Raw genomic sequence first — 51,110 nt, 5'->3', positions numbered from 1 at the left:
ACACCGGACCCTCAGGGGACCCCACCCACGGACCCTCAGGGCAACCGACCCTCGGCGGTCCCATTCCCCCACCGACCCTTGTCGGTCCTCTCCCCCGGACCCTCGGCAGCCCCTGCAGTACCGAGTGCCCCCCCCCCCCATGACTGAGCCCACGCACCGAAATTTGGGGCTGGGTGTTTGCAGCTCGATCTGCTGTTTTTATTAAAATGGCTGCTGAATGGGTGGTGGTGTCATAGATGTATTTAAATTATGGTTTCATGGTAAGATTGATATTCTGTGAAGCTGTTTCACACATTTATCCTTTCCATAGTTATTCACACAATGCTTGTGTGGAAAGTGGTGCAATCTGCACAATGCTGGATTGCTACTTTTAAAAACTCAGACAAGTTTTATATTGAATCTTGGGAGAATGTGAAATCAAACTTTCATCTGCACCTGTCTAGACTCGAGGTGTACAATTGAGCTGTTTGATAACAAGGTTGTTTTTTGTTTTGATTTTGTTTTTTCTCCTGAAAGCCCAGTTTCTGTGTAATGGCTTTAATTGCATCAAATATGCATGCATGAAATAGAAATTCTAACCGTCCCTGAAGGACAGCTGTACGTCTTTTCACAATGTGTTTTCTGTCCTGATTCAGTTCAAGTCATGGTTATGTATGTTTATATTGTCGACTGTTATCATTATATAACTTGTGTTTATGTAGGTTTATTGGAGTGGCACCTCGTGGAGACACTGTCCAGACATCTCTGGGTGGGGGGGGGGGTAAATCTTGGCCCCAAGTTTTGCTGCCTGTTTGAAATTGATTTTACTGCCTGTGTGAGCTTATTGGTAGACCTGGGTAGTTTCATTGCATGACTGGTGTCCATGCAGTACACAGCTTGTTTATCATTCCAAGTGTGGGAAGAATTCGGAAGGCTTGTTCTCTGATCCTGTATTCTTGACACATCATATGGCTCACTGGGACTGTGTCCTTGTCTGTTATTGACTGCAAAGCTGAAGATTTCTGATACCTGTGCCAGCATAATGTCTCTTAACTAGTGCAGTGATTAGCTGTCTTAGGCATATCTTTGGAATTGCTTTAAATTGTCAACCAGCACCATCAGAAATGGAAAGCTTTGCTGTTTTCATGCTATTGAAACAGATTAATACTGGTTTCAGCTTTACTGGCGAACATACAAAGGTACATGTGTATTTGCATTCTGTTGAGTTTTTATAGTGTCTCTACAATAGAATGTTACGTTTCTCTCATTGCTTTTATTGAGCTGTTTGTTTATTGGCTGCTGGGAAGGATTGAGTTGTAGCTTGATAGTGTCAGCCATGCCTCAGTGGACAATGTTTTCACCTCCTGAGTCAGGTTGTGGGTTCAAATTTCAGTCCAGGCTAACACTTCAGTGCAGGAGAGTGCTGTGTGCTGAGGTGTCGTGTTTTGGAAGAGATGTTAAACTGGTTCTGTCTGCCCTTTCATGTGGACCTAGGAGATCCAATGAGACCATTTTGAAGAATAGGGAAGTTATACCCAGTGCCCTGGCCAATAAGTAGGTCTCCATCAACATCTCAAAAATCAGGTGATTAAGTTATTATTGCATTGTTATAATGTGCTGTCTGCACATTGGCTGTGAAGCACTTTGGTTGTCCTGAGATTGCTAAAGGTGATAGAAAAATGTAAGTCTGTCTTTTGGTGACTGGTAACTTAGATTTGGGGTAAAACCAATAGAGAACAGTCACTAGGAAGGTGATTTTGTTTTTGAAAAGGACGTTTTCCACGTCAGAAGGTAGAGTTGATTGGTATGTACTGTTCAGCATGTATGGAAACAAAATGAGATGACTGTGTACCATATAACTTCCAATTCTGTTGGAAATAGTTCTGGGTTGGAATGGGAATTTGTGTAGTGTCCTTTATCTGCAGCAATGTGCTAGCAAATGCAGTAAGAATGCCCTGGCAGATATATTTAAAATGTTGGTATCCATGGGTGAGGTGCCGGATGATTGGAGGATAGCTCATGTTGTTCCGTTGTTTAAAAAAGACTCAAAAAGTAATACGGGAAATTATAGGCTGGTAAATTTGACGTCAGTAGTAGGTAAGTTATTGGAAGGAGTATTAAGAGATAGGATCTACAAATATTGGGAGTCAACATGGCTTTGTGTGTGGTAGGTCATGTTTAACCAATCTATTAGAGTTTTTCGAGGTTACCAGGAAAGTGGATGCAGGGAAGGCAGTGGATGTTGTCTACATGGACTTCAGTACGGCCTTTGACAAGGTCCCGCAAGGTTAGTCAGGAAGGTTCAGTCGCTAGGTATACATGGAGAGGTAGTAAATTGGATTAGACACTGGCTCAATGGAAGAACACGGTAAGAAGTCTCACAACACCAGGTTAAAGTCCAACAGGTTGGACAACCTGTTGGACTTTAACCTGGTGTTGTGAGACTTCTTACCGTGGTCACCCCAGTCCAACGCCGGCATCTCCACATCATGACTATCAGTGGAAGAAGCCAGAGAGTGGTAGTGGAGGATTGCTTCTGAGTGGAGGCCTGTGACTAGTGGTGTGCCGCAGGGATCGGTGTTGGGTCCATTGTTGTTTGTCATCTATATCAATGATCTGGATGACAATGTGGTAAATTGGATCAGCAAGTTTGCTGATACAAAGATTGGAGGTGTAGTGGACAGTGAGGAAGGTTTTGAAAGCTTGCAGAGGGATTTGGACCAGCTAGAAAAATGGGCTGAAAGATGGCAGATGGAATTTAATGCAGACAAGTGTGAGGTATTGCACTTTGGAAGGACAAACCAAGGTAGAACATACAAGGTAAATGGTAGGACACTGAAGAGTGCAGTAGAACAGAGGGATCTGGGAATACAGATACATAGTTCCCTAAAAGTGGCGTCACGGGTAGATAGGGTCATAAAGAGTGCTTTTGGTACATTGGCCTTTATAAATCAAAGTATTGAGTATAGGAGTTGGAATGTTATGGTGAGGTTGTATAAGACATTGAGGCCGAATTTAGAGCATTGTGCGCAGTTTTGGTCACCTAATTATAGGAAGGATATTAAGGTTGAAAGAGTGCAGAGAAGGTTCACAAGGATGTTGTCAGGACTTGAGAAACTGAGTTACAGAGAAAGGTTGAATAGGTTGGGACTTTATTCCCTGGAGTGTAGAAGAATGAGGGGAGATTTGATAGAGGTGTATAAAATTATGATGGATATAGATAGAGTGAATGCAAGCAGGCTTTTTCCACTGAGGTTAGGGGAGAAAATAACTAGAGGACATGGGTTAAGGGTGAGGGGGGGAAAAGTTTAAAGGGAATATTAGGGGGGGGGCTTCTTCACCAGAGAGTGGTGGGAGTTTGGAATGAGGTGGTGAATGCGGGCTCACTTTTAACATTTAAGAAAAACTTGGACAGGTACATGGATGAGAGGTGTGTGGAGGGATATGGTCCAGGTGCAGGTCAGTGGGACGAGGCAAAAAATGGTTTGGCACAGGCAAGAAGGGCCAAAAGGCCTGTTTCTGTGCTGTAATGTTCTATGGTTCTAATGAATAATATACAATCATAGCAAGAATAAACACTTGCAGCTTTTAAAATGTTCAGTGGGTGCTGATCTTGATCCAAGTTTTAGTGAGTTTGTCCCTTCAATGTTTGAAACCAATAACTGATCAGAGCTATAGCATAGATGTGAAAATAGATCACTGAACGAAATACATTTTTTACAGAATGGTAAGGTAGAGATTAGTGCAAGATAAAATGCACTACGCTGTCTGCTGTTTCAGGGCCTGTGGGAGTGTCATTAATTTTTAATATCACACAACCTTGTTGATGCAATGAGTTCATGCTATTCATTGCAGACCTTTTGTAAGAGGAATTCACTCCATCTGAAAGCCTAGTTGTAAGCACCCAGCTGACACTATAATCATAAACCCACTTTAATGCTGATCTTTGATCGATCTTATGGATGTTCCAGTAATCATATCTGGGCAGGAAGTATACTGGTTCACACACACGAGTTGACCCAAATCTATGTATGAGTGGAGAGTGTGATTACAGCTCCTGATACATCATGTGACTGGCAAGAGCAGGATTTTACTGTAACTGAATCGGACACAGGTTATAGAAAAATATCTTAAAAGTGGGGCAACCTTTCTGTGGTGTGCTCTGCTGAGTCATGTGGTTTGTTTTTGCTGTTCCCAAGGACGTGGGTACACTTGGTGTTGCTGAAGAACAGGTCAGTCACTAGTAGTTTATTTAATATTTAGTTTTATATTTAAATGTTCTGCCTGTCTCCTCCATCTAAAGTAGCTTAATGAGTACTGTGTTGCAAATCAACATATTAGAAGTGCCTTTTGGTAGGAGTAATGTGGTAAGGCGTTAGAAGATAAAAGTTACCGTTCTGAATAGTATGTTGGAGCGGTGGGGGGAGGGCTGGGTGGGAGGGTTCATGGTTAAGAATGAAGCATGCATGATCCTGAACTTTATAAACATCACAAAAACAAAGAAATTATGCTGGACTTTTTAGAACAGTGGTTCAACAGGTGTGTTATGTCCAATTGTGGGCACCGAACTTTAGGAAGGATGCAAAGGCATTGCAGAATATGCAGAAAAGATGCACGTGAATTGGTCAAGCGGTGAGAGCTTTGGTTATGTGAATATCTTTAGAGAAGGTTAGAGTTAGAGCAAGTAGTTAGGATCTGGAATGCACTGTCTAAGCCAAGGGCCTGATTGAGGCCGATTCAATTGTGTCTTTGGAAAGGGAATTGAATAATTATAAGAGAGGACATTAGAGGAGAAAGATGGGGGAGTAGCTCCTAGTGTTGGTGCTGATGCAATGGGCTGAATGCCTGCCTCTTGGTCTGTAACTATTTTATGAATTGGTGTGAAGCCTTGTAAATATTTCATGATGCACTCGCCCAGGCAAGTGGAGATTATTCCATCACTGTCTTGATCGTACCCTGTGGATGATGGCAGGCTTTGAGATGTCAGGTTACTCTGCAGATTTCCAGGTCTCTGACCTACTCTTGTGGACACAGTAAGAGTTTTAACAACACCGGGTTACAGTCCAACAGGTTTATTTGGTAGCAAATTAGCTTTCGGAGCGCTGCTCCTTTGTCAGATGGAATGGAAATCTGCTCTCAAACAGTGCATTCAGAGACACAAAATCAAGTTACAGAACACTGATTAGAATGCGAATCTCTACAGCCAACCAGGTCTTAAAGATACAGACAATGTGAGTGGAGGGAGCATTAAGCACAGGTTAAAGAGATGTGTATTGTCTCCAGACAGGACAGCCAGTGAGATTCTGCAAGTCCAGGAGGCAAACTGTGGGGGTTACTGATAGTGTGACATAAATCCAACATCCCAGTTTAGGCCGTCCTCATGTGTGTGGAACTTGGCTATCAGTTTCTGCTCAGCGACTCTGCGCTGTCGTGTGTTGTGAAGGCCGCCTTGGAGAACGCTTAGCCGAAGATCAGAGGCTGAATGCCTGTGACCGCTGAAGTGCTTGTGTTTACCCCAGTCCAACGCCGGCATCTCCACATCATGACTACTCTTGTAGACACAGTATTTATATGGCTAGTCCAGTTCAGTTTCTGGTCAGTGGTAACCCAGGATGTTAATAGAGGAAGATTCAACAATGGTAATGCCATTGAATGTCAAAGAGAGATTGTTAAATTCTGTTTTTGGAAATGGTCATTGCCTGGCACTTGAGTGATGTGACTGTTACTTGCTATTTCACAACCCAGGCCTGCATTTGTCCAGCTCTTGCTGCATATGGACACAAACTACTTCAGTATCTGAGCAGTTGTGAATGGTGCTGAACAACCTCTCTTCTAAAATTGTGATGGAAGGGAGATCATCGATAAGGCAGCTGAAGATGGTTGAGCCTAGGATACTACCCTGAGGAATTCTGGTAGTGATGTCCTGGGTGTGAGGATTGGCCTTCAGCAACCACAACCATCTTTCTGCTGGGAATGACTCCAACCAGTGGAGAATTTTAGCCATGATTCCATGGTTAATCTTGCTTTCCCTGCCTTTTAAACATGAGTTCCAAAGCCTCACAACCCTTGAGAAGAAATTTCTTAATTTTTATCTAAATGCGTGACCTCTTATTTTTAAACAGTGATCCCTCGTTTGAGATTCTCTGACAAGAGTATCCTCTCCATATCCACCCTGTCAAGACCCTTCAGAATATGTTTCAATCAAGTTGCCTCTTACTCTTTAAAACTCAAGTGAATACAAGCCTAACCTGTCCAGCGTTTCCTCGTAAGACATGACGTGTTCAAAAAGAAGTACCAGTCGTCAGCAACACAAGTGGCTGTGGGATCTTTCAGTGTATAAGGCTATCTTAACCCACTTTTGAGGCAATTGGGATTTTTTAAACAAGCAATTTCATTGTTCCGCCTTGGAATTAGTATTTTTAAAATCAAATTTATTGGATACATGATTAAACATTAAGTTAGAAAGTTCATTGGTACTGCACTGCAGGTTCCACTTTCCACATCTGCACTTGAAGGTTGCCTACAAGTCTGTTCCCAGGAGATTGCACAGCCTTGGCACGTGATATTCTGGGACAAGATTGAACTATGACACTTTGATTCCATTCTCCTTGGTACTCTTGTTCCTCTCTGATTCCATTGGCCCACGTAACTGTCAGACTCTGGTTCCTCGGTACTACTAAATACTTTTCTCCAACCTGCACACACCCAATCCCAGACGCTTAGACTCCTCCTCACTGTTTGCAAATTTGTAGAGTGCAGCTGAGTCCGAGGTTTGGTTAAACATAATAAAATGTGCATAAAGGTGAAGTTAGTTACAAATTGGAATTTCAGTAGCAGCTCCCATGATCATCCATATTCACTTTTCTGTGAAGAACTTTGTCATCAGGTAAGAATGTTTCTTCCAACACGGTCTGTATCATGGCAGCAATGCCATATACTCTGTAGAGGATTTTGAATTATTTTGCCTTTCTCGTTCCCAGAAATGGAAAAGGTTCAGAAGGGAGAGAAGAAAGAGGAGGAAAAGAGATTCCTTGATGTCCTGACACAGAAGAACATCAAGCTTTCTGAGCGATGTCTGATACCAATTGCGCAGTTCCCCAAGGTAAGGGTCTCTGATGCTCTGTATGGGGCTTAGTTTAGAGTTTAAACTGTGCAATTCTGATGCTTTGGTGACAGAGATTTAGATTTGGCAGTGGGAGTGAGATTTATACTTGTCAATGTGACTTGCCATTCATTTTAAGGCAAGGATGGATAAATTTTTGAACAGTAAAGGAATTAAGGCTTATGGTGAGCGGGCGGGTGAGTGGAGCTGAGTCCACGAAAAAATCAGCCATGATCTTATTGAATGGCGGGGCAGGCTCGAGGGGCCAGATGGCCTACTCCTGCTCCTAGTTCTTATGTTCTTATTTACATTGCTGCAGAGGAAAGCAGTGTGCACTCTGCCTCCAATGTTGTGCAGTATAATTGTGCTCGGTTTTGGTTGCACTGGTAGTGCTACTAAACAGCGTTCTCGTATTGTGGCTTTTGGGGTGGGGGGGCATTGTGCTTCAGGTACTCTATCAGAATATGTGGAGCACAAGAGGGTGAGAGCATTGTGCCATTGGTTTGAAAGGGTGTGACATTTCCAAAACCCCTGCTTAAATTTAACTTGTGAGCTTCCAGTAAAGGCTACAGTACCAATTCTTTTTAGACTGGTGACAGACATTAAGACCCTGGGGATTCAGGGAGCACTGACTGAATCCTGACTCCCAGTAAAATGCTGCATCGGTGGTAGTATACTATCTCATGTTGTGGCATTAGTCCAAAATTGTGTAACACTTACCCTGTATCCACTCGTGCCATGGTGCACATGCATAGAACATGTGCTTGATCTTTGACCGTGCTTCAGAGGGGGAAATAAGTATAAATTAATCCCAAACTTGGCTTTAAAGTTAAGCTGTTACAATTGTGAAGTTGCTGCACAATATACCTGTGGCCATGTCTCAAAACAGGCTGAATTTTGGGAGCTTGCTGCATCTGGAATAAAACTTGGTAAATCTTTTCCTCTTTCCCCACTCAATGCCCAAATGTTTCAAGATGAGGGTGGGGGAAAGCAATGATGTAGACAACATTTTTCAGTTGGTCTGTCACGTAAGCTTCATGTGGATAGTTGTTTGTTATATTCTAAGTGGCACAGTGTTAGCTCTGCTGCATCACAGCGCCAGGGACCTGGGTTCGATCCCTGGCTTGGGTCACAAGGTTTGCATGTTCTTCCCGTGTTTGCGTGGGTTTCCTCCGGGTGCCCCGGTTTCCTCCCACAGCCTGAAAGAAGTGCTGGTTGGGTGCATTGACCCAAACAGGCGCTGGAATGTGGTGACTAGGGGAATTTCACTAACTTAATTGCAGTGTTAATGTAAGCCTTACTTGTGACTAATAAATAAACTTTAAACTTTAAGTTGGGTGGTTTAAAGAAAAGAGAGTTTCATGAATTTAGCATCTTTCTCACAAATACTTTTTGAAATGCAATCTTTGGTTGTAATGCAGTACTGTATTAATTTGCAATGCTTTTACAGTTCAACTTTGTAGGGAAACTGCTTGGACCTAGAGGAAATTCATTAAAGAGGCTACAGGAAGAAACTGGCACAAAAATGTCAATCCTTGGAAAAGGTTCGATGAGAGATAAGTCTAAGGTATGCAAACTGTGTTGAAACGGTATGACTTAGTCAATGTATAATCTGAGTGGAATTGCGGTGGGTTAGAAAGGTTGTGCGCCAGTTGAATCCTATAGAATCTGGTCAGTGAGAGCATTTTATCCAAGCTGCTGAAGTTCATCTCCATGTGGTTGGATACAACTGTTCCTGTCGAATGGTTAGCACATTTTTACATAAACTTGTCAAATCTTTAGTTCAGATGGTGTGAACAGTGAGTTGGTGTTACAATATTGCAGGCATGAGAATGAATGTATTTCATGTCTCTGCATATGATTCGGGGCTATTTGCAGAGAGAATAGATGGTGTCACGGTTGATCTCCATTTGACGATGAGTTCCGATCTCAGTGAGAACATATGAACAAGGAGCAGAAGTGGGCCATCTGGCCCCTCGAGCCTGCCCCGCCATTCAATAAGATCATGTCTGATCTTTTTGTGGACTAGTTCACTTATCTGCCCACTCACCATAACATTGGACCGGATGGGATGTACCCCAGGTTACTGTGGGAGGCGAGGGAGGAGATTGCGGAGCCTTTGGCGATGATCTTTGCATCGTCGATGGAGACGGGAGAGGTTCCGGAGGATTGGAGGATTGCGGATGTGGTCCCTATATTCAAGAAAGGGAACAGGGACAGCCCGGGAAATTACCGACCGGTGAGTCTAACCTCAGTGGTTGGTAAGTTGATGGAGAGGATCCTGAGAGACAGGATTTATGATCATCTAGAGAAGTTTAGTATGATCAAAAGTAGTCAGCACGGCTTTGTCAGGGGCAGGTCGTGCCTTACGAGCCTGGTTGAGTTCTTTGAAAATGTGACCAAGCACATTGACGAAGGAAGAGCGGTGGATGTGGTCTATATGGACTTCAGCAAAGCGTTCGATAAGGTCCCCCATGCAAGACTTCTTGAGAAAGTGAGAGGGCATGGGATCCAAGGGGCTGTTGCCTTGTGGATCCAGAACTGGCTTGCCTGCAGAAGGCAGAGAGTGGCTGTGGAGGGGTCTTTCTCTGCATGGAGGTCAGTGACCAGTGGAGTGCCCCAGGGATCTGTTCTGGGACCCTTGCTGTTTGTCATTTTCATAAATGACCTGGATGAGGAAGTGGAGGGATGGGTTGGTAAGTTTGCTGACGACACCAAGGTAGGTGGTGTTGTGGATAGTTTGGAGGGATGTCAGAAGTTGCAGCGAGACATAGATAGAATGCAGGACTGGGCGGAGAAGTGGCAGATGGACTTCAACCCGGATAAGTGTGTGGTGATCCATTTTGGCAGATCCAATGGGATGGAGCAGCAGTATAAAATGAAGGGTACCATTCTTAGCAGTGTAGAGGATCAGAGGGACCTTGGGGTCCGGGTCCATAGGACTCTTAAATCGGCCTCGCAGGTGGAGGATGCGGTCAAGAAGGCGTATGGCGTACTAGCCTTCATTAATCGAGGGATTGAGTTTAGGAGTCGGGAGATAATGCTGCAGCTTTATAGGACCCTGGTTAGACCCCACTTGGAGTACTGCGCGCAGTTCTGGTCACCTCATTACAGGAAAGATGTTGAAGCCATTGAAAGGGTGCAGAGGAGATTTACAAGGATGTTGCCTGGATTGGGGGGCATGCCTTATGAGGATAGGTTGAGGGAGCTTGGTCTCTTCTCCCTGGAGAGACGAAGGATGAGAGGTGACCTGATAGAGGTTTACAAGATGTTGAGGGGTCTGGATAGGGTGGACTCTCAGAGGCTATTTCCAAGGGCTGAAATGGTTGCTACGAGAGGACACAGGTTTAAGGTGCTGGGGGGTAGGTACAGGGGGGATGTCAGGGGTAAGTTTTTCACTCAGAGGGTGGTGGGTGAGTGGAATCGGCTGACGTCGGTGGTGGTGGAGGCAAACTCGTTGGGGTCTTTTAAGAGACTTCTGGATGAGTACATGGGATTTAATGGGATTGAGGGCTATAGATAGGCCTAGAGGTGGGGATGTGATCGGCGCAACTTGTGGGCCGAAGGGCCTGTTTGTGCTGTGGCTTTCTATGTTCTATGTTCTAACTCTTAATTCCTTTACTGTTCAAAAATCTATCCATCTTTGCCCTAAAAACATTCAACGAGGTAGCCTCAACTGTTTCACTGGGCAGGGAATTCCACAGATTCACAACCCCTTGAGTGAAGAAGTTCTTCAAACCAACTTTTTGCGATTCAGGCACAAGGACACCCAGGTCCCTCTGCACAACAGCATGCTGCAAATTTTTACCATTTAAATAATAGTCCATTTTGCTTGTACTCCTACCAAAATGGATTACCTCATTACCAATGTTGTACTCCACCTGCCAGACCCTTGCCCACTCACTTAGACTATCTATATTCCTTTTCAGACGTTCAGTGTCCTCTACACTTTGCTTTACCACTCATCTTAGTGTCATCTGCGAACTTTGACACTCTACACTTGGTCCCCAACTCCAAATCACCTATGTAAATTGTAAACAATTGCGGTCCCAACACTGATCCCTGAGGCACACCACTGGTCACTGATCGTCAACCAGAAAAACACCCATTTATCCCCATTCTTTGCTTTCTGTTAGTTAACCAATCCTCCATTCATGCTAATACATTACCTGTAACACCGTGCACCTTTATTGTACGCAGCAGCCTTTCATGAGACACCTTGTCAAATGCTTTCTGGAAATCCAGATACACCACACCCACCATTTCCCCGTTGTCCACTACGCTCGTAATGTCTTCAAAGAATTCCAGTAAATTAGTTAAACATGACCTGCCTTTCATGAACCCATGTTGCATCTGCCCAATGGGACAATTTCTATCCAGATGTCTCGCTATTTCTTCCTTGAGAGATTCAAGCATTTTCCCCCGCCACAGAAGTTAAGGTGACCCGCCTTTTGTCTACGTCCTTTTTTAAACAGTGGCATCACATTTGCTGTTTTTCAATCTGGAACCACCCCAGTGTCCAGCGAATTTTGGAAAATTACCACTAGTGCATTTGCTATTTCTCCCACCATCTCTTTTAGTACCTGGGATGCATTCCATCAGGGCCTGGAGACCTGTCTAACTTTAGCCCCATTAGCTTGTCCAACACTACCTCTTTAGTGACAATGATCGTTTCTAAGTCCTCACCTGCCATAGCCTCCTTGTCATCAATTTTTGGTATGTTATTTGTGTCTTCCACTGTGAAGATCGGCACAAAATCCCTGTTCATAATATAGTTTGTTTAATAATAGTTTGTCTTGTAAATGTGAAAAGAGAGGGGCAAATCAGTCTAGGTTCTGATCACTGATTTATTGCGCACACCCCCAGTTCAGATCAGGACTTAATTTGATCGTGTTTTCTTCTAAGAGTGAATTGCATATTGAAGAACAGTAATCATTTGTATGTGATACCAAAGTTGGCTGTTGTTCGTGGGCCTGTAGTCTGGCAGAAGAACCTATTTTACAGTAACAGATTCCTTAGATCCGTGAAATGGTTTATCGTATCATTGTCAAGATTGTCAACAAATCATAGCAACTTGACATCTGATCAGTGCTAGTACTTGTCGTGTTAAATAAAATGTTTTTTCCTTTCCGTCTAATCAGGAAGATGAGCTTCGTAAAGGAGGGGAAGCTAAATACGCACACCTGAACAATGACCTGCATGTTCTTGTTGAAGTTTTTGCACCCCCAACTGAGGCCTATTCACGAATGTACCATGCCATGGAGGAGCTTAAAAAATTCCTTATTCCTGTGAGTGCCTTTTTTTAAATCTTGGTAGTCAGATTCAGTTTCCAAATGTCAACTTCACTCCCTTTCCCCAGTGCACTGATCCCAAGATGGAGTGAATCAGTGAAAGGAAGTGGTTGTGCCTTTAGCTGATTGTAGTCCTGAGCTGTAATGGTCAATGATTGAAATGTGATGCGAGTACAGTGCACTTCTCAATTGCATCCATTTGAGTTTGATTTCCACGTGTAAAATGCCTTGGGTAACCTGAAAATCAGATGTAGATTTATACAAGTAGGATAAATGCAGAAAAGCTCTTGACTTGAACATTGTGCAGATATATCACACTCAAGGAACCAGTAGGACAGTTATTTCCTTACCCAATTACAGAGTCTGTTAAATATGCAATTAATAACTTTTCACTTCATTACAAAGGGGTGCAGAAAGAGGACATTCGGCCCATCAAGTCTGCACCGACCACAATCCCAACCAGGCCCTACCCCCACATCCCTACATATTTACCCACTAATCTCTCTAACCTACGCATCTCAGGACACTAAGGGGCAATTTTTAGCATGGCCAATCAACCTAACCCGCACATCTTTGGACTGTGGGAGGAAACCGGAGCACCCGGAGGAAACCCACGCAGACATGAGGAGAATGTGCAAACTCCACACAGACAGTGACCCAAGCCGGGAATCGAACCCAGGTCCCTGGAGCTGTGAAGCAGCAGTGCTAACCACTGAGCTGCCGTGCCGCCCATTTGTGTTTCACTGCCTGTAGTCTCCTAGCTGTAGGACTGCAGGCCTATGACCAAAGCAAAGTTCTGTCTTTACTGTACATTTCAACCTGAGAATAAGGACATTGCAACATCAACTTTGCTAGTTTGTACACAGTTGTGGACAGTACTGGGTATGAGCCATATCCCCATGTGGCGGGGACCCAGTCAAGTCGTATTGCAGCAGGGATGAGGATTTCATCCCATCTGTTGGACTGGAGCAAAATATTTAGATCAAGTTTGTGTTAATGGGAATTGGAAGTTTAATTAAAAGTCTTCAAGATTGTCTGTTTCTTGCAATTCCATTGCTTGAATAACAGATAAGTGTTTTATAAACAAGGAGGCTGCTGTTATGCGTGTTTTCTCTTCTTTGTCTGTTTTCTCCACTACGGTCTGAAATGTGAGAGAGTTGGAACTTGCTTTCCGGGAGTCGGACAGATTGATGTCTGCGGGTATCGAGACTGTGCAAGGATTATGTCAATTCCCTGTCCATCCACCATTTCATGCCCCCATGCCAAAACCCCAAACACTCGAGGAGGAAAAAGTGAGGAGTTACTGTCATTGGACTGAGCTGGTCTCATCAGTGGAATATATACATGTTTCAGTTTGTTGAGTTAATTTTATTCAGAAACAGAGCAGTCCTCTCTATTCTAAAGTGGCTGCTGTAATGAACATTCATGAAATTCCTAAACATCGGAAGAACAAGGGTGGAGTTCAGTTTTCTGCTGTTTCTCAAAAAGTCTATTGTCTGACAGCCCATCAGATTCGAGAGAGAGATTTCAAAAAATGCATTGGATGTCTAATGGAGTGGCTGTGTAACACATTGAGAAAGCAATGGGGCACACTCTACACCGTGAGTTTTAAGACTCAGCATGTCATCTCCTGCTCTAACCTTCAAAGCAATGTAAACCTTGGTTCCTTTAAACTTGCGTTTAGAAGCTTTTAGAAATTTATCTTGATATTGCTTTAATCACTGGAGAGAAACTTTAAGAATGCTTCAGTGCCAAGGGATCTGGCTGTCCTTGTGTGTGAAACTAATATGCAGGTACAGCAGCTAATAAGGAAGGCAAATGAAATTTTGGCATTTAGAGTCTAGAGGTAAGGAAGCTGCACGAGGCATTAGTGAGACTACACTTGGAGAATACTCCAGGTATAATACAGAATTACTTGAGGATGGATGTAGTTGCTATGGAGACACTTCAGAGGAGCTTTATTCGATTGATTCCAGGGATGAGTGATTTGTCTTAAGAAAAGTTGAGCAGTTTAGGCCTATACCCTGTAGAGTTTAGAAGAATGGGGGAGATCTGATTGAGGTATATAAGCTGCTGAACAGATAGGGTAGACGTAGAGTGTTTCCTCTTGTTGGACAATCTAGAACCAGAGGTCATATTTTTAGGATAAGGGGTAGCAGATTTAAAACAGAAATGAGAGGAAACAACTTCTCTCAAGAGGTTGATAGTCTGGAATTCACTAGACCAGACTGCAGTGGATGCTGGGACATTGAGTAAGTTTAAGGAGATAGAGATTTTAAATTAGTAATGGGTCAAAGGGTTATGGTGAAAAGGCAGGAAAGTGGAGTTGAGGCTGAGACACAGTCAGCCATGATTGTATAGAATGGCAGAGCAGGCTGGAGGAGCTGAATTGCTGATTCCAGCTCTTGGTTCTTGTGTCCGAGAATGAAATGTTGGTTGACTAGGATTATAATCCTGGAGGGGACTTGCATGCGCAATTATAGTTGTCATGGTTTACGGGCTAATCGGTGAATGCTGAAATTGAAGATAAAGCAGCTGTTGATTTTTAGAATTCAGCATAATGTATTCTGTTCAGAGTTTCTGCAATGATTATTCAAACCAATCCCCTGGTGTGCATGACCTGTTTGGCCTGAGGCTCCCAGCATTTGTAAAGTGTTTTTTATAGGGTGCGAGCTTTAAAATGGAAGCATATGTTCACAAAGTTGTTGACAGTTTTGAATGTTCTGATTTATAAGGATATAAAAATAGGAGGGATAGCCTCTTCAAGCCTGCTCCACTATTCAATCAAATGGATGATCACCTACCCCAGAATTCCTTAATTTCTAAATTTCAATAATCTCTAGTTTAAAATAATCAGTGACCACAGCTCTCTGGTGCATAGAATTCCAAAAATTAAGAACCCTCTCATGAAGAACTTTCTCTCCTTCAGTCCCAAATGGCTAACCCCCAGCTAGGGGAAACACTCTCCCAACACCTCCTCTATCAGGTCCCTTAAGGATTTTATCTTTCAATTAGCTAACCCTCATTTTTCTACATACAGGCGGAATATAGGCCTAGTCTACTCGATCTCTCCTTGTGTCATCCTCAGAATTAATCTAGTAAGCCTTCGTTATACTTGCTCTAAGACAATTATATCCTTCCTTAAGTGGGGTGACCAACATTGCACACCGTGCTCCAGCAATGGTGTTTTCATTTTTGTGCTCCAGTCTCTTTTTTTAATAAAGGTTAATCTGCCTTTTGATTTCCTAATTGCTTGCTGTACCTGCATATTAACTTTCTGACACAAGAGAAGACAAATATGAGCAAGAGACGTTAAAATTATTAACTATAAACCTGTAGGCTCGCCTGTGGGAGAGGTTAAAGTGGCCAATAGATCCAGCCGCAGGAATGTAGGCAGGAGAGAAAAGAACATACAGCCTGAGAAAATACTGAGCGCTCTGATAGAACAGGCACGGGATTAAAAAATGAATCATGCAAGTTGTGGTGTTGAAAGGCTGCTGGAACATGGATAATTATAAATACAGAAAAATAATTATGTAATCACTTTAACAGGACTACAATGATGAAATAAGACAGGAGCAGTTAACTGAGCTGGCATATTTGAATGGTGGACAAGAAACATCTCGTGGGAGAGGTGTACGTGGCCGTGGAGCTCCACCTGTACCACTTGCAAGGTAAAGCTTCCAGAATGGTTGGGTTGAAAAAAGAGCATCTGAAATATAGATCCACCTCCCTGCAGAGCTCACTGATCAGGTGTACGAGTCAAAGCTTGTTTTCCCCACCCCTCAAATCCGCCACTGATTCCTTAGTGTAGGCATACTGAACTGTACCATTTCAGAAGCTGGCTCACTTTAAATCAGCTAACCTTACACAAAGGGGATCAAACTTGGGGTCATCGTGGTTTGTTTTGCTTTGTGACACCCTAAACACTTTAGTCACTTCATTCTCAAATTCTGAAAAATGTTTCACTTTGCACCCTCAGAAGCCTCCTGAAAGGCTCTTCAACGTACACTTTTATTCTCCCTTCCTGCTTATCAACACGAGATTTAACAGAAAATAAACTTACATAGAATGTCCCTCCCTGCAGCACATTGGATTGTATTGTCTGTGGAGATGTTTGCTGATGACAAATGGAAGTATCGTCCCAGAGTTAGGTCTGTGTGGATCAAATCCCCATCTTTTCAACTACAATTTAAGGATATTGAATTGCATATCGGTGCATTCAGTCTTGCCAAGAGTCATTCATCAATGTGTTTTAAGTGGAATCTCAGCTTTTAACGGTGCAATGTTCTATTGCATCACTGAATCTTATTTTGCATCAAGACACTTAAAGATCTCCAGGAATATTTCCCACTGTTACGGTGATATAAATTTCTTGAATGCTTCCAGGCTTTGTATTTTGTCTGTCACTCCTTGTCCTCATGCGTATGAGCCAGTTTACTTGTCTAGCCTTCCATCTAGGTCTGCATTTTACCCCACACTAGAGATTTCACTTTCTCACATAAGAGTGAACAAAGAGAACAAAGAACAATACAGCACAGGAACAGGCCCTTTGGCCCTCCAAGCCCGCGCCGCTCCCTGGTCCAAACTAGACCATTCTTTTGTATCCCTCCATTCCCACTCCGTTCATATGGCTGTCTAGATAAGTCTTAAACGTTCCCAGTGTGTCCGCCTCCACCACCTTGCCTGGCAGCGCATTCCAGGCCCCCACCACCCTCTGTGTAAAATATGTCCGTCTGATATCCGTGTTAAACCTCCCCCCCTTCACCTTGAACCTATGACCCCTCGTGCTTCTGAGCAGTTAGAATCCTGACTTGACTCTGTATATAAGCCTAATATAAACGCCATTAATTCAGTGTCACTAATTGTACCACAATATTAAGTGTGCAGGAAGATGAATTGAGCAGATAGCACTCACTTTAGAGAGGTTGCATTGACAGCACCGCATATTAACCCCTGCCTGATAAAGAGGATGTCAGTCACTTGCAAACAATAGCATTCTCATGAATTTTTTTCTAAGTCCTGAACTGCTGGATTTTGCTGATGAAAGCTTTGAAGCATCATCTATGTTTATTTGGACTTGTAATAAAATAAGATTTACTTTGCACATTGAGAAACCGACTGGCAAGTCATTGTCAGTGTCATGTCTTCCTTTCTAGGGGCCGTGGTGCAGCGCCACCACCACCTTCCCCTCAGTATGGACCACGAGGTGCAATGACACGTGGAGCAGCTGTCAGAGGAGCACCTGGAGGACGCAGGGAAGTGGCAAGTGGGCGTGGTGCCACACCAGCGCAAAGGGGTGCCCCAGCACCTCGTGCTCGGGGTGCACCTGCAGCATACAGACAGGCGCTGCACCCTCCACCTGCTCAAGAGAGCTATGATGACTATGTAAGTGCATTTGAACTGTATTGTGTGTGGCGAGGATGCATCTCTTGTATAGTGTGGGGGCATTTGGGGTCTATGTGTAGTCCATCAGATATTCCAATGGGTAAATTTGAGATAAAAACCAAAAGTATTGCGAAAAACCTGCTGGGTCTGGCAGCTTCTGAGGAGAGAAACAGAGTTAATATTTTGGGTTCAATATGACTCCTCTTCGGAACCCAATAAATTGGAGATCGGGCCTGTGATCTTGACTTGCTATTGAAGTATCATGTATTACCATGCCGGCATGGGATGAATTGCCATTCTGTATTGCATTGGATTGAGAGTTTAAATAATGCTTAAAATGGAAGCTGTAATTCTTTTGAGAAGATACTGAACACTCATGTTTTTGGGCAAGTCTGCAATGCTACATTTGAAGTAAAACCAGCAGTCTAGTTCGTTTGGTGTTGCTCATCTGACACAACTGATCTGGCAAACAATATTTAAAAGTATACAGGTGGAAAATCTAGTTTGTTTTTAAAATAATATTTGGTGTGCGAAAGCAATGCCATGGCCTGTGCAGAATTTCTTGGTTTGCATACAAGCAGTTGCTTTGGTTGTTGCTGGTCCTGAGTAAGACCATAAGACCATAAGACATAGGAGCGGAAGTAAGGCCATTCGGCCCATCGAGTCCACTCCACCATTCAATCATGGTTGATTTCAACTCCATTTACCCGCTCTCTCCCCATAGCCCTTAATTCCTCGAGAAATCACGAATTTATCAATTTCTGTCTTGAAGACGCTCAACGTCTCGGCCTCCACAGCCCTCTGTGGCAATGAATTCCACAGACCCACCACTCTCTGGCTGAAGAAATTTCTCCTCATCTCTGTTCTAAAGTGACTCCCTTTTATTCTAAGGCTGTGCCCCCGCGTCCTAGTCTCCCCTGTTAATGGAAACAACTTCCCTACGTCCATCCTATCTAAGCCGTTCATTATCTTGTAAGTTTCTATCAGATCTCCCCTCAACCTCCTAAACTCCAATGAATATAATCCCACGATCCTCAGACGTTCATCGTATGTCAGGCCTACCATTCCTGGGATCATCCGTGTGAATCTCCGCTGGACCCGCTCCAGTGCCAGTATGTCCTTCCTGAATATATTTGAGATTAATCTTTGTAGTAAATTCGTCTTTGGGTGCTCTGTAGTTTTAAATAGTTATGCTGGAGCCTAAACCCCCTTGTGTAATATTGAATAGCTCTACACAGTAGCATTGCAGATATTTAATTATGAAAGAACTCGCTCTGACTTGGAGTTTCTGACGCAAACTGTTTTTCATTCTGTAAGGGGAGTGAAGACTGCTCATGAAAATAAATTACTCTTGTTAAATCAGTAATGATGAATGTTGTGAATATGTTGGTAGAAGTAACTGAGAATTTCTATTAAAATATTACAGGGCTATGATGATGGATACGCAGAGCAAAATTATGATGGTTATGAAAACTATTATGATCAGTCCCAGGGGTAAGTAGAGTTTGCAGAGGTAATGAATGATCTTCAGTAGAAGTTTTTTAATAAATTCATGATTCATCCCATTTAATAGGAATTACTCATTTAATAGGAATTACAATTGTTGGTATTTCAGTTTTGTAGGTTGCAAATTGTAGAGTTTGGGTCTTCTTTCATTGTAATTGATAACTTGCCAACAGGGACATGTTAATCTAATGTAAACTAATTACCGGCACACAAGTGTGGATTCGTATGATTTCATAAAACAATGTTTGTGTTGCAGTGATGCAGGCTATCTAAGACTGACTGCAGTAGGCAAACAGCTCATCAATGAAATTCCTACCCCAAGCCTGTCTATTCAAATATTTGATAGGGCGGCACGGTAGCACAGTGGTTAGCACTGCTGCTTCACAGCTCCAGGGTCCCGGGTTCGATTCCCGGCTCGGGTCACTGTCTGTGTGGAGTTTGCACATTCTCCTCGTGTCTGCGTGGGTTTCCTCCGGGTGCTCCGGTTTCCTCCCACAGTCCAAAGATGTGCGGGTTAGGTTGATTGGCCAGGTTAAAAATTGCCCCTTAGAGTCCTGGGATGTGTAGGTTAGAGGGATTAGCGGGTAAATATGTGGGGGTAGGGCCTGGGTGGGATTGTGGTCGGTGCAGACTCGATGGGCCGAATGGCCTCCTTCTGCACTGTAGGGTTTCTATGATTTGCATATAGTTCTCCAGAAAGCTATTGCAATCTGTTGCTACATGGTTCTGAGTCAGGACCATGGTTCTGGGTTGAAGGTGTTGTCTCTTGTCTGACTGCAATACAAATCGCCGTGGAAGCACAGCGCAGCTGGTTGAAAATTGTAGACATGGGTACTCCCCCCTCGTTGTCTTAGACATGGGTACTCCCCCTTGTCTTAGACATGGGTACTCCCCCCTCATTGCCTTAGTAGAACAGAGGTGAAAAATGCATAAGTGGGATTTTGATTATGGTTGGGATTGGTTCTGCATTTTTGTGGTCTGCACTATATCCTCCAGCCTTTGAAGGGGGAAAAGCTGTTTAAACATAACCATGGATTTTGTCATGGCATATTATCCATTTAATGCGGAACCAAGAAACTAAATGAGTTGCTTAAAAATATGTGCACTCAGCAAAGATTTAAACACCACGCCTTGTGACAGTTTTAAAAATATTTTTTTTCTGCAGTGACGCTGAATATTTTGACTATGGACATGGAGAAGTGCAGGAAACTTATGAAGATTATGGTGAGTGAATGGGAGTTATCCCATTGGAACTGGTCCAATGCTGCATTGATTGTATGCATTTAAAAGTGAGAGTCATAATTGATTTTTCTACCACATTGTTGTAAACCAGTTATATGATTGCTAGGCAACTGAAGTGAATTACTACTTTGTTGAAAAAGTTTGCATGTGATCTACTGAGGTTTTTATTACAAGTTGTATCAAGAGTAGCTCCTGTCTGATCAGCGGTGGCTGACCCGCGATTTGAGGGTTGCATCTGCTCAGCATTGTCTGTTGCTGCCATGGGTCTTCATGTGACTGAACAGGCCAATTCTCAATCCACAGGTCTTTGGACACGGGACAGGATTTCCCACGGGAGATTGGGATCCGGAGTGCAGGATTTGCTTCCTTATCTTTCCTGCTCTGCCTCCATTCTGCCTCTTTGTTAAGACATTGTGATTCAAAGCATAATGCTTCAGAATGGACATATTGTCGTCACTTTGAACGATTGCTAGCAAGCTCCTCCCAATCATTAATACCAATGCTACTGTGCTTCAAGGGGAGTTTCAGAGAATCTTTGAAATGTTTTCTTTGTCCTCCCCAGAAAGATGGCCTTCTGGGAGTTGAGAATGGGACCTAATGGAGAGGAAGTTTTTAGAAACATAGAAAAACTACAGCACAATACAGGCCCTTCAGCCCACAAAGTTGTGCCGAACATGTCCCTACCTTAGCGATTACTAGGCTTACCTATAACCCTCTATCTTACTAAGTTCCATGTACTTATCTAAAAGTCTCTTAAAAGACCCTATCGAATCCGCCTCCACCACCGTTGCTGGCAGCCCATTCCACGCACCCACCACCCTCTGAGTGAAAAACTTACCCCTGACATCTCCTCTGTACCTACTCCCCAGCACCTTAAACCTGTGTCCTCTTGTGGCAGCCATTTCAGCCCTAGGAAAAAGCCTCTGACTGTCCACTCGATCAATACCTCTCAACATCTTATACACCTCTTATCAGGTCACCCCTCATCCTTCGTCCCTCCAAGGAGAAAAGGCCGAGCTCACTCAACCTATCCTCATAAGGCATGCTCCCCAACCCAGGCAACCTCCTTGTAAATCTCCTCTGCACCCTTTCTATGGCTTCCACATCCTTCCTGTAATGAGGTGACTAGAACTGAGCACAGTACTCCCAAGTGGGGTCTGACCAGGGTCCTATATAGCTGCAACATTATCTCACGACTCCTAAACTCAATTCCTCTACTGATGAAGGCCAGTACACCATACGCCTTCTTAACCACAGCCTCAACCTGCACAGCTGCTTTGAGCGTCCTATGAACTCGGACCCCAAGATCCTTCTGATCTTCCACACTGCCAAGAGTCCTACCATTAATATATTCCGCCATCCTATTTGACCTGCCAAAATGAACCACCTCACACTTATCTGGGTTGAACTCCATCTGCCACTTCTCCACCCAGTCTTGCATCCTATCAATGTCTCACTGCAACTTCTGACATCCCTCCACACTATCCACAACACCTCCAACCTTTGTGTCATCAGCAAACTTACCAACCCATCCCTCCACTTCCTCATCCAGGTCATTTATAAAAATCACAAAGAGTAAGGGTCCCAGAACAGATCCCTGGGGCACTCCACTGGTGACCGACCTCCATCCAGAATATGACCCATCTATAACCACTCTGCCTTCTGTGGGCAAGCCAGTTCTGGATCCACAAAGCAATGTCCCCTTGGATCCCATGCCCCCTCAATTTCTCAATAAGCCTTGCATGGGGCACTTTATGGGCACTTGCATGGGAGTCTTTTAAGGAGCAGTTGATAGGACTGGAGGACAGTCATGTGCCTGTAAAGAGGAAGGATAGGAAAGGTAGGATTCGGGAGCCGTGGATAGAAGACAGAAGGTAACAGTGGAGGGGTCTTTTTCCGGTTGGAGGTCTGTGACTGGTGGTGTTCCGCAGGGCTCTGTACTGGGACGTCTGCTGTTTATGATGTATATAAATGATTTGGAGGAAGATGTAGCTGGTGTGATCAGTAAGTTTGCGGACGACACGAAGATTGCTGGAGTTGCTGATAGTGATGAACATTGTCAGAGAATACAGCAGGATATCGATAGGCTGGAACATTGGGCGGAGAAATGGCAGATGGAATTTAATCCAGATAAATGTGAAGTGATGCATTTCGGTAGATCTAATGTAAGGGGGAGCTATACAATAAATGGCAGAACCATCAGGAGTATAGACACACAGAGGGACCTGGGTGTACAAGTCCACATATCCTTAAAGGTGGCAGCACAGGTGGAGAGGGTGGTGAAGAAGATATATGGCATGCTTGCCTTTATTGGACGGGGCATAGAATATAAAAGTTGGCATATGATGTTGCAGCTGTATAGAAGGTTGGTTAGGCCACATTTGGAATACTGCGTCCCGTTCTGGTCGCCACACTACCAGAAGGATGTGGAGGCTTTGGAGAGAGTACAGAAAAGGTTTACCAGGATGTTGCCTGGTATGGGAGGGTCTTAGCTATGGGGACAGATTGGGTAAACTGGGGTTATTCTCACTGGAAAGACGGAGGATGAGGAGTGACCTAATAGAGGTGTATAAAATTATGAAGGGCATAGATAGGGTGAACAGTGGGAAGCTTTTTCCCAGGTCAGAGGTGACGAACACAAGGGGTCACGGGTTCAAGGTGAGGGGGGCAAGGTTCAACACAGATGTCAGGGGGATGTATTTTACACAGAGGGTGGTGGGGGCCTGGAATGCACTGCCAAGCAAGGTGATTGAGGCGGACACGCTGGGATCGTTTAGGACTTATCTAGATAGCCACATGAACAGACTGGGAATAGAGGGATACAAATGAATGGTCTAGTTGCGCACATAAGCGGCGTAGGCTTGGAGGGCCGAAGGACCTGTTCCTGTGCTGTATTGTTCTTTGTTCTTATCAAATGCCTTGCTGAAGTCCATATTTACTACATCTACTGCTCTTCATCAATGTGTTTAGTCACATCCTCAAAAAACTCAATCAGGCTCGTAAGGCATGATCTGCCTTTGACAAAGCCATGCTGACTATTCGTAATCATATTATACCTCTCCAAATGTTCATAAATCCTGCCTCTCAGGATCTTCTCCATCAACTTACCAACCACTGAGGTTAGACTCACTGGCCTATAATTTCCAGGGCTATCTCTACTCCCTTTCTTGAATAAAGGAACAACATCCGCAATCCTCCGGAACCTCTCCCGTCTCCATTAATGATGCAAAGATCATCGCCAGAGGCTCAGCAATCTCCTCCCTCGCCTCCCACAGTAGCCTGGGGTACATCTCATCCGGTCCCGCCGACTTATCTAACTTGATGCTTTTCAAAAGCTCCAACACATCCTCTTTCTTAATATCTACATGCTCAAGCTTTTCAGTCTGCTGCAAGTTTGCACTACAACCACCAAGATCTTTTTCCATAGTGAATACTGAAGCAACGTATTCATTCAGTACCTCTGCTGTTTCTTCCGGTTCCATACAAACTTTTCCACCATCACACTTGATAGGTCCTATTCTTTCACGTCTTATCCTCTTGCTCTTCACATACTTGTGGAATGCCTTGGGGTTTTCCTTAATCCTGCCTGCCAAGGCCTTCTCATGACCCCTTCTGGCTCTCCTAATTTCCTTCTTAAAATCCTTCCTATTAGCCGTATACTCTTCAAGATCTCTAACATTACCTGGCTCCCTGAACCTTTTGTAAGCTTTTATTTTCTTCTTGACTAGATTCAGTACAGCCTTTGTATACCACAGTTCCTGTAACCTACCATAACTTCCCTGTTTCATTGGAACGTTGCTATGCAGAACTCCAGACAAATATTCCCTGAAAATTTGCCACATTTCTTCTGTACATTTTCCTGAGAAAACCTCTTTCCAATTTAAGCCTCCAATTTCCTGCCTGGTAGCCTCATAATTCCCCTTACTCCAATTAAACACTTTTCTAACTTGTCTGATCCTATCTCTCTCCAATGCTATGGTAAAGGAGATAGAATTATGATCACTATCTCCAAAATGCTCTCCCACTGAGAGATCTGACACCTGCCCAGGTTCATTTCCCAATACCAAATCAAGTACAGCCTCTCCTCTTGTAGGCTTATCTACATACTGTGTCAAGAAACCCTCCTGAACACACCTAACAAACTCCTCCCCATCTACACCCCTTACTCTAGGGAGATTCCAATCAATATTTGGAAAATTGAAGTCTCCCATCACGGCCACTCTGTTATTACACCTTTCCAGGATCTGTTTCCCTATCTGCTCCTCAACATCCCTGTTACTATTGGGCGGCCTATAGAAAACACCCAGTAAAGTTATTGACCCCTTCCTGTTCCTAACCTCCACCCACAGAGACTCCGTAGACAATCCCTCCATGGTGTCCATCTTTTCTGCAGCCGTGACACTATCTCTGATCAACAGTGCCACTCCCCCACCTCTTTTGCCCCCCTCCCTGTCCCTTCTGAAACATCTGAAACCCGGCACTTGAAGTAACCAGTCCTGTCCCTGAGTCATCCAAGTCTCTGTAATGGCCACCACATCATATTTCCAAGTACTGTTCCACGCTCTAAGCTCATCCACTTTGTTCACAACACTCCTTGCGTTAAAATAGACACATCTCAAACCTTCGGTCTGAGCGCTCCCCTTCTCTATCACCTGCCTATCCTCCCTCTCACACTGTCTACAAGCTTTCTCTATTTGTGAGCTAACCTCCTCTCTCCCAGTCACTTCAGTTTGATTCCCAGCCCCCAACCATTCTAGTTTAAACTCTTCCCAGTAGCCTTAGCAAACCTTCCCGCCAGGATATTGGTCCCCCTGGGATTCAAGTGCAACCCGTCCTTATTGTACAGGTCACACCTGCCCCAAAAGAGGTCCCAGTGATCCAGAAACCTGAATCCCTGCCCCCTGCTCCAATCCCTCAGCCACGCATTTATCCTCCACCTCACTCCATTCCTACTCTCACTGTCGCGTGGCACAGGCAGCAATCCCGAGATTACTACCTTTGCAGTCCTTCTCAACTCCCTTCCCAACTCCCTTTCAGGACTTCTTCCCTTTTCTTACCCATGTCATTGGTACCAATATGTACCACGACATCTGGCTCTTCTCCCTCCCACTTCAGAATATCTTGGACGGGATCAGAAACATCCCGGATCTTTGCACTAGGGAGGCAAACTACCATCCGTGTTTCTTGACTGCGTCCACAGAATCGCCTGTCCGACCCCCTCACTATAAGAGCCCCCTATCACTACTGCCTTCCTCCTCCTTTTTCTACCCTTCTGAGCTACAGGGCACTGGGGTACTCTCTAGTACCTGACCTTTCCCCTAACTGTGACCCACTTGTCTGCCTCCCATGGCCCCGGTGTGACCACCTGCCTGTAACTCCTCTCTATCACCACCTCGTTCTCCCTGACCAGACGAAGGTCATCGAGCTGCAGCTCCAGTTCCCTAACGTGGTCCCTTAGGAGCTGCAGCTCGACGCACCTGGCGCAGATATGGACGTCCGGGAGGCTAGGAGACTGCAGGACCTTCCACATCCGACACCGAGAACAGCAAAATGGCCTCACACTCATAATTCCCCCTTTCTTCAAATAACACAGGAAAAACTAAGAACTAAACCTACCCTGCCTCACCTGTTCCTGCCTAAGCCTGTTGAGCCAAAGCCCTTCAGCCTTCACTCTGCTACCTGCTCACTCTGCTGCCCGCAGGATAGAGCAGCCTGCTTTTCAAAGGTGAAAAAAAACTTCCCAGGTGTCACTGGGGCCTACTTCCGGTTTAACCCTCCCAACTGCCTTAGAGAAAAAAGCACTCCAAAAATAGAGTAATTTAAAAACACCTCTTACCCATTAGCTCTCCTCTCCTGAAAACACCACTCTAGCTGCTCCACTGGAACAATGAGCTTTTGGTGGGAATTCTGCCTGAATATTTGTGGGATTGGCTTCAAGAAGAACACAAGTTTGTTTGACCATCCTCCCATTGAACCTGGAGGATGGGGTGGAGGAATTGTTCGTGGAATCTCACTTTCACACACAGGTTTTGCTGATACAGTCTAGCTCTCATCGCAGGACAGGAATGCGACTTTGCACATTATAACCTTAGTTGACTTGTGGTCTTTGTTGTCAAATACTTACTGCTGTGGTTTGTAGAAGGCCGAGCTGGCACTGCTGGCCGGTGTGGGATCTCCTCGTCAATGGTGTCCTTTAAGAGAGGTGGCTACCAAGGTCTGGGAAATGCTCAACATTTACCCGATTCTCTCCTTCAACATGTATGGGAGCTGGAATATTTAGCTGATCAGGTATGGGTTGATATGAGTTTTGTTTTAGCAATACCCAAGGACAGTTTTGGCATAGGGGGCATGGTTAGTAAGTTTGCAGATGACACCAAGATTGGTGGCATGGTGGACAGTGAAGAAGGTTATCTCCAATTGCAGTGGGATCTTGATCAATTGGGCCAGTGGGCTGACTAATGGCAGATGGAGTTTAATTTAGACAAATGCGAGGTAATGCATTTTGGTAGATTGAACCAGGGCAGGACTTACTCAGTTAATGGTAGGGTGTTGGGGAGAGTTACAGAACAAAGAGATCTAGGGGTACATGTTCATAGCTCCTTGAAAGTGGAGTCACAGGTAGACAGAGTGGTGAAGAAGGCATTCGGCATGCTTGGTTTCGTCGGTCAGAACATTGAATACAGGAGTTGGAACTGTGTGCAATTCTAGTCACCCTATTATAGAAAGGATATTATTAAACTAGAAAGAGTGCAGAAAAGATTTACTAGGATGCTACCGGGACTTGATGGATTGAGTTATAAGGAGAGGCTAAATATACTGGGACTTTTTTCTCTGGAGCGTAGGAGGCAGAGGGGTGACCTTGTAGAGGTCTAAAAAAAAATGAGGGGCATAGACAAGGTAGATAGTCAATATCTTTTCCCAAAGGTAGGGGAGTCTAAAACTAGAGGGCATAGGTAAGTGGAGAGGGGAGAGATACAAAAGTGTCCAGAGGGGCAATTTTTTCACACAGGGTGGTGAGAGTCTGGAACAAGCTGCCAGTGGTAGTAGTAGAGGTGGCTACAATTTTATCTTTTAAAAAGCATTTAGTTACATGGGTACGATGGGTATAGAGGGATATGGGCCAAATGCGGGCAATTGGGATTAGCTTAGGGGTTTTAAAAATAAAATAAGGGCGGCATGAACAAGTTGGGCTGAAGGGCCTGTTTCCATGCTGTAAACCTCTATGATTCTATGTAACACGAATGCAGTGAATTGAATTTTTTACCAAATGATCAAATCACCATGACTTCCAAAGAGGGGCTGCATTTGGTCTTTAAGCATAACTTGTATAAATGTGTAAGACCATGGGGGTGGCTTATAATACTTGACAGCCAATTATCTACTTTTTGGAATGTCGTTTCTGTTGTAATATGGTGACCAAAGTGTACCCAGCAAAATTCCCACAGACGGCAATGTGATCGCTGGATATTTTTTTAATGATGCTGATTGAGGGATAAATGTTGGCCATGATACTGGGGATGTCTTGTACTGAGTCGCTGTGGGTGGAACTCAGAAACAGGAAGGGTGCAGTCACTATGCTGGGGGTGTACTACAGACCACCCAACAGCCCACGGGAAGTGGAGGAAAGGATATGTCAGGAGATTCTGGATAGGTGCAGAAAAAATAGGGTTGTTGTAGTGGGGGACTTTAATTTCCCTGGCACAGACTGGAAAGTGCTTAGAGCTGGGGGTCCGGACGGGGAGGAATTTGTAAAATGCGTACTGGAAGGTTCTTTGGAACAGTATGTAGATAGCCCGACGAGAGAGGGGGCTATACTGGACCTAGTTCTGGGAAATGAGCCCGGTCAGGTCGTCAAAGTTTTGGTTGGGGAACATGTGGCAAATAGTGACCACAACTCTGTTAACTTTAGGATAGTAATGGACAAGGATGAGTGCTGTCCTACGGGCAGGGTGCTAAATTGGGGGAAGGCTAACTATAGCCGGATTAGGCAGGAATTGGTGGATGTTGATTGGGAGAGGATGTTCGAGGGTAAGTCCGCGTCTGGCATGTGGGAGTCTTTTAAGGAACTATTGATAAGGCTGCAGGATAGGCATGTGCCTGTAAAAAGGAAAGATAGGAAAGGTAGGATTCGAGAGCCGTGGATAACCAGGGAAATTGAGGATCTGATTAAAATGAAAAGGGAGGCGTACGTTAAGTCCAGGCAACTGAAAACAGATGGAGCTCTGGAGGAGTACAGAGAGAGTAGGAAAGAACTCAAACGGGGATTTAGAAGGGCAAAAAGAGGTCACGAGATGTTCTTGGCAGGCAGGATTAAGGAGAATCCTAAGGCATTCTATTCATACGTTAGGAACAAAAGAGTTGTCAGGGAGAAAATCGGACCTCTCGGACAAAGGAGGGGAATTATGCTTAGAACCCAAGGGAATAGGGGAGATCCTAAATGAATACTTTGCATCGGTATTCACGAAGGAGAGGGGCATGTTAACCGGGAGTGTCTCGGAGGGAGGTGTTGACCCGTTAGAGAAAATCTCCATTACAAGAGAGGAAGTGTTAGGTTTTTTAGGGAACATTAAAACTGACAAAGCCCCAGGGCCTGATGGCATCTATCCTCGACTGCTCAGGGAGACGAGAGATGAAATTGCTGGGCCTCTGACGGAAATCTTTGTCGCTTCTTTGGACACGGGTGAGGTCCCTGAGGATTGGAGGATAGCGAATGTGGTGCCGTTGTTTAAGAAGGGTAGCAGGGATAACCCGGGAAATTGTAGGCCGGTGAGCTTGACGTCCGTGGTAGGGAAGCTGTTGGAGAGGATTCTTAGAGACAGGATGTATGTGCATTTAGAACGGAACAATCTCATTAGTGACAGACAGCATGGTTTTGTAAGAGGGAGGTCATGCCTTACAAATTTGGTGGAGTTTTTTGAGGAAGTGACAAAAACGGTTGATGAAGGAAGGGCCGTGGATGTCGTCTATATGGATTTCAGTAAGGCATTTGACAAAGTCCCACATGGCAGGTTGGTTAAGAAGGTTAAGGCTCATGGGATACAAGGAGAAGTGGCTAGATGGGTGGAGTACTGGCTTGGCCATAGGAGACAGAGGGTAGTGGTCGAAGGGTCTTTTTCCGGCTGGAGGTCTGTGACCAGTGGTGTTCCGCAGGGCTCTGTACTAGGACCTCTGCTATTTGTGATATATATAAATGATTTGGAAGAAGGTGTAACTGGTGTTATCAGCAAGTTTGCGGATGACACGAAGATGGCTGGAATTGCGGATAGCGAAGAGCATTGTCGGGCAATACAGCAGGATATAGATAGGCTGGAAAATTGGGCGGAGAGGTGGCAGATGGAGTTTAATCCGGATAAATGCGAAGTGATGCATTTTGGAAGAAATAATGTAGGGAGGAGTTATGCAATAAATGGCAGAGTCATCAGGAGTATAGAAACACAGAGGGACCTCGGTGTGCAAGTCCATAAATCCTTGAAGGTGGCAACACAGGTGGAGAAGGTGGTGAAGAAGGCATATGGTATGCTTGCCTTTATAGGACGGGGTATAGAGTATAAAAGCTGGAGTCTGATGATGCAGCTGTATAGAACGCTGGTTAGGCCACATTTGGAGTACTGCGTCCAGTTCTGGTCGCCACACTACCAGAAGGACGTGGAGGCGTTAGAGTGCAGAGAAGGTTTACCAGGATGTTGCCTGGTATGGAGGGTCTTAGCTATGAGGAGAGATTGGGTAGACTGGGGTTGTTCTCCTTGGAAAGACGGAGAATGAGGGGAGATCTAATAGAGGTGTACAAGATTATGAAGGGTATAGATAGGGTGAACAGTGGGAAGCTTTTTCCCAGGTCGGAGGTGACGATCACGAGAGGTCACGGGCTCAAGGTGAGAGGGGCGAAGTATAATTCAGATATCAGAGGGACGTTTTTTACACAGAGGGTGGTGGGGGCCTGGAATGCGCTGCCAAGTAGGGTGGTGGAGGCGGACATGCTGACATCGTTTAAGACTTACCTGGATAGTCACATGAGCAGCCTGGGAATGGAGCGATACAAACGATTGGTCTAGTTGGACCAAGGAGCGGCACAGGCTTGGAGGGCCGAAGGGCCTGTTTCCTGTGCTGTACTGTTCTTTGTTCTTCTTTGTTCTTTTGTCTTCCCTGCTCATCTTTAACATCCACCTGATCAGGCAGGTGGGACCTCTGTTTCATGTCTCATTTATAAGACAGTACCCCCAACAGTGCACTGTTCCCTCAGTACTGCACTGGGGTATCAGCCTTTATTTTGTCCTCCTCTCTCTTGAAGCCCTGGAGTGGGACTTGAACCTGAAATATGATTGAGAGGAGAGAGTGTGACAGCTGAGCCAGGGCTGTGACGAGGCTTGATGTTCAAACTGTTGAATTATTCTGTTTCTCTTGGTGCTCTGTTGCTGCGACTGACTCATTATTGCAGATCTCCCCTTCCCCCAATGAAATGTGAGCAAGTTTCCCAGCTCCATCAAATCACCTGAAACCATGGGAGTGGAGTGATGGTACAATGTCCTTCAGAGTTGTTGCATTGGAACAAGAGTAGGCCATTTAGCTGGTTCTGCAATTAAATTAGAACACGGCTGATCTGTATCCCCACTCCTTTTACCCAAGAAGAGTTATCAATCTTTGCCCTAAAATTTAAGTGATCCAAATGTGTGGGAGCTCGATATAGTGCAGTAAAGTCCCACCATTCACACCTTGCAAGCAGTGAAATTGTGCACAGACACTTTTTACAATGGGATGCAATTAGACCAGTTCCAACCATCCTAAAATTTGACATGTAGAAACAACCAAAGACAGTCAGAACTATGCTCTTAACAAAATTTACTGGAGAAACCGGGTGCTCCGGTTTCCTCCCACAGTCCAAAGATGTGCGGGTTAGGTTGATTGGCCATGCTAAAAATTGCCCCTTAGTGTCCTGAGATGCGTAGGTTAGAGGGATTAGTGGGTAAAATACGTAGGGATATGGGAGTGGGGCCTGGGTGGGATTGTGGTCGGTGCAGACTCGATGGGCCGAATGGCTCCTTTCTGTACTGTAGGGTTTCTATGATTCTATGAAATTGTTTAATAAAACAAGAACAACGTTGAATAAGCAAAATACTGTGGGTGTTGAGATCCGAGACAAACAGAATGCTGGGAAAACTCAATGTCTGGCAGTGTCTGTAGGGAGAGAGTTAATGTTGCAAGTCTGTTTGACTCTTCACAACAATATTTAGTTTGCCATACTTGCTTGAGAGTGAAAGTGGACTGTGATCAGGCATTAGATTGCAGCAGGGAAGGTCCAAATGCAGACAATGCTTGCACAGTGCGTACTTGCTACTGTGGGAAATAGGTCATGGATGTATTAAGCTTCATTTAGGCAGTTTTTTCTGTATTTTCTGAAGTTGGCATGTATTTTTTAATGTTTAAAAGCTCGGATAAGTGAACGTTTGGGCCCACAATGGGTGTATGAAATTTTTGCATGGATCAGCAAATTTACAAAAGAGAAAATCTCAAATGGTGGGGCTTTACTCTACCTACCTGGATCAGCAAATTTCTGTGTAGGAATTTGTTTGTTTTCGATACACAACATCCATGCTGCTGCCCTGTTCCCGTGTTGTTTCTACATTTGGGCAAGAGCCTCTGCTCTCGATTTTGGATATTACCGGACCACTGATTGGATTTGCTGAGGGATGTGTTCACAGTCACGATTGGGATCTAGTATTCACCTAATATTGTTTAGATTGCAATTGTGTTTGGAAGTACTTGTGATTGAATGTTGTGGGATGCAGGTCCTAATTGTGACCATGTTCACCTGGTTTGGAAATCTAAAGCATAAATGGGAATGTTGATTGTTTCTGCAAAGCAGGGGAGTGAATGATGCAGTCGGAATGCAGCTACTTTTCTGAATTGCTGCTCACTATTGAGAGCATAAACTGAGAAGAAATTATTTTATTTTTTAGTTCATTAGTCACAAGTACGGCTTACATTAACACTGCAATGAAGTTACTGTGAAATTCCCCTAGTTCCACACTCCAGCGCCTGTTTGGGTCAATGCACCTAACCAACACGTCTTTTGGACTGGGAGAAAACCAGAGCACCTGGAGGAAACCCGTGTAGACTCCACACAGACAGTGATCCAAGCTGGGAATCGAACCAGGATCCCTGGCGCTGTGAGGCAGCAGTGCTAGCCACTGTGCCACCGTGCCGCCCCTGTGCGGTGTGGGGAACCTCACTCAGATGATTTCATTTTCTGGGAAAGGCTGTAGTAAAAGAATAAATTGCCAAGTTTAGCTATAATCAAATTGATTTCAGCAAAGTGTAATGTGGGGGTAATTGTTAGCTAATGAACTGAAATTGTCAGTGATGCCCTGTAACAGAATTTTACTCCAATCAAATCTTAAAGCTGACTTTATTGTGGTGGCTCGCGCGGTTCAGAAATGTATAATATTGGATGTGATTCTCTGATAGGACCGCACGTCCTGAACAATCCTGAGTGCTGAGAATTACACAACCAATCAATTTGTCAGTTGGGCTCACAATGTGGCTTGCTCATAGCTACATATATTCATATGCCCTCTTCAGGAATATGTCCAGACATTGCACCACCTTGAATAAACAGAAGCTTGGACTCCCTGGTATCTTTGCCATGGCAACATCTCAGTCAATTAGAGCCAACTTGCCAGTCACTTGGTATCTCTTCTCGTACAATCGTTGTTCCTCTGAAATTTGGCATTTTTGTTAGTCCTGGAATTGTGTTTTCAATTTGCCTTGAGACTTCTGAGTAATTGAATTGAACAGTGACACTGAGCTGTGAAGTCCTGAGGCAGCCTTGGATCCTATCGCTAATTCTCCTCCCTTCTTCCCCATGTGGTCAGAATTATGTGCAACTGTGCTGCACCTTTTCATTGATCATTTGCTCAATGTGTGGCTATCGGAGATCATATTCAGCTGGCCCATTTCAATTTCTTTCTTTCTGCAACAAGAGGGATGGGTAAACATCGAGTTTGATTTTTCCACTAATTCTTTCTGTTTCCTTCCCCAGTGAGTGAGTGTGCGTGTCCAGTTTGTGTCCCAGCAGAATTGTTCTGGCATTTTTCTTGCCCACTTTGCTGTACTTGCGTTAAGACTAAAAGATAATCACAATCCAATGCTGATCAACTTGATTGCAGGGTTACAGAGTTGAAGATGATATGGCCCAGGCTCCAGAGTGTCATACTCAACTTTTAGTATTCAACAATAGTGTGTTTTATTGTATCTCAGCATTTATTACGAGTGTGCTTCAAGTCAAGCAATGGTAGAGGTATATGCAATACAGCTGTACCATTGTAGCTTATAGAACTTGCTCTTCAAGTACTGGTCTGTGTTTAATGCAAAACTGTTAATTTTTTTCTGTTACAGGACAGGAGGATTGGAATGCAGGGAGGGCAAGCCTGAAGGCACCAGCAAGGCCACTCAAGGGAATGTACAGAGACCATCCCTATGGGAGATACTAATTCTGGCCTCTGACCATGTGTGCTTCCTTATAAATTGCTTCAATCTTCTGTGGTCACCATCTTGTTATCAACTGTGAGACAAGTAATAGTCCATTTGTTTTCTACTTTGGACATTTATTGGGCAGACTGGTTTATGTACATGTTTAGATAACTAAACCCATGGTAGTGCAACTTTGGCATGATATGTTTCAATAAATTAGAGGGCAGCAAGTTCTAGCTAAACCCATATGATTAGATTGCTTTGTTTTGTTTTTATATTGTTGGCGCATCTGTCAATTTACATGTACCTGTAAAGATGGCTTTTATTTGCCATTTGAATTTAATTCTGCTATGTAGGTATTTTTAGACTTGTTTACCATGACTTATTTCTGTTAATTATGTACAATGTTTAAATGATCTTCAAAGTTGCAGAATCCCATTGGATTACATGAGCTGCATTTTAAATCAGTCAAATCGAATCTTCACATTCCATTCACTCTCTGCTTCCTTACCAATTTGATTTTTATTTGAGATGTTTTGCTGGTCATTTTGCTACTATCGACATGTCTTTAGTTTTGGGGGCACAGTATGAATTTAGTGTTTTTAACCCAATTGGGCAATGCTTCATTGTCACTTCCAAACAAGGGAAGTAAATATTTAGAATTTTATAAAAGGATGTTGTGTACATTTGATTTGATTTTTTTTTTTGAAAGGCCCCTTTGAGGTTGGCATGGTTTTTTTTTTTAAGAAGAGTCCCTACAAGCAAAGATGTTAGTTCTGATGGTGAAAGCTGATTTGTCACCATAGCAAATGACTTTTTAAAATTTTGCTCAGAATTTGCAAAGAAGGCAAGCCACAATCCTTGTGCAAGTGATGCATGTTTGTTCAGTACAAAGACCAGCTGATGGTGTTTTCCCAATGGGCTGGTGAATAATGGAAAATGTGCTCTCTGGCTTTGGGCTTCAGAAGGATGTGGAGTATTCTCAACAGGCAAGTTCACTTGCAAAGATCACTGAGTACTCACTTGCTGCTCTTAGCAACTGGCTGCCACATGTTTCCTTACGCTTGCTTTCATCAAATTCAGCTTGTTGATTCAGAAGCTTCAGTCAGGTTTTCAGTTGTGTCATGGGGCCTTTTTCTTACAGAAGCTGCAGCATCAGTGACTGTTTAGGCTGATGTGTGGGGATGGATTTACTTGGTTTCACTTGGGGTCACCAGGCCCCAGAGCAGTATACCTGTTCTCACAATGTACTGAACTCATTCAAGGTAAACAGTGAAATATGAATGAGGCTCTCCTCACCATTGCATTTACTCAGTGGGTGGATGGCTTGTGATAACAGCCACAGAAGTCAACACATTTACCTCAGGATTCTTGTGATGCGACAGTGCTGAGGCTGTAGCAGCTTTGGCTTTTTCCCTCCTTTTATAACTGGGGGCGGTGTTTGACAGCTTTGCAAAGATTAGTTAACGTGGAAGGATGTCTTCAGGAGTGTTTCAGCTGCCATTTGTAGTGAGAGCTTTGGGGTTCACATGTGGATAGATGGGATCCTGATGTTCAAATGTTGTTGACAAACTCTTGCTTTTAAGATTTGGACTTTGAACAGAATAATGTAGCATGCCAGGGTCAGAAATAATTGTTGAAGTCAAGTTCATTTCTTTATTTCATTCTCCCCTCATCTCGTCATGATTTTCTGTTAGCCTTTTGTTTCTGGCAATTCTCGAGAGGGTCTGTCTGCTGATGTAAAAAGGGACACTGCAGCTAAAATGAGCTCATGTATGTAGTTGGAAATTTATAACCACAATTGTCTGTTGTCCTTGAAATCTGTGCCTGGACATAAATATGCATTGCACTCCTTGTGTGAGCTGGCCTAAATAGGTAGCTAAACATTTGTCAAACACGTTTGCAGCAGTTTATCAATAAAGTTCAATTCTTTTGTATAGAACTAAACGGAATTCCCTTTTTTCCTTAGAAATTTAAAACACTTTTTCTGCGGTACAATAAACATTCTCACTATATAAACTTTAAAGACCTCTGTTCTAATGATTTCATTTTGCCAAAAAAAAACTAGTTTGGTTAAAGTCCTTGGGATGAGTTGAAAGTTAAAAGCAAATCTGTTAAACCTGTTGCATGGATTTTGGTGGATTTTGGTAAATATTGGTTAATATGTACAGAAATGGTGAGATAAACAAACACAGACGGTTTCATCTTGCTAAAATAAATATAACGGACTTGTTTATGCCAGCATGTTATCTGTGAACAAAACGTAAAGAAGATAGAGGTAAGAGCACTGCTTCACCATAAAACTGTTAAAAGGCAAAACATTCCTTGTAGATTCTATATTGTGACTAACGACGTTAAATCATTCGTCTCGATACTCCATCACACAGGGCCCAAACCAGCGGAGTCCTGAGCACTGCAGTGTAACAGTTAACAACAAAACCCAAAACAAAAACACATGAAGTTAACAAATACAAAACGTTAATGTCTTTCTATACTGAATTTTAAAATGTATTTGCAATTTTCAGTGTTAATGTGACTAAGTCTCGGCAATCCCAGTCAGTTTACAGGGCTCAATGTCTTTATGATGAAATGAAAGATGATGGCTGATTTTTTTAAAGGAATATATCGCAGGACGGATGACTAAACCTTAACCACCTCGCAAAATGCACCAGGTAACAGTAATGCTAAATCTGTAATTTTAAGGCACTGATGTGTATATACAGCCTTTCTTGGTAACTATTATAGTTATAAATGGTTAAAAAATGTAAACTTCCAAACATTAAAATAGGAAAACAGGAAAATAAATTTCTAATTAGTGTTAACTAGTGATAAACTTGTTCTGTTTTAACCCTGTCTTGATTAAAGAGTCTAAATTTGCCCATCATAATATGAATGTAATGCAACTCTTGCTAAACGCTGAATGCTTTAAATTTAAACTTGAAACAAAGCACACAAAAATAGATCAGTCCAGGTAAAGCTTTAAAAGAACATTGGTTTTGTCCTCTAGCACTAATAAAATGTATTTTAGATTTTGCCTATTTAAGACTAATTTATTTTTACTGTATCTATTTTTCAAACTTTAATTCTGAAGTTTGTTTCAATTTATATAAAAGCTTGAGTTGCATGCTGCCCTTGGGTGTAATATAAATCTAATTTGCATGGAATTACTCGAACTGTTTTTACCACCTTATGCACTTCCAAGTTGTTGAGCTCTTACCAGTTTTTTCCCTTTGCAGGCATAGGGTAGTAACCCCTGCTGAATTCTGCATCCTTGGAGAGCTGGAAGGTGTGGCTGGGTATGTATGTACATCTGCATGCTGCAATTCTATAAATGTCTCCAGGTTTCCAATATGACTGTTGCATAGTGTCTTGTTGAACAATGAAGGAGGCCACTTGATTTGATCAAAACTGGTCCCTGAGAAAGGGGCATTTCTCCTTGAAGAGGTGTCTGTTTTTGGGAGAGGGAATGAAATAAGGGTTAGCTGTTCACAACTGTATTGGATGAGAATGATGTAATGCCTCCCAAGATTTAATGAGGTGGAATCTGATGTCTCTGCAGATGGCAACCAGCAAACATTTCCTGTTTATTTCACTTTAGGTCAAGGAGTTAATTAACAACTGATCAAAGTGTGTTTCGTGTTGACACTCTTGCAAATGATCTGTCTAACATTAAGATTTTGGATTGGAAAACACAACCCTGCTACAAATTGTGGTTTACGGATAATAACATGCAAAGTGCCACTGCCTCGAACCCCTGTTCAAATTGCTGTCCAACCTGAGTAGTCTTACAATACAGACTTTTACACTGCTCTCTCCTTTATTCCTGTTTTATCTCTCCTTCACTTCTGCAATCAAAGCTTATTTACTAGAAATCTTTTCCGTAGCACGAAGACAACTAACTGTAGTTCACAAACTACTGAAATGAGAAATGTTTGCTCTGGAACTTAAGGCATTGCAGTTAGAAATGGAAGTGAGAAAGAAACAGAACTGCTTGTTGTAAATAGCAGCAACAGTTGTTATGGGCTGCCAGGATGGGCACAATCTACTAATATTTTCACCCTGAGAAGATTTAAATTCTCAATCATTTGAAATCAGCAACTTGTATGATACCATTAAGTGTAGATTTATTATGTACAAAAAGAATAATCTGAGTTAGGTTCTGTGCAGTAATCTAATAGTTACGCTATGGAATTCGCAACAGTAAAGTTCAAATTGTAACTTTGTAAATCATGGAATGGAATTCAATAAATCTCAATTTATGGATGGGCTCTAGAAAATCTTCATGGGATCTTCCTGGTTATTGTAAACCCGACTGATTCACTGCCACATCGAAGTGTGATTCCAGTTTCACACTATGCGATTTACATCTGAGTGTTTGAGATGAGCAATGAACACCGTTTTGTTAGTATTTTCACACTTGATGTGATAAAGTCCAATGTGGCACTGTGGCTAACACTGCTGCCTCACAGCGCCAGGGACCCAGGTTCAATGTCAGCCTTAGGTGACAGTGTGGAATTTGCACATTCTCCCCCTGTCTGAGCTCCGGTTTCCTCCCGCAAGCCAAAGATGTTTAGGTTAGGTGGATTGGCCATGCTGAGTGTACATGGTTATGGGGATAGGGTGGAGAGGTGGCCTGGCAACTCATTCAGAGCGTCAGTGCAGACTCAATAGGCTGAATGTCCTCCTGCACTGTAGCGATTCCATGGTTCTGGTGCCAATAAGGGATAATAAATATTTCCAAATCTAAATTAGATAATTCTGCTTGGTACAGCAAGATCTGTAAAGTACGAGGAGCAAGGTATACTGAAGCACACTCAGGAAATTTTCTGGAGATTGCAGTTAGTCATAAGAGTCGTACAGTGCAGAAAGGGCCCTTCGGCCCATTGGGTCTGCTCTGACAACTACAACGAAAGTCGCACTAATCCCATTTTCCTGCACTTGTTCCATATCCTTGAATGTTATGATGTTTCAAGTGCTCATCCAAATATTATTTTTTAATTGTAAGGTTTCTGGCCTCTACTACCTACGCAGGCAGTGCGTTCCAGATTCCTACCACCCTCTGAGAGGGGGGAGGGGGAGGGATTCTTAAATCCCCTCTGAATCTCCTGCCCCTTACCCTAAAACTATGCTCCTCCTGATTGACCCCTCAACCAAGGGAACAGCTGCTGCCTATTCACTCAGTCCATACCCCTCACAATCTTATACACCTCAATCATGTCCCGTCACACACACCCCCCCCCCTCCCCCCCCCTCACGTTCTGTGCTCTAGATAGAAGAATCCATGTCTATCTGGTCTCTCCTTAGCAGTTGTCTCTGTATGTGGGAACTCTGGTATTCTGAAAAGCAGAGCACTGCTTAGAGGATGGGAGGTATAACAATTGGTCTTAAATCTGGTGAATTGTATTATTTTGTATTGTATTCCGCCTACTGATACACCCGTTTCACCCAGGGTGGTGAGGGAAGAATTGCCTTTATCATGTTCCCGTTAAGTTAAAGATTCTGTAGAGAAATTATATTGTGCTGGAAAGATTGCAGACTGCTCCTGGGAATGAAATGTTGCTACATTTGGTGAGGATTAATCTGCCCTCTGCTGCAAGTGGGAGATAAGGAGATTCCTGTGAACTCAGACCTTTGTGAAAGTCATTATAAAAAGCAGAATAGCTGAAGAAGCTGTTGCATCGGGATCATGTTGGACTGTTTGTGAAGCTATATGTATTATGTTTCAAGGCATTGTCTCCAGTGTGTAATAAAACTCAAAGAACAAAGAAAATTACAGCACAGGAACAGGCCCTTCGGCCTTCCAAGCCTGCACTGACTGCTGCCCGACTTACCCTTCCGGGGACCATATCCCTCTATTCCCATCCTATTCATGTATTTGTCAAGACGCCCCTTAAAAGTCACTACCGTATCCGCTTCCACTACCTCCCCCGGCAACGAGTTCCAGGTACCCACTAAAAAATCTGCCTCTTATATCTCCTTTAAACCTTGCCCCTCACACCTTAAACCTATGTCCCCTAGTAATTGACTTTTCCACCCTGGGCAAAAGCTTCTGACTATCCATTCTGTCCACGCCCCTCATAATCTTGTGGACTTCTATCAGGTCGCCCCTCAACCTCCGTCGTTCCAATGAGAACAAACCAAGTTTCTCCAACCTCTCCTCAGAGCTAATGCCCTCCAGACCAGGCAACATCCTGGTAAATTTTTTCTGTACCCTCGCCAAAGCCGCCACATCCTTCTGGTAGTGTGGCGACCAGAATTGAACACTATATTCCAAGTGCGGCCTCGCTAAGGTTCTAGAAAGCTACAACATGACTTGCCAATTTTTAAACTCAATGCCCCGGCCAATGAAGGCAAGCATGCCATATGCCCTTTTGACTGCCTTCTCCACCTGCATTGCCACTTTCAGTGACCTGTGTATCTGTACACCCAGATCTCTTTGCCTATCAGTACTCTTAAGGGTTCTGCCATTTACTGTATATTTCATAACAAAAGAAATAGGAGCAGGAGTAGACCATCTAGCCCCTCGAGCCTGCCCCGCCTTTCAACAAGATCATGGCTGATCTGAAGCGAATCAGTTCCACTTACCCGCCTGCTCCCCATATCCCTTAATTCCCTTATCGATCAGAAATCTATCTACCCGTGATTTAAACATATTCAACGAGGTAGCCTCCACCACTTCAATGGGCAGAGAATTCCAGAGATTCACTACCCTCTGAGAGAAGAAGTTCCCCCTCAACTCTGTTCTGAACCGGCCCCCACTTATTTTGAGGCTGTGCCCTCTAGTTCTGGTTTCCCTTCTAAGTGGAAAGAATCTCTCTACCTCTATCCTATTCAACCGCTTCATTATCTTATATGTCTCTATAAGATCACCCCTCAGCCTTCTAAACTCCAACGAGTACAGACCCAATCTGTTCAATCTCTCCTCATAAGCTACACCCCTCATCTCCGGTATCAACCTGGTGAACCTTCTCTGCACTCCCTCCAAGGCCAATATATCCTTTCGCAAATAAGGGGACCAAAACTGCACACAGTACTCCAGTTGCGGCCTCACCGTGCCTTGTACAGTTGCAGCAAGACCTCCCTGCTTTTATATTCTATCCCCCTCGTGATAAAGGCCAACGTTCCATTTGCCGCCTTTTATTTTATTCCTATCTGTATTAGACGTTCCAAAATGCATTACCTCACATTTGTCTGGATTAAACTCCATCTGCCATCTCTCCGCCCAAATCTCCAACTGATCTATATCCTGCTGTATCCTCTGATGGTCCTCATCGCTGTCCGCAAATCCACCAACCTTTGTCGTCCGCAAACTTGCTAATCAATCCAACTACATTTTCCTCCAAATCATTTATATATTTTACAAATATCAAAGGTCCCAGCACTGATCCCTGAGGAACGCTACTAGTCACAGCCCTCCATTCAGAAATGCACCCTTCCACTGCTACCCTCTGTCGTTTTTGACTGATGTGGAGATGCCGGCGTTGGACTGGGGTAAACACAGTAAGAAGTTTAATAACACCAGGTTAAAGTCCAACAGGCGGCATGGTAGCACAGTGGTTAGCACTGCTGCTTCACAGCTCCAGGGACCTGGATTCGATTCCCTGCTTGGGTCACTGTCTGTGTGGAGTTTGCATATTCTCCTCGTGTCTGCGTGGGTTTCCTCCGGGTGCTCCGGTTTCCTCCCACAGTCCAAAGATGTGCAGGTTAGGTTGATTGGCCATGCTAAAAATTGCCCTTAGTGTCCTTAGATGCTTAGGTTAGAGGGATTAGTGGGTAAAATATGTCGGGATATCGGGGTAGGACCTGGGTGGGATTGTGGTCGGTGCAGACTCGATGGGCCGAATGGCCTCTTTCTGTACTGTAGGATTTCTATGAATCCAATGATTGCAAACAGCTTGCATTCAGGTTTATTTGGTAGCAAAAGCCACAAGCGTTCGGAGCCTTAAGCTCCTTCTTCAGGTGAGTGGGAATTCTGTTCACAAATGGGGCATATAAAGACACAAACTCAATTTACAAAATAATGGTTGGAATGCGAGTCTTTACAGCTAATCAAGTCTTAAAGGTACAGACAATGTGAGTGGAGAGAGCATTAAGACCGGTTAAAGAGATGTGTATTGTCTCCAGACAGGACAGCCAGTTGAGACTCTGCAAGTCCAGGCGAGCTGTGGGGATTACAGATAGTGTGACATGAACCCAGTATCCCGGTTTAGGCCGTCCTCATGTGTGCGGAACTTGGCTATCAGTTTCTGCTCAGCGACTCTGCGCCGTCGTGTGTTGTGAAGGCCGCCTTGGAGAACGCTTACCCGAATATCAGAGGCCGAATGCCCGTGACCGCTGAAGTGCTCCCCAACAGGAAGAGAATAGTCTTGCTTGGTGATTGTCGAGCGGTGTTCATTCATCCGTTGTCGCAGCATCTGCATGGTTTCCCCAATGTACCATGCCTCGGGGCATCCTTTCCTGCAGCGTATCAGGTAGACAACGTTGGCCGAGTTGCAAGAGTGTGTACCTGGTGGATGGTGCTCTCACATGAGATGATGGCATCTGTGTCGATGATCCAGCATATCTTGCAGAGGTTGCTGTGGCAGGGTTGTGTGGTGTTGTGGTCATGGTTCTCCTGAAGGCTGGGTAGTTTGCTGCGGACAATGGTCTGTTTGAGGTTGTGCGGTTGTTTGAAGGCAAGAAGTGGGGGTGTGGGGATGGCCTTGGCGAGATGTTCGTCTTCATCAATGACATGTTGAAGGCTCCGGAGGAGATGCCGTAGCTTCTCCTGGACGACGAAGGGTACTCTGTCCACCGTGTTCCGTGTTTGTCTTCTGAGGAGGTCGGTGCGGTTTTCCGCTGTGGCGCAGAGTCGCTGAGCAGAAACTGATAGCCAAGTTCCGCACACGAGGACAGCCTCAACCGGGTTACTGGGTTCATGTCTCACAATCTGTAATCCCCACAGCTTGCCTGGACTTGCAGAGTCTCACTGGCTGTCCTGTCTGGACGGTAGTCATGATGTGGAGATGCCGGCGTTGGACTGGGGTAAACACAGTAAGAAGTTTAACAACACCAGGTTAAAGTCCAACAGGTTTATTTGGTAGCAAAAGCCACACAAGCTTTCGGAGCTCCAAGCCCCTTTAAGCTCCGAAAGCTTGTGTGGCTTTTGCTACCAAATAAACCTGTTGGACTTTAACCTGGTGTTGTTAAACTTCTTACTGTGTCCTGTCTGGAGACGATACCCATCTCTTTAACCTGTCTTAATGCTCTCTCCACTCACATTGTTTGTACCTTTAAGACTTGATTAGCTGTAAGTATTCGCATTCCAACCATTATTCTGTAAATTGAGTTTGTGTCTTTACCTGCCCTGTTTGTGAACAGAATTCCCACTCACCTGAAGAAGGAGCTTAAGGCTCCGAAAGCTTGTGGCTTTTGCTACCAAATAAACCTGTTGGACTTTAACCTGGTGTTGTTAAACATCTTGCTGTCTTTGACCGAGCCAGTTTTGTATCCACCTTGCCAGCTCACCTCTGATCCCATGCGACTTCACCTTCTGCACCAGCCTGCCAGTTCAACATAGTGAGATCCTAGGAGGTTGTTAATCACACCACAAAATTTATTGAATTGCTGTTTCCAACAAAATAGACAAAACACTTTTTTCACCTTACTACCTTTTTCTGATGTCTGGCTATAATGGATATACTTACGCAAAACTGACCAGGAATTTAAGGTCAAGGGTCAGATGGTTCTTCCCAGTCAGATCGGGATTGTGTGCAATTCAAAAGCAATGGAAAAACTCAAATCTCTCTCTTTGTAACACTGTATTCAGAATATTTGAGTGGGTTAAAGTTTATTTATTAGTGTCACAAGTAGGCTTACATTAACACTGCAATGAAGTTACTGTGAAAATCTTTAAACTCTAGCCTGGCCAATGCACCTAACCAGTACGTCTTTCAGACTGCGGGAGGAAGCCGGAGCACCCGGAGAAAACCCACGCAGACACGGGGAGAACATGCAGACGGTGACCCTCGCAGGGAATTGAACCTGGATCCCTGACGCTGTGAGGCAGCAGTGGTGATGCCATTTTCTGAAACTAAAGGAAAAAACACTGTCTGGTACAAAGCATCTTCCACGGTCTCTTATTTGGTAGCGGATGGGATTCAAGTATATTTGTGTAATTCTGTTATGAATTTGCAATACTATTGCAAATCTCGGGCAGCATGGTCGGTGCAGGCTTGGAGGGCCGAAGAGCCTGTTCCTGTGCTGTAATTTTCTTTGTTCTTTATTGCCTTCCTTGCCATCTGGAAAAGTTATTTCTGCACCACCCCCCCCCCCCCCCCCCCCTCCCCACAATCCTGAAAGTTGTTGCTTCTGGGTGTATGTCAGTGCCCCCTGATTTAATCCTTCTCTGATAGTAAATTGACCATTTCTATAGTTCCTCTTTGTGACGTGGATCCCTACTTCATAGAATAATTTAGTTCTTCAATCGGGCTCCAACACCATGTCCCCATCCCAAGGCACCTTTCTATACAAACGCAGATGCAGCATCTTCCCTTTTACCTCTCTCAGCATTGCAAGCCCCCAATCTTTCAAGGTGAAGCAGCAATGTACGTGACCTTTCAATTTGCTGTACTACATTCGCTGCTCACATGTCCTCTACATTGGGTGACCAAAGGCAGATTGGGTCTTTTTGCACACCACCATTCTGCCTGTGAGCATGATCCAAGTTTCATGATCATCTTGAATGGCGGAGCAGGCTCGAAGGGCTGAATGGCCTCCTGTTCCTATGTTCCATGAAAGATTGGATAGAACCATAGAAAATTACAGCTCAGAAACAGGCCATTTGGCCCTTCTTGTCTGTGCCGAACCATTTTATGCCTAGTCCCACTGACCTGCACTTGGACCATATCCCTCCACACCCCTCTCATCCATGAACCCGTCCAAGTTTTTCTTAAATGTTAAAAGCATTTACCACTTTATCTGGCAGCTCATTCCACACTCCCACCACTCTCTGCGTGAAGAAGCCCCCCCTAATATTCCCTTTAAACTTTTCTCCTTTCACCCTTAACCCGTGCCCTCTGGTTTTTTTCTCCCCTAGCCTCAGCGGAAAAAGCCTGCTTGCATTCACTCTATCTATACCCATCAAAATCTTATACACCTCTATCAAATCTCCCCTCAATCTTCTACGCTCCAGGGAATAAAGTCCCAACCTATTCAATCTCTCTCTGTAACTCAGCTTCTCAAGTCCCGGCAACATCCTTGTGAACCTTCTCTGCACTCTTTCAACCTTATTTACATCCTTCCTGTAACTAGGTGACCAAAACTGTACACAATACTCCAAATTCGGCCTCACCAATGCCTCATATAACCTTACCATAACACTCCAACTTTTATACTCGATACTCCGATTTATAAAGGCCAATGTGCCAAAGGCACTCTTTACGACCCTATCCACCTGTGACGTCACTTTTAGGGAATTCTGTACCTGTATTCCCAGATCCCTCTGTTCAACTGCACTCTTCAGAGTCCTACCATTTACCCTGTATGTTCTACTTTGATTTGTCCTTCCAAAGTGCAATATCTCACACTTGTCTGCGTTAATAGGTTGGGGTTATTTTCCTTGGAACAAAGAAGGTTGAGGGGTGACTTGATTGAGGTACAAAATTATGAGGGGAGGAGAAAGTGGACAGGATAAAATTGTTTCACTTGCCAGAGTATTCTAGATCCGGGGGGACATAGATTCAAACTAAGTGGCAGAAGGTGTTGAGGGGGCGTGAACTTTTTTACTCAAGGGGTAGTGGGTGTCTGGAATTTGTTGTCCGAGTTAGTGGTGGAGGCAGAGACCATAAGCTCTTTTTAAAAAGTATCTGAATCGGCACTTAAGTGCCGTAAGCTACAGGGCTATGGGCCGGGTGCAGGAAAGGGGGAATAGAAAGGCACCTGTGTGTCCCCAGGCTGGCATAGGCAAGATGGGCCAAATGGCCTCCTCCTGTGCTGTAACTTTTCTATGGTTCCAGTGGCCTGTCATTTTAATTTAAATTCCCCACTTGCCCTCATGCTGACATCTCCATCCTTGGCTTGCTGTACTGTTGCAGTGAATCTCAATGTGAGCTTAGGAGCAGCACAACACTTTCGATGAGGCCTTCCGATTCAACATTGAGTTTAACAATTTCAGACTAAACTCTCTCCCCTGATTTTGTTTCATTTATTTGTTTTTATCTTATTTTTGCTTCTCGGGCAGTTGTGCAACTGTTTCAGCATTATCTTTTTATTTTCTTGCCCTGTGCACTTTGTCAATCATCCTGTCTTCCACCCGATCGCAGTCCTTCCGTTTGACATTGTCCCACCCACACTATGCTCAAAATCTGTCACATCTGTAACTTTCCTAGTACCGATGAAAATGTTAACTCCACAGAGTATCCTGGCCCGCTGAGTATTTCCAACAGTTTCTGTTTTTAAGTTTGCAGCTTTCGCAATCTTAGATTGCTTTTCACTTTACCCTCTTCAGTAACAAGATGACTAGTGTAGTTTTATTCTTTCATGGGATGGAGTCGTTGCTGGCAAGGCCCCCATTTACTGCCCTTTGAGGGCAGTTAAGAGTTAACCAGATGGTTGTGGGTCTGGGATCATGTGTAGGTCAGGTAAGCATGACAGATTTTCTTCCCTAAAGGAGAGTACATTAGTAAACTGGGTTTCTATGACAACCGACTATGGTTTCATGGCGATTGATACTGAAACTAGCTTGCATTCTGGATTGTTTTGATAAATTGAATTTAAAATCTACCAGCTAGCACAATAGGGTTTGAATCATTGTCCCAGAACATTAGCCTAGGTCACTTGTCCAGTGATCTAGTGGGTGGCACAGTGATTAGCACTGATACCTCACAGTGCTAGGGACCCAGGTTCCATTCCAGCCTCTGGTCACTGTCTGTGTGGAGTTTGCAAGTTCTACCTGTGTCTGCGTGGGTTTCCTCCCACACTCCAAAGATGTGCAGGTTAGGCGAATTGGCCGAGATAAATTGATCCTTAGTGCCAGGGGCATGAGCAGGGTAATGTGGGGTTACAGGAATAGGGCCTAGGTGGGGTTGTGGTTGGTGCAGACTCAATGGGCCAAATGGCCTCCTCCTGCACTGTAGGGATTCTATGACGATCAGGCACTGATGAATTTGCCTGCTTGGTATAACAACTAGGCTTCCGGCTCCTGAACGTTTGAGGGAGGCAATGACCTCGTATTATAGCTCAACTATTAATCCAGAGACGCATTTTATGTTCAAATCCTGCCTCCGCAGGTGGTTGAATTTGAATTCAATATAAAATATCTGGAATTAAGAATGTATTGACAACCATGAAACTGGGACAGCACCATGGCCTGGGACAGCACCATGGCCCGCACAGCTGCCTCACAGCGGCAGGGACCCAGGTTTAATTCCAGCGTCGGGTGACTGTGTGGAGTCTGTATGTTCTCTCCCCTGTCTGCATGGGTTTCCTCTGACGTTTCCTCCCTCTGTCCAAAGACATGCAGGTTAGATGAATTGGCCATGCTAAATCTCCCTTAGTGTCAGGGAGATTAGTAGGGTAAATACATGGGGTTACGGAAATAGGGCCTGGGTGGATTTGTTGTTGCTGCAGTCTCGATGGGCCAAATGGCCTCCTTCAGCACTGTAGGGATTCTATGATTCTGAGGCTTTGCCAATTAGCAGTCATCGTCCCTACCTTCTGGACTGGATTTGTCTTTTTTTTTTAATGGACAAGACATAGCTGGACAATTTTACACATTGTCAGGTAGATGCCATTGTTATCACTGTATTGGAACTGTACCAGAATTTTACACAAGTAGAAATGAAGCTGTGTTAGTGCATGCTCTAGAATTTTCCTGGGCTTTGTATTCTATTCTCTATCTGCACACCCTGCAATATGTGTTGTAAAGAAGTGAATGCTGAATGTTATCCTGGATCAGTCATGGAAGATGAATCTGGCCATTCATACATCTTTTGAAGATAATTGTTAAATTGGTCTTTTTTAAAGGAATATACGATGGTCATGTCAAGTCAGTCTTCAGTGATCAATGTTTTTGTGTCTTTGTGACCCTCTGGCAGCCTTTCCCCCTCTCTTTGTCCCTGTGAGTGCGTTTCTTTGTCTCTGTGGTGTGCCAACCCCTGGTACCTGGTAAGTGTTTGCGGCACGTGTGTCCGGCAGTGTCCCAGTGGGAACTGATCCTGTTTATGTTGTTGTTGACTTGTTGATACTGGCACCAATACAAAAGTGCAGTTGGAGAACTTGAGCAGTGCCATGCTTAATAAGTCCTGATATAATTGTGGGGTAATTAAGTGATATGTACTTGTGTTTAGTATTGTATGTTGCTCAAAGCTGATAATTTAAAACAAGGTTAAATTAAAACTAAATGATAGTGTTTTGTAGCGCATGTGCATTAGAAATCTCGCCCTGAAGTTAAAACTAAACTTCTAAAACTTGAGTTCAGTTCCATACTAACACACGGATTTAATGTCCAATTCCATACTGTTTAACCCATAAGCTATACAAATACCAGGTAATGACCATCATCAATAAGAGACACTCTAACCACCGCCCCATGACATTCAATGGTGTTACCATCACTGAATCCCCCCACTGTCAACTTCCTTGGGGTTACCATTGACCAGAAATTCAGCTAGACTCACCACATAAACACAGTGGCTACAAGAGCAGGTCAGAGCTGGGAATACTGTGGCGAGTAACCCACCTCCCGACTCCCCAAAGCCTATCCACCATCTACAAGGCACAAGTCAGGAGTGTGATGGAATACTCCCCATTTGCCAACAACATTCAAGAAGCTTTGCATCACATCTACAAATATTCAATCCTTCCACCACTGACGCCCAGTAGCAGCAGTGTGTACTATCTACAAGATGCACTGCAGCAAATCACCAAAGATCCTTAGACAACACCTTCCAAACCCACGACCACCTCCATCTAGAAGGACAAGGGCAGCAGATATGTGGGAACACCACCAGCTGCAAGTTCCTTCCACGCCACTCACCATCCTGACTTGGAAATAGATCGCCGTTCCTTCGCAGTCGCTGGGTCAAAATCCTGGAGTTCCCTCCCTAAGGGCATTGTGGGTCAACCCACAGCATGTGGACTGCAGCAATTCAAGAAGGCAGCTCACCGTCACCTTAAGGGCAACTAGGGATGGGCAATAGATATTGATAGGCAAGTTCTGCACACATGAGGACGGCCTCAACCAGGATCTTGGGTTCTTGTCACTATCTGTAACCCTCATGACCTGCCTGGGCTTGCAAAATCTCTCAAACTGTCCTGTCTGGAGACAAACATCTCTTTAACCTGTGCTTAACGCTCTCTCCACTCACATTGTCTGTACCTTTAAGACTTGATTACCTGTAAAGACTCTCATTCCAACCATTATTTTGTAAATTGAGTTTGTGTCTATATATGCCCTGTTTGTGAACACAGCTCCTCCCTCGCCTGATGAAGGGGCAGCGCTCAGAAAGCTAGCGGCTTTTGCTACCAAATAAACCTGTTGGACTTTAACCACCTGGTGTTGCGAGACTACTTATTGTGCTTACCCCAGTCCAATGCCGACATCTCCACATAATAAATGCTGGCCAGCCAGTGACACCCATATCCCATGAATGAATTTTTAAAAAAGCTTTTAATGTCCAGTTTCATCCTGTCTATCCCACAGATTTGTCCAGTTCCATGCTGTCTAACCCACAGTTTCTGTCCAGGTTTGAAAAGTTGAATATTATTTGCTCGAGTCTGACATCCTTTTGCAATTACACACACTTGGGTCTGTATGCTGCTTTTTAATTTGATCTTGGTTTCAATCCCTGCTGTGCACTGTCCTTACTGAACAAGAGAGAGTATTGAGAAATTAAAACATTATGAAGATCCAAGCAACAAAATGCTGCAATTACTTGTTACTACTCTGGGTATTTTCAAGAATCAACAAAGATATGTTCTGAGCATTTTTCCTGCTGATCTGTGCAGCTGGAGCTGCTGCCTGGGAGATACCGCATGTTTCCTGAAAAGCAGCTGAACGGTATAAAGGAACATCAATTGTGGGGCTGTTAAACTGGCATTCGGTGTTCTGAAAATCATGGTTACAAACTTAGGTCTCATAAATGTAACGATATTGGCCTTGCCGACCTGATCTTTTGGACTGGGAGTGTTCCACCTGCCTGGATGAAGTTAAGTGCCATAATATAGAAAGACTTTAAGTAGTCACCAGGTATATTTGGCAGCAGTTAACCTAGCCTTTCGCAGGAACAGTGCCTTTTAATTACAGTATCATTGCAGATCTTAAAATGGCTTCAGTAAACTAATGTCCAGTAAACTTGGGCTCTGTCATTTCTCAAAAGGTTCCAGGCTGAGCGGTACACCTATGTAACATGTGATGGGAGGCATTAACCCAAGACTCAACTAATTAAATCAATGGCACAGGTTCTACGTCAAATCATCCTGTATGAATAAATGTTTGGAGATGAAGAATCAAGTACCAATAATCTTTGGGGAAAATCTCTACCTATTTTGATGAACCTGGTGGGTGAACGTTTGCTAATAAATAACTTATTATGGAAGACTCTGGATTCAGCAAGATGTGTCTAACCAGCTGAACGTTTTGGAAGTACCACTAAGATGGTGGATAATGTTAACACGCTCAATGTTAAAATTATGTTGCCTCAAAATTATGATCATGGATGTTCCTTGTACAGTAAGTACTTCTGTTTATCAAGCACACTACCTTCTGATTGGTCTGTTACTTGAGCAATAAAAACAGAAAATGCTGGAAGTCATGCAGAGTCGCAATGTTTACGGTTTCTCTCCATGGATGCTGCTGAATTTTTCCAGCATTTCCTGTTTATATTTCAGATTTCCAGCATTGGCAGTATTTTGCTTTTGTTAGTTAAGCAATGCTGATGTGGCTACTGGGGAAATAGCAATCCAAAAACATACAGCCACAAAGATGCACTGAAATCTGGATTCCTCTCCTTGACTGATGCTACTTCATTAGGGTCTGTGTAATAAAGGTTGCACAGTTCTGAAAACGATCACAATCATTTTAGAAGTCACTCTCAGGTATACAGTCTTGCCTGGGACTGAGGATTTGAGTGGTGTTGGAAAGGTCATTCTTCAGT

General features: G+C 44.0%; 1 protein-coding gene across 1 annotated transcript; it reads left to right on the top strand.

The window, feature by feature from the left end:
* Positions 1-6,959: 6,959 nt before the first annotated feature.
* On the top strand, positions 6,960-34,717 carry LOC144486347 (KH domain-containing, RNA-binding, signal transduction-associated protein 1-like; the record flags this gene model as incomplete). The annotated part of the gene is made up of 8 exons (XM_078204380.1): positions 6,960-7,081; positions 8,532-8,648; positions 12,223-12,369; positions 15,925-16,046; positions 17,532-17,760; positions 19,187-19,254; positions 20,432-20,490; positions 33,901-34,717. Coding segments are annotated over 8 exons (959 nt in total), but the record flags the coding sequence as incomplete, so codon positions are not given.
* Positions 34,718-51,110: the final 16,393 nt, after the last annotated feature.

Source organism: Mustelus asterias, unplaced genomic scaffold (assembly GCF_964213995.1).
Source record: "Mustelus asterias unplaced genomic scaffold, sMusAst1.hap1.1 HAP1_SCAFFOLD_318, whole genome shotgun sequence".
NCBI lineage: Eukaryota > Metazoa > Chordata > Chondrichthyes > Carcharhiniformes > Triakidae > Mustelus > Mustelus asterias.
The sequence above is the reverse complement of the archived record's forward strand: the minus strand, read 5'-3'. Positions and strand labels throughout refer to the sequence as shown.